We start from the raw sequence: 72,089 nt of genomic DNA on the forward strand, positions 1-72,089 counted from the left end.
AGTCCGAAGGGAATTCTCACCCATTCATATAATCCCCACGGGGTGATGAATGCAGTCAGTGGACGGCTGGACTCCTCAAGAAACCCCTGGTGATATGCCTTCCCCTGATCCAAGACAGAAAACCAGGCACTCCCCTTCAGGCTGTCGAGCATATCCTGGATGCGTGGTATTGGATGGCGGTCTGGGATGGACCTCTTGTTCAACTCACGGTAGTCACAGCAGAGGCGGAGGCTCCCATCCTTTTTCCGCACACACACGATTGGGCTTGAGTAGGGTGATTTTGACTTAGTTATCCAGCCTCTGTTCAGTAAATCCTCGAGGTATTCCTTCACTTCTTTATGAAGAGGCTTTGGGACTGATGTGTATGTCCGCTTCACCGGTGTGGTGTCACTCAGGCGGATCTTGAGCTGGAGTGATGGAATAGTCCCCACATCATGGTCATCGCGTGCGAACACACTACTCTCCTCCCGCAGTAGCTCTCTCACCTGCAGTTGTTGTTCAGGTGTCAGGTGGTTCAGAGGGACAGGCGGGTCCCATAGATCTTCCTCCTGGTGTTCCGTCTTGACATCACCTGGCCCTTTCAGCTTTGTTGTGTCTCTAATCACAGGTCTTCGTTCTGTACCTGTTGTGGAGGTCCCTGGGATGACTGGGTTCACTGTACTAGTCCCATCCACATCCAACGGCTTCACGGCGGCAGGGTAGATGGCTCTAGTTCTTTGGGTCTGCCCCAGGGGAGTCCGTGGCGGCAGTGTGATGTCATGAGCTGTGACGTTAGTCACTGGGACAGCGATGCGTGACCAGGTTCCCTTCTGTAAACATACAATGTTTTCATCCACCTTCAGGCCCTCTGGCCACTTTGGGTTCACATTAGGCTCAAAGAGGACGTTCTGGTCTGCTTGGAGGGGCCCTGCTCTAACACCACACTTAACAATCTTTGTCTGGCCCGCCGGAATAGTCATGCTTTCTCGGCCCACTTTAACCATCCCCTCACCTTCCATATCATCTTGGCTGTTTATCAGCTTCACGAGGACTTCAGCCTTCTTGTAGTCAACCGCGAACGCAATGCTTAGTGCCTTTGTGATTACACTTGATGGCTGTCCAGCTCCAGACTCTAACAGGTGTTCAATTACATTGTAACCGATGATCGGTTCTTCTGCGGTGCCCTGGTGTGTGGTTACTAGTATTGGCACAGTGAGTTCCATTGGTGGAGTCTGAGTGGTGCTATTCGGTGCTAACTGGACAGTCACTTCCACCCATCCAGAGAAAGGAATGGTTGTCTGGTTTGCTGCTTTACCAGTCAGGGTGCCAGGGCCAAGGATCTCTTCAGTGCTTCTCACCTTGGTGTGTGGGAGATGTTTTCTCCTCCATTCTTCACTGATTAGGCAGACCTGCGACCCGGTATCCCACAATGCCTGTGTGGCTACACCATCAATGTAACAGTTTATCATGTATTTCTTTCCAATTAGGTTCAGCAGCTGTGACTGGCGTTTTGAGGAGATATGACTCACTGTGGGTGCTTGCTGTTCCCGCCCTGCCTCGTCTCGCTGTCGGGCAGACACTCTGGCTTCTAGTAGCTGAATACTGTCGTCGATGAGCTTGCTGGTGACAGTACAGCTAGACGTGTCTACCTGCTCCGATTTTTCAGGCCTCTGAGCTCTACACCCTCTTGAAAGATGGCCACTCTGTCCGCATTTGAAACAGTGGTTGCACTGGTCGCCCCTTTCACTGTCTTGACAGGCTTTGCATCCGCGCTTCCTCACAGGCTGCTGCTGACGAGAAGGTCTTTGGCCAGAGGAGTGGTTCATGGCTTTTCTCATCTGTTCCATTTCTCCTTTCAGCTGTTGGATTATCTCGTAGAACGCAGACTCCTTTTGGTTCCCTGCCTGTGTCTTAAGGGCTTTCACACTCGCGGATGTTGATGGTGACGACTCCTGACCCCCGACCACTGCAGCTTCCGCTCCTCGATACTGATGTGCCTCAGCTCGCACTTCCCGCACTCTGGTTTCCTTACTGTGGGAGCTCTTCTTGAATTTCCGCTGTCTCTCTGACTCGAAACTTGCGGCCTCTATCATCTTAACAATGAGAACATCATCAGTAGTTGCTTGATCATCGAGATAGCTCTTGAGCTGATATTTTACCTGGTCACTCACTAGCCCAGTTCCCACAGCTCTTAGGAACTTCTTCTGTATCAGTTCAGGGCTGTATTGTTCATCAGAGCCAGGCTCTCTCGCTGCTGCTAAGAGTCTCTCTTTACATGCTATGGCTCGGAACAGGAAGTTCTGTGGTGACTCCTGACTGTCCTGTGTGATGTTGATTAGTCGGTGATATAGGTCCACAGAGCTATCCTCTTTGAAATGGCCGTTCAGAATGGTCCTCAGCTGAGGGAGGGTGAGTTCGGTTTTGATCTCTAACAAGTCACGGAGAGTCAGCCCAGGGCTGATGGCTCGGATTACAGCCTCTATTATCTCCAACTCGCTGTGGCCTTTTCTCACCCCCATATCAATCTGATGCGTAAGATTTATATAAGACAACTTGTCTATCTGCCCCCGTTCTCCTATTTGGCCATTTATCTTAAAGTCTCTGCGTATGGTCACTTCAGGGGGTTGGATTACTGACGGGATTGGGTTTGAAGGTTGACTAGGTCTACTGGGTTCTTTAAGACTTAGTTTCTCACTGAGGCGTGATATCTCTTCCTCAAGCGCTTTTGTGGATGCAGTAAAGCTGGACTGTAAGGCCTGATATTGTTCATGTAAGCTTGCCAATTCAGCAGCATCCTTGTTAGTACTGTCTGCACCTGCACCAGTATGTGACTCCGCCCCTCTCTGCTTCATTTCACTAGAGAGGTCCACTAGTCTGGACAGAAACTGACATGCTACCTCTTCATCCTCCTTCTCAATTGCTTCATCCACAGTTTCACTAATAAGTCTGATCAGCGCATGCCTCTTTGTCTGGTTTTCAGTGGGGACTTTAGCAATAACACACACCTCTTTTAACTGGTCCAGCCCTAACTGCAGGAGGGTCTCACTCAGCCTGTCTTGCAGTTGCTCAAGCTCCAGTTCCATTGTTGGTCACGTGTTCTCACTCCGCTCCCCACTTCTTCTCCTGACAATGGTGGCAATGGCGCTGATCCCGGGTTTCGGCACCAATATTTGTAGCACACTTGATAAGAATGACACTTACAAGGGCTGGTGTTTTTGTTGTTTTACTCCATCTGTCAAATAGACATTACAGAGGACACGTTTTCAGAGCATGGCTCACTATACGAACGGCAACACTCATCTGACGACTCTATGTCCCAGAGTGCACGGCGAGAGCCAGCACTACGTCACACAGGCTAGAAGCAATTAACCTGCAGTGCCCTCCTGTGGCAAGAACCGGCTATCACAACAACACAGCAGACAATTCTCCTCTTTACTATTAGTGAGTGGTCAATGAAGGTAAGTATATAAAATAAAAAATAGATGGGGGGCTACTAAATCCCAAGTACCCCACACAAGTATTCAAAACGTTCTGTGTAGGAGCGCCACTGCCCAGTATTTCCATCAAAGGGGCCAATGCTCCCACTCATCCCCGCCATTTTCCCCTCGCTCGCCGCTTTTTTCACAAGTATCTTCCCTCTGCCGACACTGCAGCCTCTGACGGTGAAGCTAACTTGCTAACCTGCTAGCTTCCAGCTTTCTCAGCAACAGTCCGGCTCAGAATCTTCAAAACGAGCGGAGAAACACACGCGGATGTCGAATAAGATCCTCGTCGCCACTTTGTTGTGTCTTCCTTAGAGTATTGACCAACTTATACTGCCAGGTTACAACACAAATCAGTCGGGAGACGGATTCCAAATTTGCCGTCATGACAGCCGGTGGTTTTATTATACAACAGCTGTCACATGACACCCCAAGGCACCCGTAATATCAATACCCTGGTCCGCCTATAGGTGGCAGCAACGGGCCAGGTATAATCACAATATATGTTTTTATTTGCAGTAATATGTATTTTATGTTTGACCTCTGACCATCGATGTCTATTGGTTGTGTATGTTGTATAAATGTACGCGCGCCACTCTGGTGCGCGCCCTTGGAAGAAGACAGAGCACGAGGGTGACTCGTGCGTTTCCTGCCTGCGTAACGCAGTGGTGTTGTAATGTTACTACGGTCTAGCAGATAAAAGAGGAAGACCAAGATGCACCTTGATCGTTGTATAATTCCCTTATCCTGTAGATACACGACATAAAGTACTGTGACAACTCAGCTAACATGTGCATCAAGTGTCGTGTGGGTCTTCTTCTGCCTGAATCCTACAGACTACTAAGTTTGTGGCTACTGCCCTCAGGTGGTAAGTATTGGTATAAATATTAGTAACTGCTACCGCCACACACCATAGTACTCCATCACATGGTAGCACGATGTTCAGATGTGGAATTTCAAAAGCTTTAAAACGTCACGTAAAGTGAATGTGGCTAAATTCAAGATGCCCCCCCCTCCCCTCTTTTTCTCCCCCATTCAAGAAGTTCTTGAAAGAAAATGTCGCTATTACCGCAGACAAATACCACTTCGGGTAGACTGTTAACCATCTCACAGCGTCACTCAAACTGTCATGGTTTTGTTATTAAATTACTTTAAAATATGTAAGAGAATATGAATATAATATGAATATGACCCCACTGAAACATTTAACTTCAGATAGCCGGAAGACTGTTTCATACTACCACGTGTCTTGTAACGGTGCTCTGATGTGGAATTTAAAACCGAAGGCACTTTTAATCATCACATAACGTGAACGTGTGACAACATTCAAATTGCTATCAAAAACTTCCGGCTTCCGGTGTGGGAAGATGGCGGCGCGAATTCACGTTCGCAGCGGCCTCGCCCAGTACCGTCCATGCTGTGTCTTTGTCCACGTCTGCGTCTAAGTGTTGTTTGTTTGATGGCTGGGAGAGCTTGGTCTGCTGCACCGTGGGCCCCGGGACCACGGCCCTGCCCGGAGCTTCGCCCGAGGAGGTAACACCGAGGGCGGTCTGACAGGACGGCAGGCAGGCTAAGCTAACTGCTAGCCCATGCAGACCGGCAGTTCCGATAGCACCGAGGGCGGTCTGGCGGCGGCCTCGCCCGGCGTTGACTGTGGTGTTTTTGATGTCATTGTGAGGAGTGCGGGGAGGTGTGTCGAGGGTGTCTGGCTGGGAGAGCTTGGTCTGCTTCGTCTGGTTGCCACAGGGACCACGGCCCTGCCCGGAGCTGCACCCGGGGAGGAAACACCGAGGGCGGTCTGACAGGACAGGGAAGCGGGGCAGGCTAAGCTAACCGCTAGCCCATGCAGACCGGCAGTTCTGACGACGGTCATCTTGGCTGCGTTAGTTCCCCTGGACAGTGATTTTTGTTTAGTTTGGATATGTGTTAGTTTGGGTAAGTGTGTTCTTGTAGTTCTTGGATGTGTTTTTGTCGTCGTGCTGCCCTGCTGTGGGCTGGGGGAAACGGCTTTTCGTTCCATGTGTGCAAGTACATGAGGTGACATGACAAATCAAGTGTTCCTGATTCCCGAAAGGAATTTTCTGTTTCCACTCAGTAATTCCACTTCAGACAGACCCTCTCACAGCACACAGCAACACCAAACATGTTCCTTCATCTCACTGGAGACGTCGCCTCCGTCAGAGTTTATTCTGAAAGGCATTTTGCACAACCATTATTTCACAGACAATACAAATTACAAATCCAAACTCGTTACTGCTGTTTAGGAGGCTATGATAGCCCCTTTTAAACGGTCTCTGAGGGACTAATTCTCTTGACCCATCCGACACTGACAACAGATCAGGCCAGACTTGATTTCAAAATGTGTTTAGTTGCATGCAGATCAGGTAAGATGTACAGCGCTGTCCTGGAGTAACACTGGAGCTCTTACTGTAGCACTGCTTTCTCATCCCAGCTTGACAGTTTGCCAGATTAATGGTTGACATCAGCGCCAGTGGTGACAGACCAGTGCGCACACATGGAAAAAGACACGTGGCAGTCAATTCCAACAGCAGTTGCAGTTATAAGAACAAAGACAAAATATTATTGACATTATTTTAAGATTCGTGTGTGAAAGTGCCTCACTTCTCTGGCAGGCCTGTGTAGCGGAGGCCATGGAGCCAGGAAGGTTCTTAAGATATCTAATCACAAGTATTTGTAAAGTATTTGTAACACGTTGCCCAGGTATGAGATGTAAGCCACATATACAGTGGATTTTAACTCAAGGATGATGAGTAAGTGTTACTTGTGCATGCAGCATCATCGTCCGTTGTAGACGGGCTGTGTTAATCAGATGAAAACTAAAGATTCCCTGACTGGATGTGTGAACCAGAGTCTCAATATTGTTTCTTGATAGGCGACTTTTTCTCCGTTTGATTTTTTTCAAACATCTGAACATAGTTCAACGGAATCTGTGTCGTTGAAAAGCAAAATATTTCAGTTTAGTGAAGAAGGGCTGGTTCCTGGCTTTGTCTGACATCACTTGGGGCCCAGCATGTCACTGGGTTTGACCCACTGGTCGAACTGGTCCTCAGTGAGGTAGCCCAGCGCCACCGCCGTCGCCCTCAGCGTGGAGCCCTGCTTGTGGGCCGTCTTGGCTATGGTGGCCGCTTTGTCATAACCTGCAAAACACAAAGAAACGAATGAGTCAGAATGATACTTTACCCAGTCATAAGTACACACATTGTAAACAAGCATATTTTAAACTTGCAGATGGAAGTACTACTACAGGAAGTACTACTGTAGGAAGTACTACTGTAGGAAGTACTACTGCATTGAAGTGCTACTGTATTGAAGTGCTACTGTAGGAAGGGAATAATGATCACGTCCTTACATCATCATGTGTAAGTACGACATAACAGCGATGAGATGTGGCGATGACAGACTCATTTATACTGCATTTGTTAATATTCATAGTGTTTTTTCAGCCAGTTGTGGATGTAGTTAAAGATACATTTCATAAATCTGTTTTATACGTTAGTGCTGTCTGCTGCCCTCTAGTGGTGAGGAGGGGGAGGCTGCAAATCTGTGTAAAAAGGGAGGCCTTAGAGCCGTGTGTGCATATTTATTTATTTTAATTTGTGTGTTTGACTCGTGTTCAATTGTCAGTACTATAGTGACTTGCCGGCTGTTCCTGTGCTGCAAGTCAGGTCAAAGAAGAAACCATTAAGTCACGGGAGAAGCTGGGTCAGACTGTGGGATGAATGGCCCCAAAGTCACGTTTCTAGCATGCCCCCTAGTGGCAAAGCATCGGCAATTACAACCAACTGCACTGAACAGTGTGACATATATACTGTAAAGAACAAGCTTCAGCTTGTGATCACATATATTCTCAGCATATATCAAAATAAGTAAGCCCATGAATGTAGATAAATATCAATATGGAAAAAGATGGTAAAAACAAAAAAGTTGTCAGTATCAAAGACAGACGGTAAAAATCCAGCTAAGAAAATCACAGAAAGGTGAATCAGTTCATCTGGACACGTTTATTGAGAGGAACGTTTCATCCTCATCTAAGTGACCTCTTCAGTCTCACCTGACTGCAGGTACCCCACCCTTATAAACAATACAGTGACTGCAGGTACCCCCACCCTTATAAACAATACAGTGACTGCAGGTACCCCCACCCTTATAAACAATACAGTGACTGCAGGTACCCCCACCCTTATAAACAATACAGTGACTGCAGGTACCCCACCCTTATAAACAATACAGTGACTGCAGGTACCCCACCCTTATAAACAATACAGTGACTGCAGGTACCCCCACCCTTATAAACAATACAGTGACTGCAGGTACCCCACCCTTATAAACAATACAGTGACTGCAGGTACCCCATCCTTATAAACAATACAGTGACTGCAGGTACCCCACCCTTATAAACAATACAGTGACTGCAGGTACCCCCACCCTTATACACAATAGTGACTGCAGGTGTCCCCACCCTTATAAACAATACAGTGACTTCAGGTGTCCCCACCCTTATAAACAATAGTGACTGCAGGTGTCCCCACCCTTATAAACAGTACGGTGACTGCAGGTACCCCCACCCTTATAAACAATACAGTGACTGCAGGTACCCCACCCTTATAAACAATACAGTGGCTGCAGGTGTCCCCACCCAAATCCCAAACGCCCATGTCATGACTATACAACTAGTCACAGCAGCCACGGGAAACGTCATCAGGCATCAGAACTGTGATTTCTCCCAAGTTCACACAGAGATCAGCCCAGCACAGTGCATTACACATCCTCTTAAATGGACAAGATACAAACAAACAAGATGGACCCTTCCAACTTCCCAACAGTCATCATCATCATCAACGATTCCTAAAAACTTACAAGTGCCAGGAACAAGTACCACGTCAGTACTATGACACATTTTCACATGATAACTGTTGGTATGTACAGGTGACTGACCTTTTACGTTAACTCATTAACTCAGGCTTTTGTTCATTCTGCACCTTTAACCTGGAATATGTTGCAGAATGACTGGAAACTTACAGTTAATCTCACCGAGCCGTTTTAAATCCAAATTGAGAGTACTTGAAGCTGATTTCACAACATGTACTTGTTTTTTATAATCTGCTTTTAATTTACCTTTGTTCTAAATTCTTGGTCTTTTTTTATTTTGTGTTTTCAAATGTGTAATTTTGTATCTGTGCTTTCTAATTGCTGCTGCCTATCTTGGCCAGGTCTCCCTTGAAAAAGAGGTCTGTAATCTCAACAGGATCCTCCTGGTTAAATAAAGGTTAAATAAAAAAAATAGAAATTAGAAAACGTTTTTTATCCAAAACGACTTCCAAAAGAGTCATCACATTAATTCTAATATTGACAACTGGCATCATAGAGTGCAATACGCTAATCAGTATGCTAATTATGTGTGTGTTGGGTGTGTTTGGTGTAGGTGTGCCTCAGAGCATCAAGAAGTGGGGAATAGGAAAATCAAAGCACCACGTAGATGTACATCGCTGCAAGTCAGAAAATAGGTAAATTTTGCTGTCTGGTGTAATTAGAAAAGAGCTCAAGGGGTAGACACCAACAGTACTGTTGTTTAAGAAAATGCACACGCAATAGTGACAGCCTGCACCAATGCACACTCATAAAGTGCATCCAGAGACACTTTAAGGATTCACGTGGTCCTTGAGCAAGACCACTTTGAGGCCTTTCTCCAAGAGAACTAGAGCTTTGAGGCCTTTCTCCAAGAGAACTAGAGCTTTGAGGCCTTTCTCCAACAGAACTAGAGCTTTGGGGCCTTTCTCCAACAGAACTAGAGCTTTGGGGCCTTTCTCCAACAGAACTAGAGCTTTGAGGCCTTTCTCCAATAAAACTAGAGCTTTGAGGCCTTTCTCCAAGAGAACTAGAGCTTTGAGGCCTTTCTCCAACAGAACTAGAGCTTTGAGGCCTTTCTCCAAGAGAACTAGAGCTTTGAGGCCTTTCTCCAAGAGAACTAGAGCTTTGGGGCCTTTCTCCAACAGAACTAGAGCTTTGGGGCCTTTCTCCAACAGAACTAGAGCTTTGAGGCCTTTCTCCAACAAAACTAGAGCTTTGAGGCCTTTCTCCAACAAAACTAGAGCTTTGAGGCCTTTCTCCAAGAGAACTAGAGCTTTGAGGCCTTTCTCCAAGAGAACTAGAGCTTTGAGGCCTTTCTCCAACAGAACTAGAGCTTTGAGGCCTTTCTCCAACAGAACTAGAGCTTTGGGGCCTTTCTCCAACAGAACTAGAGCTTTGGGGCCTTTCTCCAACAGAACTAGAGCTTTGAGGCCTTTCTCCAATAAAACTAGAGCTTTGAGGCCTTTCTCCAAGAGAACTAGAGCTTTGAGGCCTTTCTCCAAGAGAACTAGAGCTTTGAGGCCTTTCTCCAACAGAACTAGAGCTTTGAGGCCTTTCTCCAAGAGAACTAGAGCTTTGAGGCCTTTCTCCAACAGAACTAGAGCTTTGGGGCCTTTCTCCAACAGAACTAGAGCTTTGAGGCCTTTCTCCAACAAAACTAGAGCTTTGAGGCCTTTCTCCAAGAGAACTAGAGCTTTGAGGCCTTTCTCCAAGAGAACTAGAGCTTTGAGGCCTTTCTCCAACAGAACTAGAGCTTTGAGGCCTTTCTCCAAGAGAACTAGAGCTTTGAGGCATTTCTCCAAGAGAACTAGAGCTTTGAGGCCTTTCTCCAACAGAACTAGAGCTTTGAGGCCTTTCTCCAAGAGAACTAGAGCTTTGAGGCCTTTCTCCAAGAGAACTAGAGCTTTGAGGCCTTTCTCCAAGAGAACTAGAGCTTTGAGGCCTTTCTCCAAGAGAACTAGAGCTTTGGGGCCTTTCTCCAAGAGAACTAGAGCTTTGGGGCCTTTCTCCAACAGAACTAGAGCTTTGGGGCCTTTCTCCAACAGAACTAGAGCTTTGAGGCCTTTCTCCAACAAAACTAGAGCTTTGAGGCCTTTCTCCAACAAAACTAGAGCTTTGAGGCCTTTCTCCAAGAGAACTAGAGCTTTGAGGCCTTTCTCCAAGAGAACTAGAGCTTTGAGGCCTTTCTCCAAGGACACCAATGAGTCTGCGGCTCTGATGCAAACCAGTTGCACCACGACAGGTTGAAAACCAAGAGCAGAAGATAATTCTGGATTGTTTTGTCAGTTATAGGAGTGGATGGGAGACCAGCCAGAAGAGCACTGGAGGGATGCAAGTAATGATGACAGAACTAGAGCTGGGCGGGATTTAAGTGGGAAAAATTCTCAAGGGTTCTTGTCATGTCAAGCTCATCCTCATTTTTTCCCCCTAAATTGCAAAGCTTATCAGACTGAGAAGCAAGTATTTTGAAAGCAATATTGTAATAGTTTGAATAAACCGACACTATACATTGTTCTTGTTTAGCCCTTATTGGCCAGTGAAATACAAAGACGAGATAGGATGACTGTTCATACAAGAGACTTAACGATCATAGCTGCAGGTCTATATATGAGGGTGGAGATGGCCTGCTTTATTCAGCATGAGGTTTAATACACATATTTATCTATTTCAGATGGCAACCATGATATTTAAAATGTGATAAGGTCATTGAGATAACATTTCATAAATGTGTTTTTAGAAAGGACAAATGTAGATGCTGCTGGAATCTAGTGGAGAATGTGATCTAGTCAGTGGGGAATTTTCATGCAAATTAATCACAAAATAAAAAGGCAACAACATATATTGTATTAAACTAAACATGGTGTGGAAAAAAAAGGAATAGGCCAAGCACTGAGTCTTGAGGCATGCCTGTTTTGAGACAGAATGGAGTGCAGTTGATTGCTTGTTGCTCAATGGAGCTTTTTTTGTTAGAAAGAGCAGTAACGAGACTGGCCGATAGTTCTTAGCCAAAGTAGGATCGAGTGATGGTTTATTTCCAATAGCAGGGTGACTTGAGCAAGGTTAAAGTGTTAAAAAATGAGAAACCCCAGATAACAGGAGTTCAAAATATGAGTCAAGGGGCGTCCGGGTAGCGTAGTGGTCTATTCCATTTCCTACCAACACGGGGATCGCCGGTTCGAATCCCCGTATTACCTCTGGCTTGGTCGGGCGTCCCTATAGACAAAACAGGCTGTGTCTGCGGGTGGGAAGCCAAATGTGGGTATGTGTCCTGGTCGCTGCACTAGCGCCTCCTCTGGTCGGTCAGGGCGCTGGAGAACGACGAGTTCCCGAACACTACACCGATCTACACCCACTATCCCTCGGGTAAGGGTGGCCTAATGAATGCCTTACCCCGTGGACGCTCTGGCCGTGACCGGTTACAGCGAGTCTGGGATACGAACCTCCCAGCCACATGACGAGCGGATTGCAAGAACGGTGGTTTATTCCGCTCGGCCACCAGAGCGGACAGGCATTTATTTTAAAGGCAGCTCTTTTGCGTATTTTGGATTATCAACTCGTAGTCGCGTATTTTGGTCTCAAAATGCGGACTGACTACGCAGAATGCATAGAGGTTGGCAGATGTTGTGTATTAAGAGCAGCAAAATCTTGAATATGATGAAGGCTCAACACGAACACAGAAGCCCATATGCAAACAGGGGAGAGAGAGAGAGAGAGGGAGAGAGATGGGGGGGGGGAGAGAGTAGAGGTTGCATCAGAAGGTAAAAGGGTAGGTGGAGTAGTGGTAGCAGGAGGGAGGGAAATGGTAAACTAGAAAAAGAAGCTGTTGAAGTGTACAGGGGCGTAACTGCAAGGTGTGAGGCAGTAGAGTTAGAAGTTTAGATAAGATCAAGTTTTTTACCTGCCCTGCAGGTGGCCGAGGTATTTAGAAGGGAATAGGTCAATGGGAGTCAGAAAGTGGGGGAAGTCAGAGGCTTGTGTATTGTCAAGGTAAATATTAAAATCACCCGAGGATAAATAATGGCATACCATCTTCAGCCAGTTGATGAAGCAATATATCGAACTCCTCAACAGAGTCTTTTAGCTGACCAGCGGTAAACAAAGAACCAAGAGCATCACTCAGTGCGTTTACATGCAAAGTTAAGTGGAGCTACGGTTACAGCTCGATTAGGCCATGAAATTGGACTACTGTCGTTGTCCCAGTATACAAGAACCAGGGGAGAATCCATTTATTGACAGAAGTATGTCCGACCCCGGTACGGCAGGTGGCGATATGCCCCCTTTCAGCTGGTTGCTATTGGATCTTCTTCCGGTTGATCTGTTGCATCACATGCCAAACAAGCGACAAACAAGTTAGCAAGTGGCAAGCAGGTTCCATGTGGAGCGGTGACAACACAGACAGCTTTACTGCACTGTACATTTCATACGTACTCCACACTTTACTTTTGGTACAAAGGAGATGCACGCTATCCCTGGTGCTTCGTCGAACTCTTCCGCCACTTTCTTAAATAGTTTGCCATTCCGCGTTCTTCTTCCATCCATGTACTTGAGGATATTCAGCTCCTTCAGCTGACACAACATAAAGTTTGTCTCGTCTGTCCAGAAATGCGTGGTTCTTGCTCTAGCACTCGCCATGTTGATACTGTTGACACTATGCTGTTTGACTTCTGGGTGAAAGACCGCCACGGGAACTATGGATCATGCACAGAACACCGAGGCCAGTTCAGGGCCGACTGAAGTGTATACATGCCAGAGTAAATCCATTCCCAACCGCATTATCTTGGTGTGAATGTCACTTCGAGACATTCGATTTAGTACGACTTCAGTCGGACTAACACGTTTACATGTATTTAAAAGTCCAGTTTTAGTCGCACTAACACAATAAATCCACTTTTTCTAACATCATGTAAACGTACTGACTGATTAAGTAAAGGGACAGCATGGTACTGAAAGGAGGTAAGGAAACTGCAGCACATTTCCAGGGGCATGTATAGAAATTGCATGACTTTTTAATTGTCACAATGCATAGAAGTGCAGCTGCATGTTTGTGTGTGCATGGATGCACGAGATATGCACAAAACTGCACACTGCTTCTGACTGTGAGGGTGCTTGCCTTGTTGTTCAGGACAGTACTCATCAGGACTTCAGACTGTGTGCATACCAATATGTGGGTTGAGTGCGGTGACCAGCATGAGAGATTCGTTCATCAGCTTATTGATTCTGTCCGTGTTGGCCTGGATGCCTACGACACAGTTCCTGGTGAAGGAGGCTGCAGCATCGCCGAGCAACTGTGCAGAATTCAACACGTTCTTTATCTGGGAAAGACAGACGACAATGGTAGAAGAACACAATCATGCAGCCCAGCAGAGCAGAATGGACTACAGCGAACACGCAGAACACAACTTCATTACATCACTGCTCTGTCCAGTGCAAAACAAGAAAACAATTCAGAGCCTTTCAAACAGGTATTTCAAAACATGAGCTGGGACACAAAAGACATTTGGTCATTGTTGAGAAACACACTTTGGGTTTTATGCATCTGCAATGCTTGAGAACATAAAGGCCCCATGTTTTCTGTGACAACAGTAGCAGGGTTTGCTGCTTGACAGAGGGACACCCCTAAATAAGCATTCCTCACATCATCAGCTTCACAAGTCTTGTACTTTCTGCCTTCATTGGCCCACAATGTTCCAGTTGAGTTCAAGACAAAACAAATTACTAGAGAACATTTCTGTTGCAGAAAAGCAAAAATAAAATTACAGCACCAATAACAAAGCTACAAATATTAACAGCATAATGCCAATAAAAGAGTAATTGCAATAATAATAATAATTATTATTATTATTATAATAATGGTTAGAACATAGTATCTGAACATAGCATGTAGACACTGCTGGCCATGACCAGGATGAGGAGAGTGCTTGATGTTCCGCTGGGGAGGATACTTGATGCTTTCATATATATATATATAAACACAGATACAGAGAAAAAAAGATTTAATACATTGCATTTAATACATTGATATTCCGTTCCTCATTAGTTGAGCACTTATAACACCATTGACGGTTTCGGGGAAAAAAAACGTGTGTATATATGTTTATATATATAATCCAGTGAGTCAAGTAAATTCTTTGAGACAATACAAGCTTGTTTCATGCCATAAGCAATCTATTTGACTCACTGGATTATTTTGCTCCTTATTTGTTGAGCACTTTCCCTACCATTGACTGTTTCTTTTAACAAAGTTTTATATATACATATATATATATATATCTATAGATACATAGATATAGATGCTAGCGGCACGGTGGCGCAGTGGTTTGTGCAGTCGCCTCACAGCAGGAAGGTCCTGGGTTTGAGCCCCGGGTAGTCAACTTTGGGGTTCATCCCGGGTCGTCCTCTGTGTGGAGTTTACATGTTCTCCCCGTGTCTGCGTGGGTTTCCTGTGAGTGTTCCGGTTTCCTCCCACAGTCCAAACACATGTAGGTCAGGTGAATCGGCCGTACTAAATTGTCCCTAGGTCTAATGTGTGTGTATGTAGGCCCCATGATGGTCTGGCAGTCTGTCCAGGGTGTCTCCCCACCTGCACCCAATTACTGCTGGGATGGGCTCCAGCATCCCCACGACCCTGAGAGCAGGATAAGCGATTTGGATAATGGATGGATGGATTTAAACTATTACCACTGTGGGATTTGAGGAGAGATGCTGGGTATATTGGGAGAAGGATGCTGAATATGGAGCTGCCAGGGAAGAGGAGAAGAGGAAGGCCAAAGAGGAGGTTTATGGATGTGGTGAGGGAGGACATGCAGGTGTGACAGAGGAAGATGCAGAGGAAAGGAAGAGATGGAAATGGATGATCCGCTGTGGCGCCCCCTAACGGGAGCAGTCGAAAGTAGTAATAGTAGTAGTAATAGCAGTAGTAACATAGGTATATAATATGTTACTGTTGGGGTTGTAACATAGGTATATAATATGTTACTATTGCAGTTGTAACATATGTTACTGTTGTGGTTGTAACATAGGTATATAATATGTTATTGCTGTGGTTATAACATAGGTATATAATATAATATGTTACTGTTGTGGTTGTAACATAGGTATATAATATGTTATTGCTGTGGTTATAACATAGGTATATAATATAATATGTTACTGTTGTGGTTGTAACATAGGTATATAATATGTTATTGCTGTGGTTATAACATAGGTATATAATATAATATGTTACTGTTGTGGTTGTAACATAGGTAGATATTATGTGACTGTTGTGGTTGTAACATAGGTATATATTATGTTACTGTTGTGGTTGTAACATAAAATATGTTTTTGTTGTGGTTGTAACATAGGTATATAATATGTTACTGTTGTGGTTGTAACATAGGTATATAATGTAATATGTTACTGTTGTGGTTGTAACATAGGTATATAATATGTTACTGTTGTAGTTGTAACGAAAGGTACACTACCGTTCAAAAGTTTGGGATCACCCAAACAATTTTGTGTTTTCCATGAAAAGTCACACTTATTCACCACCATATGTTGTGAAATGAATAGAAAATAGAGTCAAGACATTGACAAGGTTAGAAATAATGATTTGTATTTGAAATAAGATTTTTTTTACATCAAACTTTGCTTTCGTCAAAGAATCCTCCATTTGCAGCAATTACAGCATTGCAGACCTTTGGCATTCTAGCTGTTAATTTGTTGAGGTAATCTGGAGAAATTGCACCCCACGCTTCCAGAAGCAGCTCCCACAAGTTGGATTGGTTGGATGGGCACTTCTTTGAGCAGATTGAGTTTCTGGAGCATCACATTTGTGGGGTCAATTAAACGCTCAAAATGGCCAGAAAAAGAGAACTTTCATCTGAAACTCGACAGTCTATTCTTGTTCTTAGAAATGAAGGCTATTCCATGCGAGAAATTGCTAAGAAATTGAAGATTTCCTACACCGGTGTGTACTACTCCCTTCAGAGGACAGCACAAACAGGCTCTAACCAGAGTAGAAAAAGAAGTGGGAGGCCGCGTTGCACAACTGAGCAAGAAGATAAGTACATTAGAGTCTCTAGTTTGAGAAACAGACGCCTCACAGGTCCCCAACTGGCATCTTCATTAAATAGTACCTGTTAGAGCCTGTTTGTGCTGTCCTCTGAAGGGAGTAGTACACACCGGTGTAGGAAATCTTCAATTTCTTAGCAATTTCTCGCATGGAATAGCCTTCATTTCTAAGAACAAGAATAGACTGTCGAGTTTCAGATGAAAGTTCTCTTTTTCTGGCCATTTTGAGCGTTTAATTGACCCCACAAATGTGATGCTCCAGAAACTCAATCTGCTCAAAGAAGTGCCCATCCAACCAATCCAACTTGTGGGAGCTGCTTCTGGAAGCGTGGGGTGCAATTTCTCCAGATTACCTCAACAAATTAACAGCTAGAATGCCAAAGGTCTGCAATGCTGTAATTGCTGCAAATGGAGGATTCTTTGACGAAAGCAAAGTTTGATGTAAAAAAAATCTTATTTCAAATACAAATCATTATTTCTAACCTTGTCAATGTCTTGACTCTATTTTCTATTCATTTCACAACATATGGTGGTGAATAAGTGTGACTTTTCATGGAAAACACAAAATTGTTTGGGTGATCCCAAACTTTTGAACGGTAGTGTATATAATATGTTACTGTTGTAGTTGTAACAAAGGTATATAATGTTATTGCTGTGGTTGTAACATAGGTATATAATATAATATGTTACTGTTGTAGTTGTAACATAGGTATATATTATGTTACTGTTGTGGTTGTAACATAGGTATATATTATGTTACTGTTGTGGTTGTAACATAAAATATGTTTTTGTTGTGGTTGTAACATAGGTATATAATATGTTACTGTTGTGGTTGTAACATAGGTATATATTATGTTACTGTTGTGGTTGTAACATAAAATATGTTTTTGTTGTGGTTGTAACATAGGTATATAATATGTTACTGTTGTGGTTGTAACATAGGTATATAATGTAATATGTTACTGTTGTGGTTGTAACATAGGTATATAATATGTTACTGTTGTAGTTGTAACGAAAGGTATATAATATGTTACTGTTGTAGTTGTAACAAAGGTATATAATATGTTACTGTTGTGGTTGTAACATAGGTATATAATATGTTACTGTTGTAGTTGTAACAAAGGTATATAATATGTTACTGTTGTAGTTGTAACAAAGGTATATAATATGTTATTGCTGTGGTTGTAACATAGGTATATAATATAATATGTTACTGTTGTGTTTGTAACATAGGTATATAATATTTTACTGTTGTGATTGTAACACAGGTATAAAATATGTTACCGTTGCAGTTGTAACATATGTTACTGTTGTGGTTGTAACATAGGTATATAATGTAATATGTTACTGTTGTGGTTGTGCAGCTCTTCCTTCTACAGATCTCCTTTGTTTATACCTCGTAGCAAAAAAACCGAGGTGGCATGATTTACCCTTGTTGACGCTGGACGTGGAAGGGCTGCGTGGTGGGCGGAGACATGTGACTTGCAGCCAGACCATTCACACTGGAGGCTTCTTGAAAGGTTGAAGTTGAAGGAAAAGATGAAGCTCAAGATGTCAATAAAAACTGTGGTTTGCTTTGTTATTGTATTTATTTATCCATCCATCCATTATCTGAACCGCTTATCCTACTCTCAGGGTCACGGGGATGCTGGAGCCTATCCCAGCAGTCACTGGGCAGCAGGTGAGGAGACACCCTGGGCAGGCCGCAGGGCCATCACAGGGCTGACTGACACACACACACAGACACACACACACACACCTAGGGACAATGTAGTATGGCCGATTCACCTGACCTACATGTCTTTGGACTGTGGGAGGAAACCGGAGCCCCCGGAGGAAACCCACACAGACACAGGAGGAACATGCAACAGAGGACGACCCGGGACGACCCCCAAGGTTGGACTACCCCGACTTCCCCGAGGCTCGAACCCAGGACCTTCTTGCTGTGAGGCGACCACGCTAACCACTGCGCCACCTAATTGTATTCTTACAATGAAATTTGTTGTCTGCATTTAACCCATCCTGCAGCACCCGGAGACCAACTCCAGTTCTTCTTTCCTTTGCCTTGCTCAGAGGCACAGACAGGAGTATCAACCCTAACATGCATGCCTTTTTGATGGTGGGAGGAAACCCACACAGATACGGGCAGAACATGCAAACTCCACACAGACAGGACCTGGGACGGCCTGGGAGACGTTTTATGCTTGTGCTACACAACTATCAACCTCCGTAGCACCAGTGCTATGAGCAAAAACAGTTAACGTACAGCCCTGCTTACCATCATGGGTTTGAAGACATTGAGCTCAAAATGTCCATTGCTGCCTCCAATGGTGACTGCTACATGGTTCCCCATCACCTGGGCCGCCACCATGGTCATCGCCTCACACTGGGTGGGGTTGACCTTGCCTATGTGTGTGGATAAAGACAAGTAGTACACATACATCCTACATATGGATTTCATACTACCTGAAAGCCACTGCCAGGGCCATCAATAGGGAAATTCAGACAAACTTGGAAGCCATCAACCCATATTATACCCCGTTTGTCCCTGATCTTTACTGAGCAGTGTTTTGATAAAATAATGATAATAATTAGGGAACTAGAACCCCGCCACTGAGGACACACGAGCCAGTGCATTGCTAGTGTCGGCGTGGCGGATATGCAAGGCATTGCAACAAGTGCCCAGTGAATAAAAGGTTTGTGTGAATGTGTGTAATCTCTAATAGTCTATAATATTCTACAAACCCCCGTTCCAATGAAGTTGGGACGTTGTGTAAAACGTGAATAAAAACAGAACACAATGATTTGCAAATCCTTTTCCACCTATATTCAAGTGAATACACTAGAAAGACAGGATATTTAATGTTCAAACTGATAAACTTTATTATTGTTTTTTGCAAATATTCACTCATTTTGAATTTGATGCCTGCAACACGCCCCAAAGAAGCTGGGACAGGGGCAACAAAAGACTGGGAAAGTTGAGGAATGCTCAAAAACCACCTGTCTGGAACATTCCACAGGGGGACAGGTTAACTGGAAACAGGGGAGTGTCCTGATTGGGTATAAAAGGAGCATCCCCGAAAGGCTCAGTCGTTCCCAAGCAAGGATGGGGCGAGGTTCACCACTTTGTGAACAACTGCGTGAGCAAATAGTCCAACAGTTTAAGAACAACGTTTCTCAACGTACAACTGCAAGGAATTTAGGGATTTCATCATCTCCAGTCCATAATATCATCACAAGATTCAGAGAATCCGGAGAAATCTCTGCACGTAAGCGGCAAGGCCCAAAACCAACATTGGATGCCTGTGACCTTCGACCCCTCAGGCGGCACTGCATTAAAAACCGACATCATTGTGTAAAGGATATGACCACGTGGGCTCAGGGGCACTTGGGAAAACCATCGTCAGTTAACACAGTTGGTCGCTACATCTACAAGTGCAAGTTAAAACTCTACCATGCAAAGCCAAAGCCAGATATCAACACCACCCAGAAACACCGCCCGCCGGCTTCTCTGGCCCGAGCTCATCTGAGATGGACTGACGCAAAGTGGACAAGTGTGCTGTGGTCTGACGAGTCCACATTTCACATTGTTTTTGGAAATCATGGACGTCGTGTCCTCCAGGCTAAAGAGGAAAAGGACCGTCCAGATTGTTATCAGCACAAAGTCCAAAAGCCAGCATCTGTGGTGGTATGGGGGGGGGGGGGGGGTGTTAGTGCCCATGGCATCATGGGTAACTTGCACATCTGGGAAGGCCCCATTAATGCTGAAAGGTACATACAGGTTTTGGAGCAACATATGCTGCCATCCAAGCGACGTCTTTTTCAGGGACATCCCTGCTTATTTCAGCAAGACAATGCCGAGCTCCATTCTGCACGTGTTCCTACAGCGGGGCTTCGTAGTAAAAGAGTGCGGGTACTGGACTGGCCTGCCTGCAGTCCAGACCTGTCCCCCATTGAACATGTGTGGTGCATTATGAAGCGCAAAATACGACAACGGAGACCCCGGACTGTTGAGCAACTGAAGTCGTACATCAAGCAAGGATGGGAAAGAATTCCACCTACAAAGCTTCAACATGTAGTGTCCTCAGTTCCCAAACGCTTATTGAGTGTTGTTAAAAGGAAAGGTGGTGTAACACAGTGGTGAACATGCCCCCGTCCCAGCTTCTTTGGAACGTGTTGCAGGCATCACATTCAAAATGAGTGAACATTTGCAAAAAACAATAAAGTTTATCAGTCTGAACATTAAATATCTTGTCTTTGTAGTGTATTCAGCTGAATATAGGTGGAAAAGGATTTGCAAATCATTGTATTCTGTTTTTATTTACGTTTTACACAACGTCCCAACTTCATTGGAATTGGGGTTTGTAGAATATTAGAGAATATTATAGACTATTAGAGATAAGAGATATTAGAGAATATTAGAGAACATTATAGAATATTAGAGAATATTATATAGCATTAGATAATATTAGATATAGAATATTATAGAATATTAGAGATATAGAATATTAGAGAATATTATATAGCATTAGATAATATTAGATATAGAATATTATAGAATATTAGAGATATAGAATATTAGAGAATATTATATAGCATTAGATAATATTAGATATAGAATATTATAGAATATTAGAGATATAGAATATTAGAGAATATTATATAGCATTAGATAATATTAGATATAGAATATTATAGAATATTAGAGATATTAGACAATATTAGAGAATATTATGGAATATTGGATATTATAGAATATTATAAACAAGTACTATTACTTTCGGCTGCTCCCGTTAGGGGGCATCACAGCGGATCATCCGTTTCCATCTCTTCCTGTCCTCTGCATCTTCCTCTGTCACACCAGCTACTTGCATGTCCTCCCTCACCACATCCATAAACCTCCTCTTTGGCCTTCCTCTTCTCCTCTTCCCTGGCAGCTCCATATTCAGCATCCTTCTCCCAATATACCCAGCATCTCTCCTCCACACATGTCCAAACCATCTCAATCTTGTCTCTCTTGCTTTGTCTGCAAACCGTCCAACCTGAGCTGTCCCTCTGATATACTCGTTCCTAATCCTGTCCTTCTTCATCACTCCCAGTGAAAATCTTATCATCTTCATCTCTGCCACCTCCACCTCCAGCTCCACCTCCTGTCTTTTCATCAGTGCCACTGTCTCCAAACCATATAACAGTGTTACTCTTTACGCGGCTCGTGAGACTTTGTTTTGCGCCTCATATAGATCCACTGATAACAATAAGAACACAGCTATAACTTAGTTCTGTAGGTTCCGTTTGTGTCCTGTTTTAGCACATTGAAATGAATTATCCAGCAAATGGCAGCATACTGAAGATACGTCAAAGAACGTAGGCTACGTAACAGCGTGGGATCATGGGTAGACGTATAGCCTATGCGTGTAGCTTTGTATTTGCGAAACATTTTTTTCATGTTGATAATGCTTATGTATAATTGCATACATGCATACATAAGATGGGTTCCACTCCCAGCCTTACAAACTCACAAACAAGTATTATATATTTTCATAATGCAATATAATTATTAATTGAAAATAAAAAGAGATCTAAGGATGGAAAGCATGGTACTATATTTTTTTAAACATACACAAAGAAGGTAAATATCTTGAGAGTGATAATAAAAAAAACACCCGAGTTACATATCTGCAATCTCTGTGACTCTTTGAGGAATGGTCTTACTCATAAGTGGCTCTCCTAAGAAAATTAGTGAGTACCACTGCCATATAACTTAGCTGGTCTCACAACCATCTTGTAAACCTTCCCTTTAACTCTTGCTGGTACCCTTCTGTCACACATCACTCCCGACACTCTTCTCCACCCACTCCACCCTGCCTGCACTCTCTTCTTCACCTCTCTACTGCACTCCTCGTTACTTTGGACAGTTGACCCCAAGTATCTAAACTCATACGCCTTCATCACCTCCACTCCTTGCATCCTCAACATTCCACTGTCCTCCCTCTCATTCACGCATAGGTATTCCATCTTGCTCCTACTGACTTTCATTCCTCTTCTCTCCAGTGCATACCTCCACCTCTCCAGGCTCTCCTCCACCTGCTCCCTACTCTCACTACACATCACAATGTCATCCACGAACATCATCGTCCATGGAGACTCCTTTCTGATCTTGTCCCTCAACCTGTCCATCACCATTGCAAACAAGAAAGGGCTCAGAGCCGATCCTTGATGTAATCCCACCTCCACCTTGAACCCATCTGTCATTCCAACCACACACCTCACCACTGTCACACTGCCCTCATACATATCCTGCACCACTCCTACATACTTCTCTGCAACTCCTGACTTCCTCATACAATACCACACCTCCTCTCTCGGCACCCTGTCGTATGCTTTCTCTAAATCTACAAAGACACAATGTAACTCCTTCTGGCCTCCTCTATACTTCTCCATCAACATTCTCAACACAAACATCGCATCTGTGGTGCTCTTTCGTGGCATGAAACCATACTGCTGCTGCTGATCATCACCTCTCCTCTTAACCTAGCTTCTATTACTCTTTCCCAAATCTTCATGCTGTGGCTGATCAACTTTATACCTCTGTAGTTGCTACAGTTCTGCACATCACCCTTGTTCTTGAAAATCTGTACCAGTATGCTTCTTCTCCACTCCTCAGGCATCCTCTCACTTTCCAGGATTGTGTTAAACAATCTAGTTAAAAACCCCACTGCCATCTCTCCTAAACATCTCCATGCCTCCACAGTATGTCATCAGGACCAACTGCCTTTCACTCTTCATCCTCTTCATAGCTGCCCTCACTTCCTCCTTGCTAATCCACTGAACTTCCTGATTCACTACCCCTACATCATCCAACCTTCTCTCTCTCTCTCATTTTCTTCATTCATCAGCCCCTCAAAGTACTCCTTCCTCCTTCTCACTATTAGAGCACTATTAGATAAACTATCTATTAGATATCTAAACTATTAGATAATATTAGAGATATTAGAGAATATTAGAGAATAAGTGTCTCAAGATAAACAGTTTGTTGGTGCTAATTCACCGCTCATGTGCCAGGGGCGTAACAAGATGACGTCATTAAAAGCACGCCAGTCAAACAACAAACAGTGGAAAACGACGTGGAAATACTGATGAAATATGACATTTCTGTTAGTTTCATCCAGCTGTTTTTATACAAATGAATGGAAACGATTCTAACCATTACGCAAAATGATCGCGGTCAGGTCAAATAATCGCAATCAGGCGATTATGTAGTAACTGTGACAGCTGCACTACTGACAGGGAGAGGGCTAGAGGGATAATAGCAAGGTTTACTAACTACTTAGTGAGAATGGAAGAGAGCGGGAATGTGTGGTGTGCATGTGTAGCTACCTGCACTCAGTGACGGAGCCACTCCCTCACAATGTCTTTTTTTTCTTTTATAGAAAATTGTAACATTGACTTGATTTTTTTGGTATGTCAACAGAAAAAATTTTACTGCAGGAGAAAAGGACTGTAGAATGTGACCAAATGGTTTCACTGTGGAGCCCTGCCTGGGTGTATATTAGTATTTCAACTGAAAAGGATCAGTCAAGTGACATAGTTATGAATAGAGTCTAAACCTTGATGACTGTATAAGCCAAATAAGCCAAAACATTTCCCTGCCAACCTGGCATTATGCTGCTTCCTGGTTCGTTCTCAGGTAAGATGAGTTCTCCCAGGCCAGAACGGGGTCCAGATCCAAGAAAGCGAATATCGTTGGCAATTTTCATCATGCTGACAGCCACTGTGTTCAATGCTCCACTCAGTTCCACAAGGGCATCGTGGGCTGCCAGAGCCTCAAACTTGTTGGGAGCAGTCACAAAGGGCAGACCTAGAGGAAATATCAAAATGATAAAGGTTATTGTGAAGCCATGATGATTGTGGTGTCTTGGTGTTTAAAGTATTGTTAGCTATTCTGATTCTGAAAAAAAGGCATGTTTTTGTGATTTAAAAAAAATTCTCTCATCTCATCATCAGCCACTTCTCTGGGGTCGGGTCACGGTGGCAGCAAGCTAAGTAGGGCACTCCAGACTTCCCTCTCCCCAACAATGCCCTCCAGCTCCTCCTGGGGGATCCCAAGGTGTTCCCAGGCCAGATTGGACATGAAGTCCCTCCAGCGAGTTCTGGGTCTACCCCGGGGTCTCCTCCCAGTTGGATGTGCCCGGAAACCTCTAAAGAAAGGCACCCAGGAGGCATCCTAATCAGATGCCAAAACCACCTCAACTGGCTCTTTTCAACACGAAGGAGCAGCCGCTCTACTCTGAGCTCCCTCCAGGTGTCCAACTCCTCACCCTATCTCTAAGGCTGAGCTCGGACACCATACGGAGGAAACTCATTTCTGACGCTTGTATCTGCGATTTCACCCTTTCGGTCACTACCCAAAGCTCATAACCATAGGTGAGGGTTGGAATGAAGATTGACTAATAAATTGAGAGCTTTGCCTTACAGCTCAGCTCCCTCTTCACCACAACAGTCCGGTACGACATCCGCATTACTGCACGTATCCACCTGTCAATCTCCCGCTCCATCCCACCTTCACCTGTGAACAAGACCCCAAGATACTTGAACTCCTTCACTTGAGGCAACAACTCATCCCCAACCCAGAGGGAGCAATCCCACCATTTTCTGGTAGAGAACCATGGCCTCAGACTTGGAGGTGCTGACTCTCATCCCGGCCATTTCACAATCAGCTGCAAACCACCAGTGTGCGCTGGAGGTCGCGTTCTGATGAAGCCAACAAAACCACATCATATGCGAAGAGCAGCGATGTAATTCTGAGGTTCCCAAAATGGACACACTCCTCACCTTAGCTGTGCCTTGAGATCCTGCCCATGAATATCACAAACAGAATCAAAGAAAAGGGACAACCTTAGTGGAGTTCGACACCCACCGAAAATGTGTTTGATTTTATGCTGAGAATACGGCCACAGCTCTCACTTTGGTTATACAAGGACCAGATGGCTTGTAACAACTGCCCCGGTATCCCATACTCCCGCAGTACCCCCCACAGAGTGCCCGGGGTACATGGTCATACGCCTTCTCTAAGTCCACATGTAGACTGACTGGTCAAACTCCCATGCCCCCCCCCTCAGCGATTCCGCAAGGATAAAGAGGTGGTCCACTGTTCCATGGCCAGGACGGAATCCACATTGCTCCTCCTGGATCTGAGGTTCGACAATTGGTCGGAGCCTCCTTTCCAGCACCCTATAGTAGACTGTCCCAGGGAGGCTGAGCAGTGTGATGGCGCGATAATTGGAGTACACCCTCTGGTCCCTTTTTTAAAATATGGGAACCACCACCAAAGTCTGCTACTCCACAGGTACTATCCCCGACCTCCATGTGACACTGAAGAGGCGTGTCAACCAAGACAGCCCAACAATGTTCAGAGCCTTCAGCATCTCAGGGTGAATCTCATCCATACCCGGCACCTTGCCACCGAGGAACTTCTTAACTACCTCAGAGACCTCTGCCAGGGATATGGGTGGGGCTTCCCCTGAGTCTTTAGACTCTACCTCCTCCACTGAAGATGTGTTAGCCAGGTTCAGGAGCTCCCCAAAGTGTTTTTCCACTGCTTGACAACATCCCCAGTCCAGGTCAGCAGTTCCCCTCCCCGGCTGAACACAGCCTGAGTCAAGCCCTGCTTCCCCTTCCTGAGTCGCCAGATGGTTTGCAAGAACTTCCTTGAGGCCAACTGAAAGTCTTCCTCCATAGCCTCGCCGAACTCCTCCAGGAACTGTGGAACCATGGAGAAAGGCTGGAATTGACCTTTTTCAACTGAAAGGCAAAGACTACTTGCTAGTTATGGACTATCGTTCCGGTTACCTAGAAGTTGCGTTGTTATCAGACATAACGGCAGCATAGGTAATTGCACACACAAAAATGTGCATGTTATGGAAATTCCATGACTGTAATAAGCGACAATGGATTGCAATCCAGCAGTCAATGCTTTAAAGACTTAACGGAAAATTACAGGTTTGAACACATAACATAAGCCATCTCTACCTGCAATCCAATGGTTTAGCAGAGAAAGGAGAACAAATTTTGAAACCTATCCTGAAAAAAGCCAGTGAAATCGGAAAAGACACTCACCTGGCTATTCTCAAATACTGAGCATCACCTATGGAGAATTAATTTTCACCAGTAGAAATGCTCATTTCATTCAATAGTACATTTTATAGAAAGATACATTCAGTCTCCCAAAACCATGTGGAAAACTGTGTTGTTGTCTGGTGAGCCCAAGGCTGAACTTTTTGGCCATGATTCCAAAAGGTATGTTTGGCACAACAAAAAAAAAACAAAAAAAACAGCACATCACCAGAAGAACACCATATCCACTGTGAAGCATGGTGGTGGCAGCATCAGGCATTAGAGCTGCTTTTCTTCAGCCAGAACTGGTGCTTTAGTCAAGGTGGAGGGAATCATATATACATAGCTCCAAATACCATTTGATTTTGGTGCAAAACCTTCAGGCGTCTCTTAGAAAGCTGAAGATGAAGAGGAATTTCACCTTTCAGCACACCAACGACCCAAAGCATACATTCAAATCAACAAAGAAATGGCTTCAGAAGATCAACATTTTGCAATGGCCCAGCCAGAGCCCAGACCTGAATCCAATTGAAAATCTGTAGGGTGACCCGAAGAAGCCTGTGCACGGGAGATGGACGGATCTAGAATGTTTTTGCAAGGAAAATATTGCCAAGTCAACATGTGCCAAGCTAATACAGTCCTACCCAAAAAGGCTGAGTGCTGTAACAAAATCAAAGGGTGCTTCAACAAAGTATTAGTTTAGGGGCATGCACACTTAGACAACCATGTTATTTTATTTTGTTTTTTCCCTAAAAAGATATGTTTGTTTTTCACTTGAATTTTCTAGGTTGCAATTGCACATTAAAGGTGGAAAAAGTTCTGACATGACTTATTTTGGTTTCGTTGTTTTACATAAAAAAACCCTGTCATTTTAACTGGGGTGTATAGACTTTTTATATCCACTGTATGTTATTTGGTGGCATGTTCAGCAAAAGGTACTATATGATCACAACTACTTTAACATTTGATTGGTCAAGGCAAAATTGAGTTTTTCTTTTCTACTAGTCAAGTTAGCCTGAAAAACAGTGAAAATGATGGGTGAACTTAAGGCAAAAGGCACCATGTAAACACATGCCAAGCAGACAAGAAAAAAACGTGGCTTGTGGTGGTTGAGCCCCGCCGTCACATAACAACACTGTATTTCGGTATTTGTACACCTCAGCTTACCAGTAATGGATTCAACAGTGGCCGCTACTTTCTCAGCAAAGCCGATGCGGGTATTGAGTCCTGTGCCAACTGCAGTACCACCTGCGGCCAGCTGATACACCCTCGGCATTGCTGCCTTCATTCGCTCTATACCGTACTTCACTTGTTGAACATACCCACTGAATTCCTATACACCAACACACAAAAAATAACATTGTTAAGTCAAGAAGAGAAATAACTACATATGAAGTGTTACAAAGTAGACCGGGTGCATATGGTTGTACTGTTACAAAGCAGACAGGGTTCATTCGGTTGTACTGTTACAAAGTAGACAGGGTGTATATGGTTGTACTGTTACAAAGTAGACAGGGTGTATACGGTTGTACTGTATGCAGATGATAACAGAATATGATACATCATGTAACTTTGTGCAAGCCCAGTATTACCAACACAATCTATGAAACCTTCACAAGGCTGCTTGACCTAATTTAACTTGTCTTTGGGGGTAGTTCACATCAATTTCCGCCCATTACATTTGATAACAAAAGCCCTGAATAACAAGTAATTACATCCCTCATAGACATGAAAACCTGACCTTTCAGTGATTGGAACAGGCATAAGCAAAGTCTTTTCTTAAAGAGAGCCGAAGAAGACAACTCCCGATCTAAAAACAACTACAGGAAAAGGACTGATTTTTTTTTGTTTTGATTTTTTCCCCTTTTTCTCTTGAATTGTACTTGGCCAATTGCCCTTTTTTCTGAGCCATCCCAGTCTCTGCTCCATCCCCTCTGCCAATCTGGAGAGAGCTGCAGACTACCATATATCTCCTCCAATACGTGTGGAGTTACCGGCCACTTCTTTTCACCTGACAGTGAGGAGTTTCGCCAGGGGGACGTAGTGCATGGGAGGATCACACTATTCCCCCCAGTTCCCCCTGAACAGGCACACCAAATGACCAGAGGAGGCGCTAGTGCAGCGACCAGGACACATACCCACATCCAGCTTTCCTCCAGCAGACACGGCCAATTGTGTCTGTAGAGACACCTTACCAGGTCGAGGTAACACGGGGATTCGAACCGGAGAGCCCTGTGTTGGTAGGCAACGGAATAGACCACTACGCTACCTGGATGCCCAGGGTTGATTTTTTTTTCATTTTGAGATACTTTATTGATCCGCATAGGGAAATTACGTTCTGCATTTAAGCCATCCTAGCTGTGTAGCTAGGGGTAGTGGGCAGCTGCCGTGCAGCACCCAGGGATCAACTCCAGTTGGTCTTGCCATGCCTCGGTCAGGAGCAGAGACAGGAGTACTACCCTAACATGCGTGTCTTTTTGATGGTGGGGGAAACCGGAGCACCTGGAGGAAACCCACCGCAGACATGGGGAGAACATGCAAACTCCACATAGAGGAGGACCTGGGGTGACCCCAAGGTTTGACAACCCCGGGGTTCGAACCCAGGAACTTCTTGCTATGAGGCAACAGCGCTAACCACTGCGCCACCAAGGCAGACAGGAACCAAAACAATAGCACTAAGGCTTTGTGAGAAGAGGGATATCACAGGCTTTATGCAGTACAAGGGAACCAGGACAGAGCTCATAAACTAATCTAAGGTTGCCATGAGGACCCAAAGCCAACGAGTCTCCAGCTTGGCAGGACAGCGTACTGAAACCAATCAGACTCTCTTGGAGTCCACATCTTTTCAAATGATGGGAGGTAGCACTGTGTATACCCATCTGTCCATCACATGAGGTAGCACCATCATGGCCACTCCTCTTGCCAAGCTGTCCATCAGAGCTACCTAGGTGAGAAGGTGATTGGAAAGCTATGAACGTACAAGCCAATAAGCCCAAATTAAAACAGCCTACGACTGTGATCACATTGGAGATGTTTCTGGCAGTGAGAAGAGCCTTGTTCAAATTGTTCCAGTGGGTCAGAAATGTTTTGCTTGCCTGATGTGTGCCCTGTCTGCTTCGCTTTTCATCCAACCCACATGCCTCAAACTTCTGGAGAAACACTCTTGATTGAACAAATCAATGTTTTCAAAACGGAGCCGTTTAAGACAGAGATAGAGGAGAAAGCCCAAAGTAAGTTCTCTCTGTGCCTCTCCTGTTTGAGAAATAAGTAGTACAGGTAATAAAAATAAAATATTATAGGTGATAAAAAAACTGCCTTGTTTAACAATAAGCAATAAGTGGGATGCATAGAGCTAATTCTCATATCTGTAACGCTGCCTCACAAGCGATTGACAGGCCACTCTGTGGCTGCTACCAAACGCCTCTCACTGCTGAAAACATGTTCAGCTTGTTTGGCATCTGGGCTGTTAGGGGAATAAAGGGCAGTATGGTATGTTTTGAGTTAAAGGGAAGGTTTACAAGATGGTTGTGAGACCTGCTATGTTGTATGGTTTGGAGACAATGGCACTGATGAAAAGACAGGAGGTGGAGCTGGAGGTGGCAGAGTTGAAGATGATAAGATTTTCACTGGGAGTGATGAAGAAGGACAGGATTAGGAACGAGTATATTAGAGGGACAGCTCAGGTTGGACGGTTTGGAGACAAAGCAAGAGAGACAAGATTGAGATGGTTTGGACATGTGTGGAGGAGAGATGCTGGGTATACTGGGAGAAGGATGCTGAATACGGAGCTGCCAGGGAAGAGGAGAAGAGGAAGGCCAAAGAGGAGGTTTATGGATGCGGTGAGGGAGGACATGCATGTGGCTGGTGTGACAGAGGAAGACACAGAAGACAGGAAGAGATGGAAATGGATGATCCGCTGTGGCGCCCCCTAACGGGAGCAGCCGGAAGTAGTAGTAGTAGAAGATGGTATGTTTTGTGTTAAAACACGCCCGATTTCATCGCATGCTAAGGTCTACACTGGCAAAAAGCCCATTATCATCATCATCATATTATTATTATTTCTTTTCATGAGCAACCCATGTTACTTTGAACGTGTTTTTGTAGGCAGTTTATCTAACTAAAATACTCTGTCTGTCCTTTGCTTTTCTTCACAACCACTCAGACACACAGACAGGCAGGCAGGCAGGCAGACAGGCAAGCAGACAGACACACAGGCAGACAGACAGACAGACAGACACACACACACACACAGGCAGACAGACAGATGAACAAGTGGACAGGCAGACAGACAGAGACAGACAGACATAAGACAGACAGACAGACAGACGTTGTTCCTGTGGCGACCAGCGCCACTCTGCAGTGCTCGTGGTGAGGAGAGGGACTACACCCAAACGGGCACTGCACTAGCTTCAATAAAAAGGAAATACTCTGAAGTACGATTTTGCCTTTGTCTCTCAAATTGCATAATTAATTACAATAAGCCTAACGATAGCATGTGATAAAGACGTAATTAATAATCACAGCAACCATATGAGCAATTTAGTTTTTACAGTCTAAGGCTGTAATTTATTTAAGTTGATTATCACAGTCGATAGTCAGTAGTCAAAAACTGTCACTGAATTACAGCAATTCTGCAAAATTCCTCCACAGCGATGTGAAAGACTGATCTCACATTAGGAAGTGTTTGATTGCAATTGTTGCTGCTTAAGGTGGCACAACCAGTGAGCAACTTCAGGGGGGCAATTACTTTTTCACATGGGTCATGGATAACGTCTTTCTTTCGATAAAGGAAATCATTTAAAAACTGCATTTTATGTTTACTCAGGTTCTCCTTGTCTTACATTTTGTATGAAGATCCGAAACCATTCAGTGTGACAAATATGCAAAAACACCGAATCAGGGAGGGGTAAATACTTTTTCATGGCACTGTACATACAAAGTTATCTTTATCCATTTAACTTTCAGATGGCCCAACAACTGTTGTTTTCCTAACTGCAGTTAGCTTGTAAAAAGGTATGTGGTGATGAGGAGGCCCTGCCACGTCCCACTCACTGTTAGAAATGTCTCCTCTCCTCCTCTGCATGCTTGTGCAGCCAGTGTTCAACTTTTTTATGAATGGGTTTTTGTACATGAGTAATATATTCTACTCACTCAGACAGTGTGACACCTCACAACACAGTGCGATGGGTGCTGACTTCCTGCTGCACGTTCCTGAGTTCAGTGTTGGTTTTTTGTGGCGTCTGTCTCTCCTACTGTGTTGCCAGGTTGTATGCTGGACATTTGGAAGGGGGTTCCTACTGTTCATGTGGAATGCATCCTGTATGTGGGGCTTGACTTGATTGACATTTCATGACTAAATAGTGTTTGGCAACATTCCATGCTAGCACCTCAGTCTTGAACTACAGTCAAACCGTTAACATACAAAAAGATTTTGTTTCCAACACGGGGATCGCCAGTTCGACTCCCTGTGTTACCTCCAGCTTGGTCAGACACAAGTGGCCGTGTCTGCGGGTGGGAAGTCTGATGTGGGTATGTGTCTTGGTTGCTGCACTAGCGCCTCCTCTGGTCAGTCGGGGCACCTGTTCAGGGGGGAGGGGAAACTGGGGGGAATAGCGTGATCCTCCCACGTGCTACGTGCCCCTGGTGAAACTCCTCACTGTCAGGTGAAAAGTAGTGGCTGGTGACTCCACGTGTGTCGGAGGAGACATGTGGTAGTCTGCAGCCCTCCCTGGATCAGCAGCGGGAGTGGAGGAGTGACCGGGACAGCTCGGAAGATGGAAGAGTGGGGTGATTGGCCAAGTACAATTGGGGAGAAAAGGGGGGGGGATCCAAAAAAAAAGATCTAGTTTGTTGTTGTTTGTTTTGCTTACTTTAAGCCACAGGTACCAATTATACATTTTCTTTGCTTTAAGGCTTCTGTTTGATTGTGAATTTGCGCTTTAAGAAGTCGAGTCCTAAACCCTGTACCCATATGTGCATACTCCCCACTGTGAAGTCATCAGCTCAGCCTCATACAGGCCTTGGTAAACCCCCACGCTGCCATACCTGTCCCAGTGAGAGCGGCACTGCGTCTTGTGTGTGTGTGCGTCCGATCTTAATGATGTCTTTGAACTCCTCTGCCTTAGCAGCCAGTGCATCGTGGAGAGCCTGCAAGCCTGGAAGCAAAACCTGATGCACCTCTAGGGCAGCAGCAATGTGCATAGCAGTGGGAAAGGTGTCGTTGGAGCTCTGGAACAAAAAAAAAACACTGACAAATGTCTGTTGTGACCACATTCAGACAAACCAGCATTTAACCAAGTAAAACTGTCTCACCTGGAAGTAGGGTCTGGTGTTGTCTGGATTATATCAATACAAATGCCCTGATCACTACCCTTACAGACGCCGTACTCATAATATAAAAATCACATGTTGTGCTGAGGGTACAGTGACTTTTTCACCAACAAAGGTATTGTCAAATGGATTTAATATTTAACCAAATGACAACATGCAGAGGTAGCGTAAGCACAGCATAAAGTAAACAGATATGGATCTTGATCTAGCACAGGCACCCACACAAAAAGCCAAACAGCTGGATGTTCAAGGCAAAACAAGAACAACTAAGAACAGTTAACAGGTCAGGGTTAAAAGTACAGAGTTTGTCATGGCACTAGTACTACTGCTCTTGTAGGGTTAGCTGAATAAGGGAAACCTGTTCAGTGTTTTCACACACATGAGCTTTACCCACCCTGCTTTACCTGGGTGGGTAAAGCTCATTAGCCGTTCCCCGGGTATATGTAGAGTCCCAAATGAACAACTGGCTGGTGCCCAAACGGCACACCAGCCAATCAAAGAGAGGAGAAGGACAACAGCTGTCTACAAACCCCCATTCCAATGAAGTTGGGACGTTGTGTAAAACGTGAATAAAAACAGAATACAATGATTTGCAAATCCTTTTCCACCTATATTCAAGTGAATACACTAGAAAGACAGGATATTTAATGTTCAAACTGATAAACTTTATTGTTTTTTGCAAATATTCACTCATTTTGAATTTGATGCCTGCAACACGCCCCAAAGAAGCTGGGACAGGGGCAACAAAAGACTGGGAAAGTTGAGGAATGCTCAAAAACCACCTGTCTGGAACATTCCACAGGTGAACAGGTTAACTGGAAACAGGGGAGTGTCCTGATTGGGTATAAAAGGAGCATCCCCGAAAGGCTCAGTCGTTCCCAAGCAAGGATGGGGCGAGGTTCACCACTTTGTGAACAACTGCGTGAGCAAATAGTCCAACAGTTTAAGAACAACGTTTCTCAACGTACAACTGCAAGGAATTTAGGGATTTCATCATCTACAGTCCATAATATCATCACAAGATTCAGAGAATCCGGAGAAATCTCTGCACGTAAGCGGCAAGGCCCAAAACCAACATTCAATGCCCGTGACCTTCGACCCCTCAGGCGGCACTGCATTAAAAACCGACATCATTGTGTAAAGGCTATTACCACGTGGGCTCAGGGGCACTTGGGAAAACCATCGTCAGTTAACACAGTTGGTCGCTACGTCTACAAGTGCAAGTTAAAACTCTACCATGCAAAGCCAAAGCCAGATATCAACACCACCCAGAAACACCGCCCGCCGGCTTCTCTGGGCCGAGCTCATCTGAGATGGACTGACACAAAGTGGACAAGTGTGCTGTGGTCTGACGAGTCCACATTTCACATTGTTTTTGGAAATCATGGACGTTGTGTCCTCCGGATAAAGAGGAAAAGGACCGTCCAGATTGTTATCAGCACAAAGTCCAAAAGCCAGCATCTGTGGTGGTATGGGGGGGGGTGTTAGTGCCCATGGCATCATAGGTAACTTGCACATCTGGGAAGGCACCATTAATGCTGAAAGGTACATACAGGTTTTGGAGCAACATATGCTGCCATCCAAGCGACGTCTTTTTCAGGGACGTCCCTGCTTGTTTCAGCAAGACAATGCCAAGCCACATTCTGCACGTGTTCCACCAGCGAGGCTTTGTAGTAAAAGAGAGCGGATACTGGACTGGCCTACCTGCAGTCCAGACCTGTCTCCCATTGAACATGTGTGGCGCATTATGAAGCACAAAATACGACAACGGAGACCCCGGACTGGTGAGCAGCTGAAGTCGTACATCAAGCAAGAATGGGAAAGAATTCCACCTACAAAGCTTCAACAAGTAGTGTCCTCAGTTCCCAAACGCTTATTGAGTGTTGTTAAAAGGAAAGGTGGTGTAACACAGTGGTGAACATGCCCCTGTCCCAGCTTCTTTGGAACGTGTCGCAGGCATCAAATTCAAAATGAGTGAATATTTGCAAAAAAACCCAATAAAGTTTATCAGTTTGAACATTAAATATCTTGTCTTTGTAGTGTATTCAATTGAATATAGGTGGAAAAGGATTAGCAAATCATTGTGTTATGTTTTTATTTACGTTTTACACAACGTCCCAACTTCATTGGAATTGGGGTTTGTAATTTTGCAGAAAATTTACCGTTAAAATGGACTGCTTTTTACATTTTCGGATTTCACACACTGTAAAAACCCACACCAAGACAAATTAGGTGTGCAGCCACTCATCATGATGCCAGAAACTCAGCAGGAAGCTCAAATAGCTCACATGCTCTTTAATTTCCCTTAAAGAAAAGGCCCTGACTTCTGGGAATCGCAAAAAGAAAATTCTCACCAACTTGCTAAAAGTTGGCTTCAATCAGTATCCATCTATCTTGTCAATGTGATCATATGTGAGACAATTAGGACCCATCAAACACACATGCACAAATTACCTGGCTTTTGTTAACGTGATCATTTGGATGAACAGGGTCCTTGCTGCCGAGTTTTCCTCCGAGGATCTCAATGGCCCTGTTGCTGATCACCTCGTTGACGTTCATGTTGCTCTGAGTTCCAGACCCTGTCTGCCACACCACCAGAGGGAAATGATCGTCCAGCTTACCAGCTGCTACCTGAAGTAATATCGCATCACAAATATTAGTCCCATATCTTTACCTGAACAAATCGGTGTTTCGGTTTCTACACGTCTGTATGAGTGTAAATGTTTTAGTACTGTGTGTATCAGTGGACGCAAGTTGAAACATCTGGAGTGAGTGAGAGACAGAGAGAGAGAGAGAGAGAGAGAGAGACAGAGAGCACTACCTCATCTGCAGCCTGGATGATTGCATCAGCAATCTTGGGGTCAAGACCATAGTCCTTGTTGACCTCAGCAGCTGCCCTCTTCAGGATACCAAAAGCTTTAATAACCTGGATCTGTGAAAAAGGAGGACACATTTCAAAAACGATAAACATTATATAATAATAATCATAAAAAAACTCCCTCTCACCCTTTTTCGGGTGGAGTGCGTCTTCCTCAAGCTCGGGTCCTCTATGAGAGGTCTGGGAGTTTGAGGGTTCCACGCAGTAACTGACCTATCCCTAGAACCGCACTCTTCTGGACAGAAACATCAGATGTTGTCCCTGGAATCTGCTGGAGCCACTCTCCCAGTTTGGGGGTCACAGCCCCTAGTGCTCCTATTACCACTGGGACTACTGTGGATTTCACCTCCCACATCCAATCTATGGTATTTCTCTAGCTTCTCATGCTCTTTCTTCCTCATGTTGCTGTTGCTCTGGATTGCTACATCGATCACTACTGCTGTCTTTCATTCCTTGTCAACCACCACACTGTCTGGTTGGTTAGTCAGCACCTGCTTGTCAGTCTGGAATTTGAAGTCCCACAGGATCTTAGTTCTGCCATTCTCAACCATCAACTCATTCTCAACCATCTGGGCCCGGTGCTTTCCAGGTCTTCTGTCTCTGGAAAAGCCAGCTCACGTCCTCTACATGTATCTTGAGTGCAGCGTGAGTATCCAGGGGGAGAGTAGGGGGGTTGCCAGAGGTGTGATCGGGGCTGTTGTCGTTGGGATGGAGTGGGTAAAGGGTGTGAATTCACACTTGTGAATTCAAATATTAGCAGATTAAGAGCGCAGTGATTAGTACGGTCGCCTCACAGCAAGGTCCTGGGTTCGAGCCCCGGGGTAGTCCAACCTTGGGGGTTGTCCCGGGTCCTCCTCTGTGTGGCGTTTGCATGTTCTCCCCGTGTCTGTGTGGGTTTCCTCCAGGGGCTCCAGTTTCCTCCCACAGTCCAAAGACATGTAGGTCAGGTGAATCGGCCGGATTACATTGTCCCTAGGTATGTGTGTGTGTGTGTGTGTGTGTGTGTGTGTGTGTGTGTGTGTGTGTGTGTGTGTGTGTGTGTGTGTGTGTGCCAGCCCTGTGATGGACTGGCGGCCTGTCCAGGGTGTCTCCCTGCCTGCTGCCCAATGACTGCTGGGTTAGGCTCCAGCATCCCGAATTCAGATAAGTGACTTGGATAATGGATGGAATATCATATATATATATATATATATATATATATATATATATGTATATATATATATATATATATATATAAAATCCAGTGAGTCAAGTAAATTCTTTATGGCACAGTACTTGGTTTGTACTGTCTCATAAAGAATTTACTTGACTCACTGGTTTATTTTGCTCATTTGCTGAGCACTTTCCCTACCATTGAGTGTTTCTTTTAACAAAGTTATATATATATATATATATATATATATATATAGATAGATAGATAGATAGATAGATAGATAGATAGATAGATAGATAGATAGATAGATAGATAGATAGATAGATAGATAGATAGATAGATAGATAGATAGATAGATAGCATTTTTTCCGGCATATTAAGATATATGTAGGGAAAAAACTTTGATGCATTTCAGTACAAGCTTGTTTCGTGCGTCACACACTCATCAGCTGCCAATGCGATTATCCAATCCACCCTAACGGACTAACGGACCGGAACAAGCTTTCCTGATGTGTCTTCAGAACAGAAATTGTGGGTGAATATGTCATTGTGTGCACTATCTAAAGAGCACCTTCTCCATTACTGAAGTGTCTCGAGGCGGTGCGTCTTCGTACTAACTGTATTATCACATTATTTTCTACACCAAGTCTCCATTCACGTTCAAAATGAAGGCGACACTCGTCCTGACAAGACTGGTAAATCAGCCAGAGAATCACAACAGCTGCAACGATGAGCTTGTGAGTTTGCTCCATGTTTGATGCGTTGTTCCCGTGTTCTTCTCTTGAGAAGATACCGAGTGAAATGCCCACATTAAAATTCTGACCAATGAGGGAAGAGTTTGCTCGTGCATGGTGTTTGTTTAACAACATTGCCATGTGAAAACAAAGCGAACCAGGGTGCGAGTGCAACATCGTAACAAATCAGTCCCTGATTCAGAACATAGCAAACAGACGATAGGTGTGAAAACGTCCTTCAACTTACGGGCATCCTCTCCGAGGGTCCCCCTATCTTGAAGTTCATAGTGGATCTGACTGTCTGGGCACCGTAGTATTTGTCAACTGGCACTTTGAGCTCCCCAAAAGTGTCCTTTTCAATCCTGTATTCTGTGCTGGCCTGTCGGGGCAAATGCATGCACACACGCGTTAAAAATAAGAATATTAATACAATACAGTAACACAATAACCATAATACAAAAGAGTGAAGACACACACTAGCAGCCCATACAACTATGTAAAATAACTTATTTTTAGCTAGTCATTAATCCAGCTGTGGAAGCAAGTGCAAGCAGCTGAATCAAGATGTTTTCTAGCCAAGTTCTAGTCAATTCAGTAATATCAGAACAAGCAATAGAACCATCCCCACTGACTGATGTATTTGGTATATTTGTGTGTGTGTATATACACACACACACATATATATATATATATATATATATACACTACCGTTCAAAAGTTTGGGATCACCCAAACAATTTTGTGTTTTCCATGAAAAGTCACACTTATTCACCACCATATGTTGTGAAATGAATAGAAAATAGAGTCAAGACATTGACAAGGTTAGAAATAATGATTTGTATTTGAAATAAGATTTTTTTTACATCAAACTTTGCTTTCGTCAAAGAATCCTCCATTTGCAGCAATTACAGCATTGCAGACCTTTGGCATTCTAGCTGTTAATTTGTTGAGGTAATCTGGAGAAATTGCACCCCACGCTTCCAGAAGCAGCTCCCACAAGTTGGATTGGTTGGATGGGCACTTCTTTGAGCAGATTGAGTTTCTGGAGCATCACATTTGTGGGGTCAATTAAACGCTCAAAATGGCCAGAAAAAGAGAACTTTCATCTGAAACTCGACAGTCTATTCTTGTTCTTAGAAATGAAGGCTATTCCATGCGAGAAATTGCTAAGAAATTGAAGATTTCCTACACCGGTGTGTACTACTCCCTTCAGAGGACAGCACAAACAGGCTCTAACCAGAGTAGAAAAAGAAGTGGGAGGCCGCGTTGCACAACTGAGCAAGAAGATAAGTACATTAGAGTCTCTAGTTTGAGAAACAGACGCCTCACAGGTCCCCAACTGGCATCTTCATTAAATAGTACCTGTTAGAGCCTGTTTGTGCTGTCCTCTGAAGGGAGTAGTACACACCGGTGTAGGAAATCTTCAATTTCTTAGCAATTTCTCGCATGGAATAGCCTTCATTTCTAAGAACAAGAATAGACTGTCGAGTTTCAGATGAAAGTTCTCTTTTTCTGGCCATTTTGAGCGTTTAATTGACCCCACAAATGTGATGCTCCAGAAACTCAATCTGCTCAAAGAAGTGCCCATCCAACCAATCCAACTTGTGGGAGCTGCTTCTGGAAGCGTGGGGTGCAATTTCTCCAGATTACCTCAACAAATTAACAGCTAGAATGCCAAAGGTCTGCAATGCTGTAATTGCTGCAAATGGAGGATTCTTTAACGAAAGCAAAGTTTGATGTAAAAAAAATCTTATTTCAAATAAAAATCATTATTTCTAACCTTGTCAATGTCTTGACTCTATTTTCTATTCATTTCACAGCATATGGTGGTGAATAAGTGTGACTTTTCATGGAAAACATGAAATTGTTTGGGTGATCCCAAACTTTTGAACGGTAGTGTATATATATATATTAGTGAACTGAGCTGAATTGAACTGATAGTGATATCTGGGAAAGCCTGGAGTGGAGTATATTTACTTTATAAACTTAATTATATGGAACTTTTTCTTTCCCTTCTGCTCTAATATCACCTTTGAACACTGACTGATGGTGTGGTTGAGTTTACTCAAATTGAGTGTTTTATTTCCCTGCCTCGTAATGTAATTAGTTACACATCTGTTTGTGTTGTAAGACATAGCCAGGGCTCGTGTGTATTCTGAAAGCAGGTATCCTTTGTGGGGTCTGACAGGGACTCAGACTGGTTTACATTTGGTCAACGCACTACACTAGTTAGCTACTATCACATTGGGTGGCTACTACTGCGGCGCAAGACCCTGTCATGGAAAACGGAAAGAGGAAGTACTACAGTTAGGTCCATAAGTATTTGGACAGTTACACAATATTCGTAACTTTGCCCCTGTACACCACCACAGTGGATTTGACATGAAGTATTTGAGATGTGATTGAAGAGTAGACTTTCAGCTTTAATTTAAGGGGTTGGATAAAAATATGGCATTACCTGTTCAGGAATTACAGCCATGGATATACAGGGTCATCCCATTTTCAGAGGTTCAAAAGTAATTGGACAAACAAACATAACTGTGATTATAACAATTATATTTCATGTTTGGAGGGAAATCCTTTGCAGTCAGTGACTGTCTGCAGTCTGGAACCCATCGACATCTTCAAATTCTGAGTTTCCTCCTTTGAAATGCTCTGCCAAGACTTAACGGCAGCTGCCTTCAGTTGCTGGTTGTTTGTGGGTCTTTTGGGCATTAATTTGATCTTCAGCAAGTGAAAAGCATGCTCCGTTGGGTTGAGGTCAGGTGACTGACTTGGTCACTGATGAATATTCCACTTTTCTGCCTTGAGAGACTCCTGGGTTGCTTTCTCTGCTTGTTTTGTGTCACTATCCATCTGCAGTGTGAAGCGCCGTCCTCTCAGTTTTGTGACATTTGGCTAAATCTGAGCAAATGGTATATCCTTATAAACATCACAATCCACCCTGCTACTTCTGTCAGTAGTCACATCATCAATAAACACCAATGACCAAGTTCCACCGGCAACCATACATGCCCATTTCATAACACCACCTCCACCATGTCTGACGGATGATACGGTATGCTGAGAATCATGAGCTGTTCCTTTTGTTCTCCACACTTTTCCTCTTCCCATCCTTCTGGTACCAGTTAATCACTGCTTCATCTGTCCAGAGAACCTTGTTCCAGAACTGGGCAGGTTTTTAGATGTTTTTAAACACAGTCTAATCTGGCCTTCCTGTTCTTAAGTGACACCGGTGGTTTTCACCTTGTCGTAAACCCTCTGTATTTATTTTCAGGCAGGCGTCTCTTGATTGTAGACTTAGACAGTGATACCCCTACCTCTCAAGAGTGATTTGACTTCACTAGATGTTGTGAATGTGTTTGTCTTCACTCGGGAAAGAATTCTGCCATCATCCACTGTAGATGTGCTCCGTGGTCTTCCAAGCCTTTTGGTGTTGCTGAGCTTGCCAGTGCATTCTTTCTTTTTAAGAATGTACCAGAATGTTGATGTGGCCACTCCTGAAGTGTTTACTATCCATCTGATAGATTTCCTTTGCTTGTTCAGCCTAATGATGGCCCCCATCGCTTGTATTGGCACCTCCGTGGACTTCATGTTGAGAGTTCCTATGAACAGCTACCAAATGCAAATGTAAATACTTGGAATGAACCCCAGACCTTTTATCTGCTTAACGTGTCATGGAATAATGATGGGAAAGGTCTTACTCGCCCATGAAACCACTTGTTAGTCAAGTGTCCAATTACTTTTGATCCTCTGAAAATGGGGTGACCATGTATAAAACTGGCTCTAATTCCTGGACGGCTAACGCAATATTTTTGTCCAACCCCTTAAATTAAAGCTTCAAGTCCACACTTCAAACACATATTGGTTACTTCATTTCAAATCCACTGTGGTGGTGTACAGGGGCACAATTACAAATATTGTGTCACTGTCCAAATACTTATGGACCTAACTGTATGTAAGGACATGGTCAGTGGACACTACATCACAGTATATCAGAGTGGTTAGTCGTCAGCCTTTGGTCTCGCACTCAAATGGTGTGTGCTGCGCTCCCCCCAGGTGGCTTCGTTTCAGGGGACACTGTACTGACGGCAGATGCTAGGCCTCATGGGTGCTTCGTTTACCAGTTCACCTGGCTGCCTTTTCACTATCCATGAAGTGTAACTGTTCCTGTGGGCTTTTATACCAGACCCTCTCCGCCTCCCCGCACTATTTTCAGCCTTATTAGTTTGCCAAATAAAACACAAAACGCACAATAAACAAAGTTAAACAGGAATTTGACTGACAGCGCTGTTCTTTTTTCAAAACGTCTACAGTAGATGTGGCGACAATATCGCTATAAAGTATTCTGATCCTGACCGGGGATTCTTTGGCCACGGTAACCGTGCAGTGAACGCCTAACACCGTCAACACGTCGCCTCCAACTGCCAGCTCGGACCCAGGCTCACCTGTGGCCAGGTGTGTGCATCTGCCCTAACGGCCAGGTAGTTCCCCTGGACACCAGTCTGGCTGCGCTAGCGGGGTCTGCGCTGCAGCCAGACTGGTGTCCAGGGGAACTACCTAGTCTGGCTGCGCTAGCGGGGTCTGCGCTGCAGGCAGACTGGTGTCCAGGTGTGTGCACCTGCGCTAACGGCCAGGTAGTTCCCCTGGACACCAGTCTGGCTGCGCTAGAGGGGTCTGCGCTGCAGGCAGACTGGTGTCCAGGGGAACTACCTAGTCTGGCTGCGCTAGAGGGGTCTGCGCTGCAGGCAGACTGGTGTCCAGGGGAACTACCTAGTCTGCCTGCGCTAGCGGGGTCTGCGCTGCAGCCAGACTGGTGTCCAGGGGAACTACCTAGTCTGGCTGCGCTAGAGGGGTCTGCGCTGCAGCCAGACTGGTGTCCAGGTGTGTGCACCTGCGCTAACGGCCAGGTAGTTCCCCTGGACAGCAGTCTGCCTGCGCTAGCGGGGTCTGCGCTGCAGGCAGACTGGTGTCCAGGGGAACTACCTAGTCTGGCTGCGCTAGCGGGGTCTGCGCTGCAGGCAGAGCCGGTGTGCGGTGTGCATACAGAAATGTGTGCGATGTGTGACACCGGTTTGATGTCGAGCACAGCCCTGGCCAGGGGCAGTCGTACTAGCTAACGCAGGTTAAATGCTACAATGCTGAAATGACTACGACCTCTAACTGCCGAGGGTGGCGAGAGATAAGCGCCATGCTCGCCATGCTAACATCCACGCTAGCACTGCCAAGCTCAGCAGCGAGGGGCCGTGTTTTAACCCGACCACCCGAAGCGCCTGTTGGGGCGCTTACACAAGGGTAAGAAGCGTGATCGCTCAGCGGACCCGCCAGCTGGCCGGCCGGCCGGCCTGCTACACACACCGCTCCGGGACTCTCTAAAGACGCTAGCTAGGCTACAAGGCGGACCCACAAGGTCACCCATGTCAGCAGCCCGTCCGGTACTCCTACAAGTACACAACTCACCATTCTGAAGGGGGTCGCCGGTGCAGCGAGCGCGTCGTGCCTTTCGTTGGCGAGGTGTCTCCGCAGAGCCAGGAGGCTGCAGTTTAACCGCTGACCCGCTCGCACAGGACGATACATGGCGCCGCGACCCGCAGCTCCCAGCCACGCCAAGGCGGAAGTGTAGCCAGCCAACCACCAGTCCGCTGTTGGGGGGCGGAAACAGATACGTGAAACAACGCTGTTCCGGTTTGGGCTCGCGGACGTAGAGCGGTGTTGTGGGCTCGCGGACGTAGAGTGGTGTTGTGGGGCTGAAGGCGTGTCCGGACTGGGTGATCCCAGCGGGTCTCTCACTAGGCCAGTGCGGCCATGGCGTGCTCTGTAGAGGAGGGAGTCTCATTTATGTATCAACGTGTATGTGTGCAAAAGCAGACACCGCTGCCCTAATTAAGCAAGACACTCCGGGATGGAGAGAGAGCGGAAGGAGGCTTGGGGATCTAGAGTTTGTCCATTTCAACTGCACCTTAAGATCAAACGGCTTAAACAACGTTCGGAGCTCCCAGAATCGTTATGGAACTTTACACCACACAATATTGTAACCGAGGGTGTGTAGGTGTCGCCTGTACGGTATGAAACTATAAAATAACAAATACGGAGGCTCCACTTTCACACGAGGACCACTTTATTTGGATTCTTCCCCCAACAGAACTCCACAGCAACAACACTGCGTACAGCACTTCCGCTCTCTCTTCAGCCTTCAAAATAAGAGCTCAAGACATATATTCTGGCAACAGCTTATAACAGGAACTTAAAATCACTAACAGGCTAGTCCAGAAAAACAGGTTACATACCTCCCCTCCTACAAAAAGAAACGTCCTCGTTTCAAAACAGTAACACTATAAGTGCAAAAAAAAAACACAGGCTTGTCCAAAACATTATCAACCTGTCCTCCTAAATATACATATATAAAGCAGAAAACACACCCTGAAATCAAAAAAGTGCATATCAATCTGCGAACCCCAGAAGGAACCCAACACCATAAAACAAAATCTTAACAATAACATTATGCATGTTATCCCTCACCTCACTCCACAGTCTCAATAAAGTATGCCACACTATGCCTCATGTACACCGGAAAGTTCTGATACACCATAGCATCCAGACATACTATATACATATGAGAAGAAAAAAAATGCACCATCACAGTAAAAAAACATGTCAAGTGACAAACACCGACAAACATTCAACAGAAATTCCAACAGTCATATTGACTTGTCTGTGCTGTTTTTTGTTTTTCAAACAGCTAACCAAACATGACAAAGTCCTTGAAACGAAGTGATTTTCTCACAGTCCTCCCAGAACGAGCAACAGTCAGTAGTGGCTCACTGGTGCCTGTAATCCGAACAGTCCCTGTGTCACCAGAGGCCAGCGGCTCCTCAGCCACAAAGTCCCTCTCTGGCGACCCCTCATCCAGCAGCGAGGGAGCATGAAGAGGAGAAGCCGGCAGGCTATCTGAAAAACCAGCAGCCACCGGTAGTGTGTATGGTTTCAGTCTATCATAATGGACGACCTGCCCCTGTCCATCAAAGTCCAAAGGGCTGCCAATATGATAGGTGAGTCCAGGTTTACCCTCAGAGCCCAACACAGACAGGACCCTGTAGGGCCCCTTCCAGTGGGGAGCAAGTTTCATACGGTCCTCTGTCGGATTATGCAGCCATACCAGATCCCCTTCTGCATACGGCTGGTGACGGACCGTTCCATCATAGTACAACTTCTGCTTCTCGTGAGCGTCAGCGCCACCCTGCCTGGCACCAGCAAAAGCAGCCTCCAGCCTCTCTGCCAGAGACGCCACAAAGTCAGCATGAGAAAGAGGTAAGTCCGAACGCACCAACTGAGATGGCACCAACACATCCACTGGAACACGAGCCTCCCGTCCGTGAGTTAGATAATACGGAGTGTAGTTGGTGCAGGCATGAACAGATGTGTTATAGGCGAAAGCCACCTGTTTCAGATAATCGTCCCACTCACCACCACAGGCGAGCAAGGATTTGGCCAGCTGGTCAATGAGGGTGCGATTAAAGCGTTCAACCATTCCGTCCGACTTGGGATTATAAGGTGTAGTGCGTGTTTTCTTAATTCCCAGGAGCTGACACAGTCTTTGAACAATCTCAGCTTCAAATTGCCGGCCCTGATCACTGTGGACCACTTCAGGAACGCCATGCACCAGCACATAGTCTTCAAACAAACACTGTGCTACTGACTGGGCCATTTGGTTAGGGAGAGCATACAGATTCACATACTTGGTAAAGTAGTCTTCCACTACTAACACATACCTGTTTCCCTTAGAAGTCACTGGCAGCTCAAGGATGTCAGTTGCCACTCTCTGGAATGGCCGAGTTGCTCGGACGCTCCCCATCGGTGCATGATGCTTAGGCACCGGGGCCTTGCGGGTTTGACATGGGATGCACGGCTCACACCACTGTTGAATATCTTTGAACATGGAAGGCCAGTAGCAAGTTTTCCTTGCACGTTCCCACACACGTTCCACTGAGAAATGTGCCGATGTAAAGCCCCCATGCAGATGCTGCAGCACATCAGGGACCACCGAGGAGGGCATGACAACCTGACACAGAGCATCTCCAGTGAGAGGAGAGTTCACCGCCCTGCAGAGTAGTCCATTAACAACAGAGAGACGGGGATATTCAGTCCATAATTTTCTAAGCCACCGGGAGCTACCTCTCATCCACCCCCTAGGTGGCCGAGAACCACTCCTCTCCATCCAGTTCAATACCTGCCTAATATCAGGGTCAGCCCGTTGTAGCTCCCTCATTTCCATTCCAGACAGTGCATGCATGAAAGACAAATCCTGCGTCTCACTGCTCCTCTCCATACGCTGTTCCCCTGCGTCGAAGTCAGAGGTCTGGGGGTTCCCAGCGGGTGCTTGAAGCAGCTGAGTGTCTGTTTGGGGAACACTTGGCCCTTCCTCTGAGCCTATGACATTCACTTGTTTTGGCTGCCGCGTGGTGACATTTACCACCCTGAGCTCGGGGTCCTGAGGACGCCGTGAGAGTGCATCAGCATTAGTATGCCGTTGCCCGTCCTTGTGCTGTATAATCCAGTTATAAGGGTCTAGTTCCAATACCCATCTCGCTCTGCGTCCCGTGGGATCCTTGTCAATAGAAATGCCGCGCAGGCCCAGCAGAGGCTTGTGATCAGTTACGATGGTAAAGGCAGCTGATCCAAAGTAATGTCTGAATTGGCGTATAGCCCACACTACAGCCCACAGTTCTCTGTCAAATGTAGACCAACGCCGTTCCGGGGAAGTGAGCGATTGGCTAGCGTATGCCACCACTCGCTCCAGTCCGTCCCTGTCCTGAGCCAATACAGCCCCAACTGCTTCCATGGAGGCATCCGTGTACACTTTAAAGGGGATGTTAAAGTCAGGCATGGTGACAACCGGAGCAGATGAAAGCACCCCTTTCAGGTACTCAAAGGCTGTGTTACACTCAGTTGTCCATCTGAAAGGTGTGTCTTTGCAGGTGAGGCGATGCAGGGGAGCTGCACGCTGGGCAAAGTCCTTAACAAAGCGTCTGTAGTAAGAACAAAGGCCCACAAATGCTCTCACTTCGGTTGAATTCTGTGGTGTGGGCCAGGTTCTGACTTTATCTGTGTTTCGAGGGTCGGGCTGTAAGCCATGGCGAGAAACAACATGTCCCAGGAACACTACATGATCTCGAGCCAGGTGACACTTCTTAGAATTCCGCCTGAGGCCGGCTGCCTGAATCCTAGAGAAAACTTCGCGCAAACTGGAGAGATGGTCCTCAAAGGTTGGGCTGTATATTAGAATGTCATCGAGGTACACCATACACACCTGCCATGGGAGTCCTCTGAGCACCAGCTCCATCATGCGCTGGAATGTTGCAGGTGAGTTAGTAAGGCCCATTGGCATCGACCGCCACTGATAGAGGCCCTGGCCCGTTGTGAAGGCAGTTTTCTCCCTGTCTCCCTCAGCGACCTCGACCTGCCAGTATCCATTAGAGAAGTCCAACGTGCTGAACCACAGGGAGCCCGCCAGTGCATCCAGGGTCTCGTCCACCCTGGGGAGAGGATGAGAGTCTTTCACGGTTATACTGTTCAGGCGACGATAATCAATGCAGAACCTCTACTCACCATTCTTCTTCTTTACAAGGACAACAGGCGAGGCCCAGGGGCTGCAGCTTTCCTCAATTACCCCGTCAGCCTGTCTGTTTCCTCTCTCTTTTCTGGTGAAGTCCGGTAGGCACGCTGCCGTAGAGGAGGATGATCACCGGTCTTGATGTGATGTTGGATAACTGTGCATTTGCCAGTCCCTCCTTTTGATGTGCTGAATATCTCCTGATGCTCTGCCAGCAGTGCAGCCAGTTGTGCTTTCTGTTGCTGACTAGCAGGAGACTCCTCCAGTGACACAAAAGGCACATCACTGGATGAAATGGCAGAGACAGTCTCCGTCGGAACCTGTGGGAGTGACACGATTTCGGACTCATCCACAGAGAAAAACTCCCCAGGTGCACGCCTTCCCTCAGTATAATGTCCTGATTTGTAGGGTTCAACACACGGGCTATGGTGACCCCGTCTTTCACAGATGTCACTGTGTGAGCTATGACACACTCACTTTTGCCTTTGAGGTTGGGTGATAAGTAGCCCACAAAGTCAGGGAGCTGGTCAACGGGCCCAGGTGGGGACACACTCACAGGCACCAGCATCTCGGTGAGGGGGGGCAGTGTCATGACAGTGGCGATGGAAACATTGCAACACTCAGGAATCAGGTCTTTGCCACTCAGAAGTAGAAGTACAGTGTCCCATAGCTGCAGTTTGCCATGGGCATAATCCAGGAGGGCGTGATTTGTGACAAGAAAGTCCAGGCCCAGCAGCGCTGTTTGTGTGGACTCCCTAATGACTTGGAAAACATGCTGCCGGGAGGTCTTCCCCAGATGCAGTGTGACTGTTATGGTACCCAGTGTGTCAAGCATCTGTCCATTCACTGCCCGCGCAGCAATAAAGTCCGCTGTTAGGGGCCGCTTGTGCAGGGCTGGAACAGACATGCGGAAATTGTCACTGATGAACGACTCGGTTGCCCCTGAATCGACCAATATGTTAATTTCAGTCCCTTCAATGCTTCCCCTCACGTATGAGGTTCGCTGCTCTGTCTTGTCTGATGTCATGGCATTACTCGGGGAGGGGATAAGCATTCCTCCCTCCAAAGGGTCCATAGGCTCTGTAGCTGGTGTTTGGGCCGCAACATCAGCTACATCTCTTTTCCCGACTGGTTTGCTGAGTCTTCCCTCTTGGGGAAGAGAAAATGCATGCCTCGCCGTCTCTGTGTTTCCTCATTAGAGGGGCTCCTAGCAGGTCTGGGACCCCGCCAACTTGTGGAGTTGGCTCGGTTGTTGCAGGGGGTCCAGTAGTCCTGTTTCTCCCTGGGGCCTCCTTCGGCTCGCCGCTCGCGCCAGCCACGGTCAGGTGAACGCCCTCTCTGTTCACCCCATGTGCGAGACCGACAGCCCTGCTCCCCACAAGTACACTGACACTGACCTCCACATACTGGGTGAGGGGCTTTCCGTTCATCTCTCCAGCGGCTGGATCGCAGTCGGTTGTTTTCCTCTGCCATTTGTTTCATTTCCATCCTCATTTCCCTCATATCCGCAGTAAGTCTATCCATAGCTCTGTACAAACCACCCCCATCAGATATGGAGTGCACCATAGCCGCTGCACTGCTTTCAGTGGGAGGCTGGCGTACGTGGGTGTTGACATAGTCCATCTTTAGGGCCTCTCGGGCCATCTCACACCGGCCAGCAATGGTCAGGGCCTCAGCCAAATCAGTAGCTCCCTGCTCGTCACATTTAGCTCTCAGCGCCGGGTCAAGTCCAGCCAGAAATCTGCGAAATGTCTCCTCTTTCTGAGCTATATCACCATAGCCTGGGAATGCCTCTTGAACTAGCTTGCTTATTTCTGCTGTGTATACTTCCAGACTCTCTCCGGGAGCACGGAGGCGGGCAGAGAGGTTTGCTCTGAAACAGTCAAGAAAATGTCTTTGTCTCAAAGCCTCCTGCAATTTCTCCTTTACCTTAGCGTAATCCGCCTGGACGGCAGCTGGCAAGCTGTCCCATAGCAGAAAAGCAGCCTTTGTCAGGCGCGTTGGTAAAATCCTCACCAGTTCATAGTCAAAGTCATCGCCAGTGCCTCCAACCAGCGCCTTCACCGCCACTTCGTAATCTGGCCCAGCAGGGGAAACTTTGTTTTTCCTCCCCGGAAAATGGCGGCGGGAGTTGAAGCCTCACGTGGCTGGCGAGCGGCTTTTCTCCACGTGGCTCTCTGTAGTTACAGTCCAGCGGATCCTCGTATTGCCACATGTTGCTCCTCAGTTATCTCAGAAGACAGCAGCAAGACGAGGGAAGTCTTGGTGCACACACCGCGCCGGGGTTCCGACACGACGAAGCTCCGCCGGTGCTAGCTGAGGCTAACTGAGAAGCTAACTGACTCTCCGAACCTTTCTTTTCGGTCATTTAAACGTCTGTCTTTTGCGGGACGTTGGCACAAGCATCCCACCGCTGCCACCAATGTAACCGAGGGTTTGTAGATGTCGCCTGTACGGTATGAAACTATAAAATAACAAATACGGAGGCTCCACTTTCACACGAGGACCACTTTATTTGGATTCTTCCCCCAACAGAACTCCACAGCAACAACACTGCGTACAGCACTTCCGCTCTCTCTTCAGCCTTCAAAATAAGAACTCAAGGCATATACTGTGGCAACAGCTTATAACAGGAACTTAAAATCACTAACAGGCTAGTCCAGAAAAATAGGTCACAATATGTTTAAACAGTCAGGTGGCTTAAGGTTTCTAATGGGCTGTCATTACACCGTCTCTAAACTGCTGATACAACTCTCGAGGTTCTGCCAGCAGGCTTCATTGTCTTGGAAGTTGTGTGATGGTCACAACGTCTCTCCCCACATCAGGATATCATCTGGACCAGCTGTGATATCACTGCTAACAAGACATGTATATTTAAATAAAGAGAACTGGACTGAAAGGGGCATAATCTGTGTTACAGGTTGGTTTGATGGTAAAGGTAATCTTTATAGTTACGAACATTTCCTACAAGCCACATCTTTTCCAATCCCATATGAAGAACTGGCTTCTGTGATAAGGCCTGTTCCCACAGGTATAACTGAGTTAGTGAAAAGTCACTTAGCATATCAAAATGTTAATCTTCCAATACCTCGTTTAAAAGTTAACGGAATGACATTAACAGACATGAAATGTACCAACAAACATATAAGAGAAGTGCTTTATGTCTATAATAAGATGTCCCCCAGAGGGACACCTCTCTGGAAGTCCCAACTGGACGACATAACATGGCGTGAGGCTTGGTTGGGCCCATTTCAATTCTGTATCTCAGATACAACGAGAGAAAGCCATTTTAAACTCTTACACAACATCTGTCCATGCAGCGCGTTCACATCCAGATTTCCTGACACACATCTTCGTTGTGCCTTTTGCAGCGCTGAGCCAGAAACGGTTCTGCATTTGTTTTGTCATCTGCCCCTCCTCATCTGCTCCTCCTCATCTGCCCCTCCTCATCTGCTCCTCCCCATCTGCCCCTCCTCATCTGCTCCTCCTCATCTGCCCCTCCTCATCTGCTCCTCCTCATCTGCTCCTCCTCATCTGCCCCTCCTCATCTGCCCCTCCTCATCTGCTCCTCCTCATCTGCCCCTCCTCATCTGCTCCTCCTCATCTGCCCCTCCTCATCTGCTCCTCCTCATCTGCCTCTCCTCATCTGCCCCTCCTCATCTGCCCCTCATCTGCCCCTCCCCATCTGCTCCTCCTCATCTGCTCCTCCCCATCTGCTCCTCCTCATCTGCCCTCCTCATCTGCTCCTCCCCATCTGCTCCTCCTCATCTGCTCCTCCTCATCTGCTCCTCCTCATCTGCTCCTCCTCATCTGCCCCTCCTCATCTGCTCCTCCTCATCTGCCCCTCCTCATCTGCCCCTCCTCATCTGCTCCTCCTCATCTGCCCCTCCCCATCTGCTCCTCCTCATCTGCTCCTCCTCATCTGCTCCTCCCCATCTGCCTCTCCTCATCTGCCCCTCCTCATCTGCCCCTCCTCATCTGCCCCTCCTCATCTGCTCCTCCTCATCTGCTCCTCCCCATCTACCCCTCCTCATCTGCCCCTCCTCATCTGCCCCTCCTCATCTGTGTTGTGGAGTGACGTAGAGGACTGTATACTTAACAAGACTGGACAGTCGGTAATAATGTAAGGTGTATGGACGAGTAGAGGCGGAGGCCCCTAGGTCAGCGGCTGGCGAACCCGTGGCTCCCGCTCCCTAAGCGACACCGTTAACCAGTGGACCGAAGGGCCCGGCCCGTTAGCCAGGGGCCGCCGCGTCTACCTAGCCACACACGTTACAGTGAGGCGTTACCACTACATCTGAAGGGGAAACCAAAGCTTCACGTTACACGAGGGATCTCCTCATTTCCCTGGGTAAGTGTCACACACGTTAAGCAGGTTCTCTGGCCCCTCCCAAGCCTCTCGGTGCTCTGCTGGTTCCGTTCAGCATGTGATTACACACATCGGCCCTTATGACGAATAAAACAAGCGGACGCACACTGCCGTAGTATAGGGAGCTAGTTTCTGGAGCCTCTGACCACGTTTCACTGACTTTATTTAGGTTGCTGTTTATCATGTGTGGATACTTCATACTTGTTCCTTGTTTACGTTGCGTGTTTAATTGATTATCCGCCTTTTCCCATTTTCACCTGAAGAAATGGGAATTACATAAGAATGTGTTACACTTCGCTAAAGAAAGGTCCGTTGTGACCTCCAACCTTGGAAAATACACGGTGTTTTGAACCTGTATCTAACTGTTTTTCTTCATGTCCCCTGCCGTCTTGTTCTGTACTTTTATCATCGCTTTACGTGTGTGTGTGTCTGTGTGTGTCTGTGTGTGTGTGTGTGTGTGTGTGTGTGTGTGTGTGTGTCTGTGTGTGTCTGTGTGTGTGTGTCTGTGTGTGTGTGTCTGCTGTTCTCTTTGGAATGTTTTGAATTGGATTTAAATAAAGTTTTGTTAAAAAAATAGAGTTGTGTTCTTGTTTGGGCCGGGAAGGTATAGCGTTGTGTTCTGGTGTGGGCCGGGAAGGTGGCGTTGTGATCTGGTTTGGGCCGGGAAGGTGGCGTTGTGGTCCGGTTTGGGCCGGGAAGGTATAGCGTTGTGGTCCGGTTTGGGCCGGGAAGGTATAGCGTTGTGTTCCGGTTTGGGCCGGGAAGGTGGCGTTGTGATCTGGTTTGGGCCGGGAAGGTGGCGTTGTGGTCCGGTTTGGGCCGGGAAGGTATAGCGTTGTGGTCCGGTTTGGGCCGGGAAGGTATAGCGTTGTGTTCCGGTTTGGGCCGGGAAGGTGGCGTTGTGATCTGGTTTGGGCCGGGAAGGTGGCGTTGTGGTCCGGTTTGGGCCGGGAAGGTATAGCGTTGTGGTCCGGTTTGGGCCGGGAAGGTGGCGTTGTGATAGTGGTTGGAGTAAAGTGAACAGAACGCGTGTGGTTGGTGACCAGGTCGTTGAAGTGAACCCAGCTGGTGAAGCGGCCCAGCCTGGTCTGTGTGAAGTATGCAGCAAACTGTCGCTAACGCTGTTTACCTGTCTGCACCCATCCATTACTATTATTATTAGTATTAGTAGTATTAGTAGTAGTAGTAGTATTATTAGTAGTAGCAGTAGTATTATTAGTATTGTTAGTAGTAGTATTATTGTTAGTAGTATTAATATTATTAGTATTATTATTAGTATTAGTAGTAGTATTATTAGTATTATTATTATTAGTAGTAGTAGTATTATTAGTATTATAAGTATTATTATTAGTAGTATTAGTAGCAGTAGTATTATTAGTATTGTTAGTAGTAGTATTATTGTTAGTAGTATTAATATTATTAGTATTATTATTAGTATTAGTAGTAGTATTATTAGTATTATTATTATTATTAGTAGTATTATTATTATTATTATTATTAGTAGTAGTAGTAGTAGTAGTAGTAGTATTTAACTTTATTCAGCAAGAGAACGTACACATTATTTCAGATACAAACAAGAACACGCAATACAGGAGAGCTGATAACATAAAACATACCAACATGTATGAGGTGATGACTTTCTAAACCAGGTGAAAATCAAATAGTTATAGTAACAATATAAAAATAAATACAAATCTTAAATTAAAAAAAGAAAAGAGAAAAAGACATTCCTTTGACAGCAGGGAGTTTCCTCAAGTATGTTTCTGCAGGAACCCGCCGGTACTTCTTGCGGAGAGCAAGCGTTAAGCATGGAGCGCAATTCCATCACAACACAACACAAAACTCTGCCGGAGTCTCGACTCTCCTGCTGAGATTTAACGGGGCTTTTCACACGGGTTTTAAATGTTTAACAGCATCTAACATACAACCAGACAAAGTACAGGACAAGAGGCCTTGCTTGTTGTCAGGCGACACCGAGGACAGCTATACGGGTAGCACAGGCCACCGTCACACAGGGCTTCCAGCAGCGTTGCCCAATGACAGAGAAGATAAGACAGAGAAACCAAACCACACTAATCAACAACAGTTTCCTTGAAGTAACGATCCCGGGGGTTCCAGTGTTTTCCCCCTTTGGCCTTCCGTAGACGAAGGGGGAACGTCATCTCTTCCATGGAGCACGTATATTCGACAGTTCCAGGAAAAGGGTCCCTATTTGGAGGATTTATCTGCGGCCGACATTTGGCGACAGTTTTTCCGGATGCTACTGGGGAGTTTTCCAGGAGATAGGCGTCACCTTTACATACGTTTTTAGGGGGAACTCCAACATGCAGGGAGGAAAAAGACGCACCAATATTAAAGCCCAGGTTCCTAGATGTCAAACGTCACACTTTTCCCCAAAAAGGTTGAATATGTGGACACAACCACAGTAGGTGGGCATGGCCCACTTGCGTCGACGCACACTCCCCCCGGCCAGGGTGCCGGGTCCCAGACAACCTGGAATTCTGCTTGGGTGTTATGAAAAGCCCAGTCAAGGCCTTCCAGCAGAAGTCCCTCCAGGTCAGTGTGGTGGAGCAGTGAGTTTCCCAGGCGTGGAACCACACATCCTCCGGCATCTCCACCCTCATAACTAGTTCCCAGTGCTGCCTCACACAGTCAGCTGAATTTCTGTTCATTGTGGTGACAGCGCTGTATGGGTTTCCCAATGACCCATGTGTTACTTTCACCCTCAAAAGCATCTGTAAAATTCTGGATAAGTTTTGAAAAATTTTAGTTGGGGGCGTTTTGATCTCCTTCAGAAAAAGGTGGTGGGCCTGTAAGTCCTTACAAAGATCCTGCCTGTTGTTGAGTTCAGATAAACGGCCTACGTTCTGGAAGCTGTCGGGACCCCCGTTTGGTATGATTCGACAGAATGGCACATCTAGATGGAAAGACCGACACCTTGATCTTGTAACGGGACTATTTCTTCCACCCTATCGAGACAATCCAGAACCGGCTGTATTGGTGTATCCAGCAAAGAAAGCAGGAGACACTCTTCAGGTGCTTCCGTCAAACAATGGCAGGTGAATTGCAGTCACACTTAAACAAGATAATTCAATTTCCATTGTGTGTACTATTCATGGTTACAAGTCTCATTCCTCCAACGAGGTGCTTTTTGTGAGGTAATTTCTAAACTAAACGAACTCTTATATAAATATTCAGACTCGTATTTAATGTTATGTGGGGTCTTTAATGAATGTGCTGATGATGTGAGGGATAGGTTTCCTCCCAAAAATTGTCAGGGTCTTCAAAGAAGTAGTCTTATTTGAAAACCGTGTTCTGGTCTCGCCCTCTAACTCCTGTATGTGCTTTTTCAATGTGATATACAGGATTTTACTTGGTCTAGTAAGAACTTGTCCTCCCGGGCCAGACTTGAACTCTTTTTAATCTCATCGTCTGTTCTTCATCTTGTAAAAGATCTCTGTCGTTCTTTTGCTCCGTTGTCAGATCAGAACCCAATTATTCTAAAGCTGGTGGCCTGCAGGTTCTCCAAAGCTAACAGTCCAGCGGAAACTCAACACACCCCTCTTAAAGAAAGCCCCTTCGATGGCACTGTTAAAAAGTTAGTTAATGGAACACTGTTTCACAACACTAATTGTGAATAAAAACAAAAAGTATTTTAAGTACATGATTAGAGGTGTTGCTGTAAGTAAAGAGTTAAAAGAAGTTAAAGTAAAACAGAGTCTAACTTAATAAACAGAATAACTCCCCTCTTATCTAAGACTCGCTTATCTACTGAAGAGGAACTGGGATCGAGGGACATTCAACCAGCCATCCATTATCCAGACCACTTATCCTGCTGTGAAGACGAAAACCTGCAGCTACCCGCCATCTCAGCACACTGGACACACAAAACCTGCAGCTACCCAGCATCTCAGCACACTGGACACACAAAACCTGCAGCTACCCGCCATCTCAGCTCACTGGACACACAAAACCTGCAGCTACCCAGCATCTCAACACACTGGACACACAAAACCTGCAGCTCCCCAGCATCTCAACACACTGGACACACAAAACCTGCAGCTACCCGCCATCTCAGCACACTGGACACACAAAACCTGCAGCTACCCAGCATCTCAGCTCACTGGACACACAAAACCTGCAGCTACCCGCCATCTCAGCACACTGGACACACAAAACCTGCAGCTACCCAGCATCTCAGCACACTGGACACACAAAACCTGCAGCTACCCGCCATCTCAGCACACTGGACACACAAAACCTGCAGCTACCCAGCATCTCAGCACACTGGACACACAAAACCTGCAGCTACCCGCCATCTCAGCACACTGGACACACAAAACCTGCAGCTACCCAGCATCTCAGCACACTGGACACACAAAACCTGCAGCTACCCGCCATCTCAGCACACTGGACACACAAAACCTAAAGCTACCCAGCATCTCAGCACACTGGACACACAAAACCTGCAGCTACCCAGCATCTCAACACACTGGACACACAAAACCTGCAGGTACCTGCCATCTCAGCACACTGGACACACAAAACCTGCAGCTACCTGCCATCTCAGCACACTGGACACACAAAACCTGCAGCTACCCAGCATCTCAGCACACTGGACACACAAAACCTGCAGGTACCCGCCATCTCAGCACACTGGACACACAAAACCTGCAGCTACCCGCCATCTCAGCACACTGGACACACAAAACCTGCAGCTACCTGCCATCTCAGCACACTGGACACACAAAACCTGCAGCTACCCAGCATCTCAGCACACTGGACACACAAAACCTGCAGCTACCCAGCATCTCAGCACACTGGGCACACAAAACCTGCAGCTACCCAGCATCTCAACACACTGGACACACAAAACCTGCAGGTACCTGCCATCTCAGCACACTGGACACACAAAACCTGCAGCTACCTGCCATCTCAGCACACTGGACACACAAAACCTGCAGCTACCCAGCATCTCAGCACACTGGACACACAAAACCTGCAGGTACCCGCCATCTCAGCACACTGGACACACAAAACCTGCAGCTACCCGCCATCTCAGCACACTGGACACACAAAACCTGCAGCTACCTGCCATCTCAGCACACTGGACACACAAAACCTGCAGCTACCCAGCATCTCAGCACACTGGACACACAAAACCTGCAGCTACCCAGCATCTCAGCACACTGGACACACAAAACCTGCAGCTACCTGCCATCTCAGCACACTGGACACACAAAACCTGCAGCTACCCAGCAACTCAGCACACTGGACACACAAAACCTGCAGCTACCCAGCAACTCAGCACACTGGACACACAAAACCTGCAGCTACCCAGCATCTCAGCACACTGGACACACAAAACCTTCAGCTACCCGCCACCTCAGCACACTGGACACACAAAACCTGCAGCTACCCTGCATCTCAGCTCACTGGACACACAAAACCTGCAGCTACCCAGCAACTCAGCACACTGGACACACAAAACCTGCAGCTACTTGCCATCTCAGCACACTGGACACACAAAACCTGCAGCTACCTGCCATCTCAGCACACTGGACACACAAAACCTGCAGCTGCCCGCCATCTCAGCACACTGGAAACACAAAACCTGCAGCTACCCAGCATCTCAACACACTGGACACACAAAACCTTCAGCTACCCGCCACCTCAGCACACTGGACACACAAAACCTGCAGCTACCCAGCATCTCAACACACTGGACACACAAAACCTGCAGCTACCCAGCATCTCAGCACACTGGACACACAAAACCTGCAGCTACCCAGCATCTCAGCACACTGGACACACAAAACCTGCAGCTACCCAGCATCTCAACACACTGGACACACAAAACCTGCAGGTACCTGCCATCTCAGCACACTGGACACACAAAACCTGCAGCTACCTGCCATCTCAGCACACTGGACACACAAAACCTGCAGCTACCCAGCATCTCAGCACACTGGACACACAAAACCTGCAGGTACCCGCCATCTCAGCACACTGGACACACAAAACCTGCAGCTACCCGCCATCTCAGCACACTGGACACACAAAACCTGCAGCTACCCAGCATCTCAGCACACTGGACACACAAAACCTGCAGCTACCCAGCATCTCAGCACACTGGACACACAAAACCTGCAGCTACCCAGCATCTCAGCACACTGGACACACAAAACCTGCAGCTACCTGCCATCTCAGCACACTGGACACACAAAACCTGCAGCTACCCAGCAACTCAGCACACTGGACACACAAAACCTGCAGCTACCCAGCAACTCAGCACACTGGACACACAAAACCTGCAGCTACCCAGCATCTCAGCACACTGGACACACAAAACCTTCAGCTACCCGCCACCTCAGCACACTGGACACACAAAACCTGCAGCTACCCTGCATCTCAGCTCACTGGACACACAAAACCTGCAGCTACCCAGCAACTCAGCACACTGGACACACAAAACCTGCAGCTACCTGCCATCTCAGCACACTGGACACACAAAACCTGCAGCTACCTGCCATCTCAGCACACTGGACACACAAAACCTGCAGCTGCCCGCCATCTCAGCACACTGGAAACACAAAACCTGCAGCTACCCGCCATCTCAGCACACTGGAAACACAAAACCTGCAGCTACCCGCCATCTCAGCACACTGGACACACAAAACCTGCAGCTACCCAGCATCTCAACACACTGGACACACAAAACCTGCAGGTACCTGCCATCTCAGCACACTGGACACACAAAACCTGCAGCTACCTGCCATCTCAGCACACTGGACACACAAAACCTGCAGCTACCCAGCATCTCAGCACACTGGACACACAAAACCTGCAGGTACCCGCCATCTCAGCACACTGGACACACAAAACCTGCAGCTACCTGCCATCTCAGCACACTGGACACACAAAACCTGCAGCTACCCAGCATCTCAGCACACTGGACACACAAAACCTGCAGCTACCCAGCATCTCAGCACACTGGACACACAAAACCTGCAGCTACCTGCCATCTCAGCACACTGGACACACAAAACCTGCAGCTACCCAGCAACTCAGCACACTGGACACACAAAACCTGCAGCTACCCAGCAACTCAGCACACTGGACACACAAAACCTGCAGCTACCCAGCATCTCAGCACACTGGACACACAAAACCTTCAGCTACCCGCCACCTCAGCACACTGGACACACAAAACCTGCAGCTACCCTGCATCTCAGCTCACTGGACACACAAAACCTGCAGCTACCCAGCAACTCAGCACACTGGACACACAAAACCTGCAGCTACCTGCCATCTCAGCACACTGGACACACAAAACCTGCAGCTACCTGCCATCTCAGCACACTGGACACACAAAACCTGCAGCTGCCCGCCATCTCAGCACACTGGAAACACAAAACCTGCAGCTACCCGCCATCTCAGCACACTGGAAACACAAAACCTGCAGCTACCCGCCATCTCAGCACACTGGACACACAAAACCTGCAGCTACCCAGCATCTCAGCACACTGGACACACAAAACCTGCAGCTACCCGCCATCTCAGCACACTGGACACACAAAACCTGCAGCTACCCGCCATCTCAGCACACTGGACACACAAAACCTGCAGCTACCTGCCATCTCAGCACACTGGACACACAAAACCTGCAGCTACCCGCCATCTCAGCACACTGGACACACAAAACCTGCAGCTACCCAGCATCTCAACACACTGGACACACAAAACCTGCAGCTACCCAGCATCTCAGCACACTGGACACACAAAACCTGCAGCTACCCAGCATCTCAGCACACTGGACACACAAAACCTGCAGCTACCCAGCATCTCAGCACACTGGACACACAAAACCTGCAGCTACCTGCCATCTCAGCACACTGGACACACAAAACCTGCAGCTACCCGCCGTCTCAGCACACTGGACACACAAAACCTGCAGCTACCTGCCATCTCAGCACACTGGACACACAAAACCTGCAGCTACCCAGCATCTCAGCACACTGGACACACAAAACCTGCAGCTACCTGCCATCTCAGCACACTGGACACACAAAACCTGCAGCTACCCTGCATCTCAGCACACTGGACACACAAAACCTGCAGCTACCTGCCATCTCAGCACACTGGACACACAAAAGCTGCAGCCCAAGGCCTGAGGTTGGTATCAGTACATGGTTTGTATGCGTGTTGCTCCTTCGGTGTGTTTACATCAGCGTTGTGAGGTTACGGGGATGTAAAATGTGTTTGTTTGTTTTTTTTGTGTGATTATGATGTTGAAACAATTTACATTTCTTTTATGAATGAATGTGTTTGTAACGTTTCTGGCTGGAGGTTGAACACATGTTTGGAAGAACAGGTGGTGTGAACGGTCATTTGGATAAAGAGGATATTTTATTTTTTATGAAAAGAAATCAAGGATAGAGAGATTTTTGGTTTATCTCCTTATTTCATTTGGTAAAGTTCATATTCACAATGCAGGTGGTCAAGTAAAAGATTTCATGTTGTTCAATTCAAGATGGAACTGAAATATCATTTTTGACTCTGCAAAATGTTAAAAACAAAAAAGTCGTTAAGATTTTGAAACTATAGGATGGCTTGGATAAAGTATGTATTTAATTACTTTTTGTTTTGTTTGTTTCACTGCCCCCTGCTGTATTGTTGCTAAAAGTTTTGTTTAATGTGTGTATCTTCTCTTTGTAATGAATGAATGAATGATGGTTTATGTGGAACATGTAAACAAGCAGGACACAACATATCAAATAATGTGACGTGATCAACAAGTCCACACATCACACTCAGGGAACACATCTCTGTACACACCAGATTACCTGTTACATGTTGGACAGATTACTTGTTACATGTTGGACAGATTACTTGTTACATGTTCGACAGATTACTTGTTACATGTTCGACAGATTACCTGTTACATGTTGGACAGATTACTTGTTACATGTTCGACAGATTACCTGCTACATGTTGGACAGATTACTTGTTACATGTTGGACAGATTACTTGTTACATGTTGGACAGATTACTTGCTACATGTTGGACAGATTACTTGTTACATGTTGGACAGATTACCTGTTACATGTTGGACATATTACTTGTTACATGTTGGACAGATTACTTGCTACATGTTGGACAGATTACTTGTTACATGTTGGACAGATTACCTGTTACATGTTGGACATATTACTTGTTACATGTTGGACAGATTACTTGTTACATGTTGGACAGATTACTTGTTACATGTTGGACAGATTACTTGTTACATGTTGGACAGATTACTTGCTACATGTTGGACAGATTACCTGTTACATGTTGGACATATTACTTGTTACATGTTGGAGAGATTACTTGTTACATGTTGGAGAGATTACTTGTTACATGTTGGACAGATTACTTGTTACATGTTGGAGAAGCAGTAGCAGGAAGTACACACGTAGTTTTTATACGCCTTCTCCCTGTTAACGGGTTTTAGGGACTTGTTCCTCATCCGATGTGAGGTTATCTAAGGACAGGATGTGGTGTTGCTGTAAAGCCCCTTGAGGCACATGTGTAATTTGTGATACTGGGCTACACAAATAACACTGACTTGACCTACTCTTAACTTAATTCAGCTACTATACATTACCAAAAAGGAAAAATTATATATATCTATATATCTATATATATAGATATATATATACATGCGCAAGCACACGCACACACACACACACACCACGCACACACACACACACACACACACACACACACACACACACACACACACACACACACACACACACACACACACACACACACACACACACACACACACAACAATTCAGATGTCCACTTCCTGTCATATGAGGGAAGATGAGAACGTGTAATTGGGGATGTTTGGAGATTAGTAAAACTCTAACAGTCAACACAACTCTTCTTCATCGACCCTCTATCTCTTGATAATCACACCTTTGTCTAGGTGTCTTCATTAAAGTCTTTCACTGTTAAGTCTTTAAAATGGCTGGCACCACCTTATTTATCTGAGCTGACACATCACCATCCACCAGTCAGGTGGACAAACCAGATGCTCCTACATGTTGCCAGATCCCGGTTTAGGACTAGGGGGCGACAGAGTCTCGGCAGTGGCTGCTGCCCCTGATCTCTGGAGCAATCCACCAGGACACATCAGATCTGCTCAGACCCCAGAGACTTCTACATCTTGGTTAAACACCTCCCTCTTCTCGCTGGCCTTCAGTTCACGTTGAGCTGGACACCGTGACTTTACTGTGCAAATATATTTTTACTCTTATGTCTTGTTGTTTATATTTTATATCCTTTATTTTATCACGTCTTCTTTACATATATTTCATATTCATATGTGTCTCTTATTTTATATTGTATTTTAAGCTTCTGCAGTACTTTGGTTCAACTGCGGTTGTTTTAAATGTGCTATATAAATAAACCGGACTTGACTTGACTTGACTTGTACTTCTTCTTGAGCTGTGTGGTGTTTGTAGTGTGTTTGAGTTCCATGCTCACACTGTTCCACAGGTTCACCCCACAGACTGAAGTGTCCATGGTCTTCAAAGTTGCTCCAACACATCATTTCTTCAAGCTTAATTTACCTCTCAAATTATTTCCCCTTCCCTATCTGAGAGGATTGTTGTATAACACTCAGTAGTAGATTGTTTCTTGCTTTGAACATCATTTGTGACGTGTTAGATTCTACTTAAATGCCTGAACTTCAAGGCACATGACTTGAAAAATAGCTCGTTGGTGTGCTCACCATATCCTGCATAATTCACTATCCTTATGCCTCGTTGTTGAAGTATACATAATGGTTGTAGGTTGGTTTTGTAGGCGTTACCCCATACCTCCACCCAGTCTACTACTACTTCTGGCTGCTCCCGTTAGGGGGCGCTACAGTGGATCATCTGTCTCCATCTCTTCCTGTCCTCTGCGTCTTCCTCTGTCACACCAGCCACCTGCATGTCCTCCCTCACCACATCCATAAACCTCCTCTTTGGCCTTCCTCTTCTCCTCTTCCCTGGCAGCTCCATATTCAGCATCCTTCTCCCAGTATACCCAGCATCTCTCCCCCACACATGTCCAAACCATCTCAATCTTGTCTCTCTTGCTTTGTCTCCAAACCGTCCAACCTGAGCGGTCCCTCTAGTATACTTGTTCCTAATCCTGTCCTTCTTCGTTACTCCCAGTGAGAATCTTATCATCTTCATCTCTGCCACCTCCAGCTCCACCTCCTGTCTTTTCATCAGTGCCACTGTCTCCAAACCATACAACACAGCTGGTCTCACCACCATCTTGTAAACCTTCCCTTTAACTCTTGCTGGTACCCTTCTGTCACACATCACTCCTGACACTCTTCTCCAGCCACTCCACCCTGCCTTCACCCTCTTCTTCACCTCTCTTCTGCACTCCTCGTTACTTTGGACAGTTGACCCCAAGTATTTAGACTCATACACCTTCATCACCTCCACTCCTTGCATCCTCACCATTCCACTGTCCTCCCTCTCATTCACGCATAAGTATTCCGTCTTGCTGCTACTGACTTTCATTCCTCTTCTCTCCAGTGCATACCTCCACCTCTCCAGGCTCTCCTCCACCTGCACCCTACCCTCGCTACAGATCACAATGTCATCCACAAACATCACAGTCCACGGAGACTCCTGCCTGATCTCATCTGTCAACCTGTCCATCACCATTACAAACAAGAAAGGGCTCAGAGCCGATCCTTGATGTAATCCCACCTCCACCTTGAACCCATCTGTGATTCCAACCGCACCCCTCACCACTGTCACACTTGCCTCATACATATCCTGTACCACTCCTGCATACGGTTAGGACCATAAGTATTTGGACAGTGACACAATATTTGTTTAAAGTGTGGACCTTCAGATTTAATTTAAGGGGTTGGACAAAAATATTGCAGTAACCGTTCAGGCATTAGAGCCAGTTTTATACATGGTCACCCCATTTTCAGAGGATCAGAAGTAATTGGACACTTGACTAACAAGTGGTTTTATGGGCAAATAAAACATTTCCCATCATTATTCCATGACACGTTAAGCAGATAAAAGGTCTGGGGTTCATTCCAAGTATTTACATTTGCATTTGGTAGCTGTTCATAGGAACTCTCAACATGAAGTCCACGGAGGTGCCAATACAAGCGATGGGGGCCATCATTAGGCTGAACAAGCAAAGGAAATCTATCAGATGGATAGTAAACACTTCAGGAGTGGCCACATCAACATTCTGGTACATTCTTAAAAAGAAAGAATGCACTGGCAAGCTCAGCAACACCAAAAGGCTTGGAAGACCACGGAGCACATCTACAGTGGATGATGGCAGAATTCTTTCCCGAGTGAAGACAAACACATTCACAACATCTAGTGAAGTCAAATCACTCTTGAGAGGTAGGGGTATCATTGTCTAAGTCTACAATCAAGAGACGCCTGCATGAAAATAAATACAGAGGGTTTACGACAAGGTGAAAACCACTGGTGTCACTTAAGAACAGGAAGGCCAGATTAGACTGTGTTTAAAAACATCTAAAAACCTACCCAGTTCTGGAACAAGGTTCTCTGGACAGATGAAGCAGTGATTAACTTGTACCAGAAGGATGGGAAGAGGAAAAGTGTGGAGAACAAAAGGAACAGCTCATGATTCTCAGCACACCATATCATCCGTCAGACACGGTGGAGGTAGTGTTATGAAATGGGCATGTATGATTGCCGGTGGAACTTGGTCAGTGGTGTTTATTGATGATGTGACTACTGACAGAAGTAGCAGGATGGATTGTGATGTTTATAAGGATACACCATTTGCTCAGATTTAGCCAAATGTCACAAAACTGAGAGGGCGGTGCTTCACACTGCAGATGGATAGTGACACAAAACAAGCAGAGAAAGCAACCCAGGAGTCTCTCAAGGCAGAAAAGTGGAATATTCATCAGTGACCAAGTCAGTCACCTGACCTCAACCCAACGGAGCATGCTTTTCACTCGCTGAAGATCAAACTAACGGCCAAAAGACTCACAAACAACCAGCAACTGAAGGCAGCTGCCGTTAAGTCTTGGCAGAGCATTTCAAAGGAGGAAACTCAGAATTTGAAGATGCCGATGGGTTCCAGACTTCAGACAGTCACTGACTGCAAAGGATTTCCCTCCAAATATGAAATATAATGGTTATAATCACAGTTATGTTTGTTTGTCCAATTACTTTTGAACCTCTGAAAATGGGATGACCCTGTATATCCATGGCTGTAATTCCTGAACAGGTAATGCCATATTTTTATCCAACCCCTTAAATTAAAGCTGAAAGTCTACTCTTCAATCACATCTCAAATACTTCATGTCAAATCCACTGTGGTGGTGTACAGGGGCAAAGTTACAAATATTGTGTAACTGTCCAAATACTTACGGACCTAACTGTACTTCTCTGCCACTCCTCACTTCCTCATACAATACCACACCTCCTCTCTCAGCACCCTGTCACATGCTTTCTCTAAATCCACAAAGACACAATGTAACTCCCTCTGACCTTCTCTAGATTTAGACTTAGACTGCTGTTTTTGTCATTGCCTCATATTCATGTCTCATACATACAAGAGAACGAAATTACGTTTCACAAGGACCATAGTGTCGCATACAAGCAAATAACACACAATAAATATTAAAAACAAAAAGTGCATTAAAAACAAAAATTACTTCACAGACCTAAACATCACAAGCACACCTGACACGGACAGTGACTAAGATGGTCAAAAAGTCCTTTAATGGAAGGTCTGAGTGTTCAGGCTGTAGAGAAACCTCACAGCCTAAGGAATGAAACTATTACATAGTCTAGTGGGGGCAGCACGGATGCTCCGGTACGTCCTGCCAGAGGGTAGGAGGGTGAAGTGGATGTGGGAAGGGTGGGTGGGGTCCTTCACGTTGCTGAGAGTCTTCCGGGTGCACCATGCATCATAGTTGGCCTGGATGGATGGGAGAGCAGTTCCTATGATCTTTCCAGCTGTCTTCACTATCCGCTGTAGGGACTTGCAGTCGGAGGCCTTGCAGGTCCCATGCCAGACAGAGATACAGCTGGTCAGAATGCTCTCTATGGTGCCTCTGTAGAAAGTGATGAGGATGGGTGGGGGGAGACTCGCCTTTTTCAGATGCTGCAGGAAGTGAAGACGCTGCTGGGCCATCTTAGAGAGTGCAGTGACATGTGAGGACCAGGAGAGGTCCTCTGTGATGTGAACTCCCAGAAACTTAACACTGCTGACTCTCTCCACGTCCATACCATTGACAGTCAGAGGGTTATGGTGGGCGCTGGTCTTTCTAAAGTCAATAATGACCTCCTTAGCTTTTCCTATGTTTAGGGAGAGGTTGTTGTTTTTGCACCTCGTCACCTCTATACTTCTCCATCAACATTCTCAAAGCAGACATCACATCTGTGGTGCTCTTTCGTGCCATGAAACCACACTGCTGCTGCTGATCATCACCTCTCCTCTTAACCTAGCTTCTATTACTCTTTCCCATATCTTCATGCTGTGGCTGATCCACTTTATACCTCTGTAGTTGCTACAGTTCTGCACATCACCCTTATTTTTGAAAACCGGTACCAGTATGCTTCTTCTCCCCTCCTCATCCATCCTCTCACTTTCCAAGATTGTGTAAAACAATCTAGTTAAAAAAAAACCCACTGCCATCTCTCCTAAACACCTCCATGCCTCCACAGGTATGTCATCAGGCCCAACTGCCTTGCCACTCTTCATCCTCTTCATAGCTGCCCTCACTTCCTCCTTGCTAATCCACCACACTTCCTGATTCACTATCCCCTCATCATCCAACTTTCTCTCTCTCTCATTTTCTTCTTTCATCAGCCCCTCAAAGTACTCCTTCCACCTTCTTAGCACACTCTCCTCGCTTGTCAGCACATTTGCATCTCTATCCTTGATCGCCCTAACTTGCTGCACATCTTTCCCAGCTTGGTGCCTCTGTCTAGCCAATCGGTACAAGTCCTATTCTCCTTCCTTAGTGTCTAACCTGTCATACAACTCACCATACGCCTTTTCCTTTGCCTTTGCCACGTCTCTCTTTGCTTTACGCTGCATCCTTGTACTCCTGTCTACTTTCTTCATCTCTCTGACTATCCCACTTCTTCTTTGCCAACCTCCTCTTCTGTATAATTTGATGTACTTCCTCATTCCACCACCAAGTCTCCTTGTCTTCCTTCCTCTGTCCTGATGACACACCAAGTACCTTCCTAGATGTCTCCCTCACTATTTCTGCAGTGGTTGTCCAGCCACCCGGCAACTCTTCACTACCACCCAGTAGCTGTCTTACCTCCTGCCTGAACTCCACACAACGGTCTTCCTTCTTCAACTTCAACCAATTGATCCTTGGCTCTGCCTTCACTCTCGTCCTCTTCTTGGTCTCCAAAGTCATCCTACAGACCACCATCCGATGCTGCCTAGCTACGTTCTCCCCTGTCACCACCTTGCAGTCTCCAACCCCTTTCAGATCGTGCCTCCTACATAAGATATAGTCCACCTGTGTGCACTTTCCTCCACTCTTATACGTCACCCTGTGTTCCTTCCTCTTCTTGAAATATGTATTCACCACAGCCATGTCCATCTTTTTCACAAAATCCACCACCATCTGTCCTTCCATATTTTTCTCCTTGACACCCATAAACCTCCTCATCAGCTGTTCCCTTCACCAACATGCCCATTGAACTCAAGTCAAAGTCAAAGTATTTGTATTGTCCCTTGCAGGGAAATTAGTTTGCAGTGAGTATAAAAACTCTTACACAAAGACAAAACATACAAACACCAAGGAATTGACAACAGGACATAGTGGGCAAAGAGAACCAAACTAGGTCAAATATAAAATATAAAATATAAAAAATATAAATATAAAATATAAAATACACAGACCAAGGAAACTAGCGAACTGCAGACAACAGATGAATACTATCTACTATTTAACAACTGGATGGCAGTGGGGACAAAGGAAGCCCTGCATCTCTTAGTCCTAATACAGGGCATCCTCACCCGACCACCTGAAGGTAACAGCTCCAACTCTGGCCGAAGGGGGTGACCTTGGCACTCCAGAAGGGAAGTCACCTTTCTGAACACCTTCTTCTTATAAAGGTCAGTAAGCTGGGCTTGGCTTCTCCCTGAAATCTTGCTAGCCCATTTGACGAGTCTATCAAGCCGTTTTTAATTGACCAGAGTCACGTTACCAAACCAAGCCACAAACAGTATGTTAGAACTGTTTCAGTAAAACTTGTATAAAAGAGAGTCATCATCTGGGAGGAGACACTACATGGCCACATCTTCCTCAGATCTTTGTTGGACCTTCTGTGATGTGGAAGCAACATGAGTTTCAAAGCACAATGTGTTGTGGAGAACAACCCCCAGATGCTTGTAGCTGTCCACAAGCTCAATGTCTGCACTTTTAATGCTGGTTGGTACAGGTCTAGGAGGAGTCTTTCTTCCGATTATCATGTCTTTAGTTTTAGACACATTTAAGTGGAGAAAGGACTCATCACACCAAGACACAAAATCATCGATCACAGTATCGTGTTGTCCCTCGTCCCCTTCAAGAAGACTTACAATCACTGAATCATCAACAAATGTGAATATGTGTCTATTGGTATGGTTAATGTGACAGTCATTCATATACAAGATGTAGAATAACGGGGAGAGGCAACAGCCCTGAGGGGAACCAGTTGAAGAGTACAGCTGATTGGAAAAGCAGCCATTAACCCTCACACACTGGGACCTATTAGTCAAGAAGTCCAGTATCCAGCCAACTAGATTAAGACCCAGTTTGAAAAGATGGATTAGCTTATCTGCTAACAGATGTGGCTGGATTGTGTTAAAGGCTGAGGAGAAATCTACAACAAACAGCCTGGCATGAGCATCCCCCCCCCAAGATGGCGGTACAGAAAATTCAAAAGTGTTATTATGGCATCTTGTACACCCCTATCGGGCCTGTATGCAAATTGCAGTGGATCAAGGGATTTCTCCACCTGCGATAAAACCTCCGTTTTAATGAGCTTCTCAAATATCTTTATGATTAGAGAAGTCAACGCTACTGGTCTATAGTCATTTAATGTCACAGGGTCTTGGCAACTGGTACAATTGTGTAATGTTTCCATAATTTAGGGACCCCCTGTTGACGGGATAGTGGGAAAATAGCGTGAAATATTCCACACAACTGTTCAGCACAGATTTTAAGAACCTGGCCACAGGTATTATCAGATCCAGGGCTTTTCCTAGACTTGGTGACTTTGAAGTGTTTTTCTACACTTTTGCTATCAACGGTCCAAGCTGGGGGAGCTCTAGCGCTGTTCTTTAATGCGTTCAGTTTGTCTGTGAAATCATGATTATCAAATCTCAAGTAAAAATTGTTTAACTCAACGGCCAGCTGTTTATCTGAATTAAAACCAGCCAGAGCAATGTTCCTGTTGCCATTGTCTTTACACCCAGTCATAGATTTCAGACTGCTCCAGGCCACCCTTAAACGGTTACTGCTCAGCTTCTAGTAGTTTATCTCTGTACCTGAGTTTAGCCTTTCTGATTTCTGACCTGATCTCCTTCTTTGTTTCCTTAACTACAGTATCATTGCCCTCTTTAAAAGCATTTTTCCTTTTATGAACCAGCCCTTAAGGGCTGATGAAGCCCCTGGTTTGTTGTTAGGGGAAATCTTGGCAGCCTTGGTCGGAATCACATTGTCTGTACGAAAGGAGATAAAGCTACACACAACGTCCGTTAGCTCATCAGTATTGTCTGAGGATTCAGTAAACAGTGACCAGTCTGTACAGTCGAAGCACCCCTGCAGGGTGAGAGAGGAGACAGTATTCCACACCTTCACCTGCCTTATGTGTACTTTCTCTCTCCTCAACACAGTCTTACATACAGGCAGAAGATGCACCGTACTGTGATGGGAAGATCCGAGAGCGGGGCCCGACTCAGACCTGTACGCTCCCTTTATGGAGCCATAACAGAGGTCCAGAGTTTTACTGTGACGCGTAGGACAACTGACATACTGATAAAAGCTGTTCAATGTTTTCTTCAAGTTACAGTGGTTAAAGTCTCCCAGTATATTACTGGGGGCCTCTGGAGAGATACATTGAAGTGACTGTACCACTTTGAAGATGGTGTCCGCCGCAAATTCTGCGTTGGCCTTGGGATGAGTGTACATGACGGGGACCAACACCCGGGGGAATTCCCTCGGGAGATAGAAGGGTCTTACCGACACAGACAAGAGCTCAATATCTGGCAAACACAGCCGCTCCCGTACAGTACAACTGTTGCACCACCTGTGATTGATATACAGGCACCCCCTCCCCCTCCCCCTCCGTGACATTTCTGTGTTACCGCATTATCCCGGTCCAGTCTTACGGGAGAGCCAAAGCCATCTATATCCAGTGAGGCTTCAGAAACATTCTCCGAGAGCCATGTTTCCGTGAATGCTAAATGCTAATGCTAACGCTATTCACGCAGATGTCCGGTATTCGCGTGTAATTCGTCAATTTTATTCCTCAATGACTGAACGTTGGCCATGATCATGGAGGGCAGAGGAACGCGATTGTTTTGCAGTTGCTTACGTAAACGCCGGCGCACACCGCCTCTCTTCCCTCACTGCCTTGTATAGGCCACTTTCTTAAAGTCATTACTTGTGAATGTGGGCTCACTAGATATAATCCGATTTATGTCAGAGATCCGCGAGGAAAGTGTTGCATCCAGGGTCTGGTGATTCCATCGCCGATTAAAGAGAAACTCCCGCGAGAACTGGATTCTTTGAGAGTGTGTGTGGCCCAAGGCGAAATTCGTAAATATCGCCAGAAGCAAGAACCAGTGGCGCCCCCAAGGGGTGGCCAGGGGTGGCCACGGCCACCCTGATACTATCCCTGGCCCCCCCGCTGGCCCCCCCAGCCACGAGTCGCATATGCAGAAAATGCTTCTGATTATGCATAATATGCTTCTATCTGATATTTTACATTAGGTGCTGTTCATTTAAATCAATAATGTATATTTTCTTAACTCTCATATTGACAGTTTTCCACTAGCCTATACAGTACACTACAACAGCAGCATAGAATTCCCGAAATTCAGTCATGGCTCTTGGTTTTGGTGTGCCACCCCAAGATTTTCAGTGGCCCCATTTGGCCACCCCTATGAAAAATTTCTGGGGGCGCCACTGGCAAGAACAATAAATCTCCATCTCCGAACTGACCCAGGAAAAACATATCGTGGGGGTGCAGGAATGAGGACACGGAGAGATCGAGTTGAGTTAATTCCGTTTACTCGCCACACAAAACAACACCGATACAGCACAATCTCTCCTGACAACACCTCCTGGGAAACTCGAAACCGTGCCTACGTCATAACTCTGAACGTCTTCTTTAAAGGAGCAGCAGCCCCTGGTGAATCGATCCTCCATTGTGTATCACCACACAGCCCCCCCCCCCCCAGAATTCACCATCACGAAAAAATGCAAAACAGTAATGTAACACAACACTACTCAATGAAACACAAAAAGCCAATAGGCGTACAGTCCCCAGTGAAACAATCAATGTCTTGGGGGGCGGACCAGGCGGCCAAAACGGCTGCGCTGAAAGGGTATGGGGGCAGGGGGGGGGCTGAGTCTGGGCTGGGGGCCAGAGAAGGGGGGCGTCCACACCGCGGGGGCAGGGCCAGTTTGACCGGCCCACCCAAGTCCAAATGGTCAGGCTTGAGACGGTCCACCGGTCCAGCTTGCCCCTCATGTCCACCACAAAGTTCTTAGACCTCGCTTCCAGGACGAGGAAGGGCCCATCGTAGGGGGGCTGCAGGGGGGTACAGTGGCTGTCGTGGCGAATGAACATGTACCTGCCTGACAGCAGATTCTTGGGGACGTAGGACTGAGGGAGGAAGAGGTGAGATGTAGGGATTGGAGCGAAAGCGTTGGCACCGTCCTGGGCCAAAGCCCGATGAGAAACTGCAGACCCTTGGGCCATGACGTCCAGCAGACGAGGACGGGAGGTCTTCCTTGGGGGCGGAGCGAAGGCCGAGCATGACCCACGGGAGGCGGTTGACCCAATTGCTGTCGGTGAGGCTGGCACGAAGAGCAGCCTTCATAAACCGATGAAACCGCTCACAAAGTCCATTGCCCTGCAGGTTGTACGCCATGGTATGGTGGAGCTTCACCCCCAGCCCCTCCACGACTGCAGTCCAGAGCTCGGACATGAAAGATGACAGGGGAACAGCTTCCGGCCACCTGTTGGTCCTGTCCACCATGATGAGAAGGTGAGTGAACCCGTGGGAGTAGGGCAGGGTGCCCACCAGGTCCATAGTCACATGGTCAAAACGCCTCTTGGGCACCAAGAATTGCGCCAAGGGGGCTTTGGTATGACGGTGTATCTTGGAATGCTGGCACGCCACGCAGGAGTCAGCACAGGTCTTGACATCCTTCCTGAGGCCGGGCCAGACGAACTTGGCTCCCACCAACTTAGTGGACGC

General features: G+C 46.1%; 1 protein-coding gene across 2 annotated transcripts; it reads right to left on the minus strand.

Annotated features, from left to right (window-relative positions):
• Positions 1–5,607: 5,607 nt before the first annotated feature.
• Positions 5,608–43,658, minus strand: fh (fumarate hydratase). 2 transcript variants are annotated; one of them, XM_056297080.1, is made up of 10 exons: positions 43,051–43,656; positions 37,838–37,969; positions 35,647–35,757; positions 35,280–35,456; positions 32,541–32,723; positions 27,663–27,828; positions 24,037–24,240; positions 18,661–18,788; positions 13,489–13,642; positions 5,608–6,619 (listed from the first exon to the last, which is right to left on the minus strand). In XM_056297080.1, exons 1-10 carry the CDS (start codon positions 43,165–43,167, stop codon positions 6,477–6,479), a joined length of 1,515 nt encoding a protein of 504 aa, XP_056153055.1. In that variant the 5' UTR covers positions 43,168–43,656; the 3' UTR covers positions 5,608–6,476. The 2 variants fall into 2 exon arrangements, with proteins under 2 accessions (XP_056153055.1, XP_056153056.1); XM_056297081.1 differs by lacking the exon at positions 32,541–32,723 and having other exon boundaries at positions 43,051–43,658.
• Between the last annotated feature and the right edge of the window lie 28,431 nt (positions 43,659–72,089).

This window comes from Lampris incognitus, chromosome 17 (genome assembly GCF_029633865.1).
Source record: "Lampris incognitus isolate fLamInc1 chromosome 17, fLamInc1.hap2, whole genome shotgun sequence".
NCBI classification, from domain to species: domain Eukaryota; kingdom Metazoa; phylum Chordata; class Actinopteri; order Lampriformes; family Lampridae; genus Lampris; species Lampris incognitus.

What these genes read in the sequence shown, in the direction of transcription:
- fh (XM_056297080.1), bottom strand. Translation starts at nt 43,167, where the DNA reads ATGTATCGTCCTGTGCGAGCGGGTCAGCGGTTAAACTGCAGCCTCCTG. An exon ending in GACCCTCGGAGAGGATGCCC is followed by an intron (nt 35,758 to 37,837) that starts GTAAGTTGAAGG and finishes CCTTTTTCACAG; the next exon opens with ATCCAGGTTATTAAAGCTTT. An exon ending in AGGAAGCAGCATAATGCCAG is followed by an intron (nt 18,789 to 24,036) that starts GTTGGCAGGGAA and finishes CCACACACATAG; the next exon opens with GCAAGGTCAACCCCACCCAG.